Source organism: Patella vulgata, chromosome 3, assembly GCF_932274485.2.
Source record: "Patella vulgata chromosome 3, xgPatVulg1.2, whole genome shotgun sequence".
NCBI classification, from domain to species: Eukaryota; Metazoa; Mollusca; class Gastropoda; family Patellidae; genus Patella; species Patella vulgata.
Genome location: NC_065881.2, coordinates 52,871,474 through 52,929,989, shown reverse-complemented (window position 1 = coordinate 52,929,989; position 58,516 = coordinate 52,871,474). Strand labels below are relative to the sequence as shown.

The following is a 58,516-nucleotide window of genomic DNA, read 5'->3' as shown; positions in this document are numbered from 1 at the left end:
CTTTATCGATTTTTTTTAACAGCAATAATGTGTTGAAATGTTGAGATGATCATACATGTATAGATGGTATCCCGATATATATACTTCAATTTATTATCACCATCTATACCATTATACATTACACCGCGCTTATACAGCAATTATTACACATAAGGCTATCAAAATCGATTTTTATGTTCAAATGAGTTCCGGGTTTCCTTTCTTGTAACTATCGGATTATTTGTTTTTTTAAACTGTGACCTTCTATATTTGTTTTTCATTGGGAATTTATAAAGGTAAGTTACTGTTTCACAATTTTTCAGTGTATATAGGAACCCAGGGTTAGTGTGTTGACGATTTGTGGTAGACTGCAGGTTTCCCAGAATGTCTTTTTCTCGGAGTAAAAATAAAGTAGCAATGTATTTTTGTATATTTAAGAATTATTTTATGTACACTTACAGCTCGTTGTTTAAATCTCGATGAATATATACTGTTAGGACTTCTTCCATAACGAACGACTCACCTAACCTATCCATGATATAAGCAGGGGGATAAACGAATTTTAAAAGGTATGTGCCTATAAGAGCACCCCTCTGTGGGTCTCTGCCGCATATATAGCTATATATTAAAGTTTATTGGATACTGGGTTAGCAAGTGCTTAGTAATTTCTCACGCCATGTACAAAAATATGCATGATCATAATTATTATATCACAGATTATTTTAACTTTTGAGTATATAACATAATAACGATGTATATCATATCGATATTTTAAACACGTGTGTTTGTGTGCATTTTGACATGGGTCCATACAAATTCCTGAACATTCGTTTTGATAACTGATCTAGATGATCAAGCATATAGACCACACAGAATAAACACGTGTATTTAGGCAACCAGACAAACATTTGTCCAATCTCGTCCAATTACGAATTGATTTTTTGTTTTCTTTGTGACGATTTTTCAAAAAAAAGGTGCATATGGCGTCCTATATAAATCAAAGACATTTCATGTGTTTTTATTGAAGTCATTTTTTTTTATTTATTTAAAGAAATAGAAAGGTGCGTTGAAATTGTGTACATATAGGAGTCTGCGATAACAGTATACACAGGTGTCTCTCTAAACCCACTAGCCGAAACGGCGCGCTTTGTGAGTAATGGGGGTTGTTTACACCCAATCAGAAATATTATACTTAAAATTCAACAAATTCACTATATCTGTGGCATATTTTTAACGCCTTGTCGATTTTGCTATGTTTATTATATAGACTGTGTATATATAGCCTTTGGGTTAATGTTGTCTGCTTGTTGATGTAGGATGGATCGGAAAAAATTGCAACTTTAGAATGTGCTGATCCAGATCCATTCACTTGATTAGATAGTATTTTTAATATACTAAACAGCAAACAAAAAAAAACGTCAGTACGGTTTCAAAATCAGAGAGGCACTTTAATCAAATTATCCTAGAAAACGGCTTACTGAATGGATGAAAGCATTTTTTGTGAACAGATCAGGGATTAATTCATCACAATTCCAATACTTTACGAGAAGGTTTAGAGTCTGTATCAGAGGCCGCGGAGCGATTTCCGAAGTGGGAGGTCTGACAATAATAATTGAGGGACGAAGTCTGGAATTCGAAGCGTCGCGTATTGACGTGAGGGCGTATTGCTGGAAGCTTCCGGCGTGGGGTTTGGGGCCCTTTAGCGGGTCCCAAGAAAATTTTGAAACTTTGATGTGATTTTTTGCATTTTTAAGTAACCCAAAACCCTCCTGCTATCACGAAAGAAAAGCTGATCATGACTTACCACTCATGTTATCCCTGACGAAAACAATGGCAGTTATAATTATTATAAATGTAGAATGGGACGAAATAACGAAATCGGGTCTAAGTCCGATTCTACTGTAGAAAGTCCCCAGTAACTCTGGCGGTGTGGGCACGGGCGTTGTCATGCTGGCAAACGTTGTTTCGATGACGTACGAAATGTGATATGACGTGGGGTCTGAGAGCTTGATCGATGTAGCACACTGCTGTGATGCCGCCTCCTCTCCCTGGACCAAGATTTTGGAACACCACAGGACCCACTCTCTGGTTCAGGCCAATTCCGCCCCAAACCACTATGCTTGGACCTCCCCATGAGTCTCGTTCCATGACACATTGGTCAGAATAACGCTGGCCACGTCGACGCCATATTCTGGTTCTGCCATCTGCAGATGATACGCAATACCGACTCTCATCTGTGAACAGAACAGTTCTCCATTGCCTGTGTCGCCAGTTCTGGTGTTGTTGTGCAAACTGTAGAGGGGTGAGGATCTGTCTACGGTAAGGTCTACGGCAATGGATGTTCTCTCTGGTGAGACGTCGGCTCACTGTATCGGTATACTGATGGGTCTTCCGTGTGTTCCCACTGTCTGCCGTGCTGTCTCAGATGCCCGTGTGAAGGGATTATGCACGTACTGTCCATGACGGTCTTGTCGCCTTGTGGTAACCCTTTGTCTACCAGTTCGGGGCGATCATCCGTGGTGTTGGTGGCCTGGAAGCGTTGCTGAAGCCTATAGATGGTCCGAACATTGACATGGAAGTGATTGGCAACGGCGTCGAGTCTTCCAAGCGCCTGGTTCCTCTGTGCTGTCGTGAGTCGTGGTATGCTGCTGACGTTGTAGTGTGAATGATTCAACCAGGTATGGGGGTTCATTTTATAGGGTGGTCCCGGTGAACAGCACGTGCAGCATCTCAGAAGTCAGATTGCGTTTTTGAGAACATTTCCTGGGTTCAATTCTGTGTTTGGGAAGGAGCCTTATTGCTCAGGTAAAGTTGGAGATGTGGTCACAAATATACTATAAAAACATTTGGCAAGTTTTATGCAATGCGTCTATTCAGAGTAACATACCAACCTGACGTTTCTTTTGCTGCTTAGTATACTTACTTAAAACATAGATATGACGTCACCCTTTGATGTTTTTAACCATTATATAGGAGAATGTACGCTTTTCTTAAACAATCGTCTATTATTTATAAAACTGTCCATAAAATAATGGACAGTTTTATAAATAATAGACGATTGTTTAAGAAAATACCAATAATAGACACGTATCTGAAAAATGTATTTTGGGATAATTTATTCTCTGAACAAATTAAATTACAGAACATGAAATTACTTTAAAACCTCATAGTTACCGAAATGTCACATGACCGAATGTTGATTTCACGTGTTTGTCTACATAAAGAATTCCACTTAAATCCGTCCGTTATATGTCACTTATCCGTGTAATACGTTCGGCACTAGATCGATGATACGTTTTTATACGCCCACATTTTCACATCTTCTTTGTGGACACTCTACAGGTCATAACTTGAAATATAGGTATATATCCCAAAGATCTCGGTTCCTTTCGATATTGGCTTGTATGGGACCGTGGATTACGGCCCCTGACTGTACACACTAGAGGTCACAATTATTAGCCCATTTTGGTGAAACTGAACATGTGTGTTTATAATCCAAAGATATCGATTCCTTGCGATATTGGTGCATCGTACCGTAACTTCCTGGATTATGGGCCCGGGTTGAACAAAAAAAAAACGTGTTTTGAGCCTGTGGAACCTATGCAGGTCACAATTTTTATCCGATTATAAAAAACGTTCAAATATATCACCATTACACCATAATGACAGTTGAGTTTGAATTTCGTGAATTGGTTTGTGCCTTTGATCCTGTGTAATGTCACTTATATCAGAGTATATATTAAATTTTAAATCGAAATTGGGACGGCTAGTACCCTCCATATTAACCACAGTATTAAGAAAATTATCAATATCTAAATTATTCTCGTGAGCAGCCTTTCCATCACAACTTTGGCGGCTATTACCCCCCACATCAAGAACATCACAATTTTTACGGCTATTATCTTCCATATCGAGTACATTACCAATGTAATCAGTATCCAAATGCTTATCACATAAATGCTTATCACATAATATATTCTCATTATTAATACATGTATTTGTTTTCGACTGGTGTTGTAAACATGTTGTCTCCATGTAGAATATTTTGGACTGTCCGTGTATGCTTGCTTTGTATGACTGGAGTTTTTTGTCACATGCGTTCATGAGCATGTGCATGTTGTTTTGAGAATATATCCATTATTTTTAATATTTTTATGGCTTGTTGTTTTATAAAACTATCCATTATTTGTATCTCTATGGTGCTATGTTTTAAGTTTGATAATAGCCTCAGACTGTCCTTTATGTAAATACAAAGAAAAACTTCACCAGTTCTAAGTTGCTTAAAGATGCATTATGTAATATTTAGATAAAGAACTGTCAGTTCTCGCTATAATAGTGTTAAAAAATAGATTATGGAAAGGGAATATGTTGAAAATTTTAGTCAAATTACTTCATGCTGAGCGGAGTTATGGTCGTTTGAAGAACAGTTTAGTCTCGGTTGTCATTGCTACCGCTGTTACGATGATTAATAAACAAAGTCTCGATAATCCATTTTTTCATTAAATCATTAACTGACAATCGTGTTTAAATCCGTTGAAAAACTAAACCCTCCGATGAACTGGAGGGTTGATTTTGGGCTTGACATGTGAATAAATGTCTAATTAAGGATTTATATAACATCTAAGGCCAAACGAAAGATCTGCATTAGGCAGATTTACATAATAGATCTTTAACACGGTGAAGTCAACATAACATGGGTAACAGCATTTTAAACTGTGCCAAATAAAATCAGACATCATTCTAATCTTTTAAGATATCTGCAGGCTGTTTGGTTCCAAGCTCTTCTGTTAAGCCGCATATTATAAATGTTTACATGGTCAAATAACGATATAGCACAAGATTCCAGATAACTTTTACCAGAAATGCAATGATTAATCACAGTTACAAAAAGCTGTATAACCATGCGCAATTCTTGATACGAAAATACGTAAGCTGTGACTGGAGAAATGTTGTGAAGTCTTTAAACCTTTTATAAACCTCCTATGCAAGTTTCTGTAACATTGACATTCAACTGGTGCTAATCAGCTTAATTTTCCTAGCCGCTGTGAAAAAAGAAATATGACAGATAAAGATGGCAGATAAAAAGCCAACAAGCTGGTTATCGTTTCTTACGAGTCGAACGTCCTGAATGGATACCTGCGTGTAAGTAAATATATGAATCGATTAGACCCGCTTTGTTTAACAGACAACGTCCTCCCATTTCTTTCAGCCGCGATGGTCGTGCCAGGGTCAAACGCTGCGTTTGGTCTGCTGCCAAACGTTTTTTGACAAACTCTAAAGATTTATGAAAATGGCTCTACCGATGTTTGAATTCTTGCATTAATTTTTCAAACACTTGTATTTGAGATAGTAAGTTCAAGTGAAAGGTTATTATAGATATATGTTTAATATGAAGAGGATTTATGAAGATATTTGAGTCGATCGCCTTATATCTTTTTATTGGATTTTTCTTATCTCAGTTCATTTAATTCGATAGTGATTAAATATTGAATATCGGATAGAAATAGAAACCAAGTCTCTCGAGTTCTTTAGTTATGAACCACTTGTTGGTTTGTCTTTTTCTTAATACATACCTATAGTAAACATGCGTAGAGACTATTAGTGTACCCAATATAATCGACGTGCCTCGAATAAAAACCTGCAAGTAAAGTGGACGTATTTAGATGTCGAGTCATGTAGAAATATTCCATATTAAATATCATCTTTTCACGATGGTTATAATGAAAGATGTTGATCGACCCATGTGTTGTATTGTAAGTATAACGGCTAAATGTAACGAAAAACCCTAATTTCTATGACACTTCATATAGTGTGCTCCCTGCTAACTTCTTCGGTGTAGTTTCAGCTTTACAAGTTTTATAATTATGGTAATAACATGTACTTTACATGAATTCCTTATATAGTATAGTGACTCTCATCAGGGGTATACATTATCAAACATGTACACCAGTTTTGTTTGGAATACCTTATTGTTCAGTGAATGATTTCAAAGTTTCTAAGGATTAATGTTGAATTTGAATATATTTATTTACTGATCTGGTCAAATTGTATATATAGATGAGAAAATGTCAATAGTGTGTGTACTTTAATCATGGGAAATGTATGCAAAAATCACGGAAGGTTATATGAGAAACATTCCGTTAAAAAATAAATGGCCCGTGTGTGAAACTGAACGGATGTTTGGATTTTTATATGATGTGTTTGAGACTCAGTAATAGCATGCGGGTATTGTACAATTATTTAACAGCGATTGTAAAAGCACAGGTGCATAACCCGTATAGATGTGTATTCACCCATGAATTGATCCGTTGGGTTAGTATATTGCAATTTTTTCTTAATCTTGTGGTATAGCTGACAGCATTTTACTCTCGTCTGTTAATACCTATCAGAGCATATGTTTATAATATACTCAAGGTAATTAATATAAATAAGATCAGGACGAGTCCCCTGAGTTTCGTCTACTAAACAACACAATTTTTAAGACCATATATATTATAGTTCTCTCAGATGAATAAAGATGGCAGCGTGAAATCTCAAATTATAAATTTTGAATCGACATATAACTTGCGTTGGAATTGGTTCTGCAGTGTTTTGATATACTATATGATTGACGTTTAATTTGGTTTATTAGCTTTTAAAAACTTGTCCTTAAATGCCATGAATAATGAAGGTTCGAAATACATCCATAACCACATACATTAAATCTATAGGAATGGCGTAGATACAGGTAAATATTTCACGCGATTGCAGAAAAATTACCGAATGTATATATATAGATTTAGTAAATGTGGTTTGTACATAAAAAAAACTGTTGCTACTATACTGTGCTCTGTGTGTTTTTAATTAAATTAATAAGATTGTGCAACGATTTGAGTTGCATCCTCTTCCATTGTTATGTCACAAGAAACAGCTTATACATAGGCATAATCTGTAAACTTAAATCTCAGGATTTATAATACGAGTTCTGGTGTAAATAAGAAGTTTAAGACAAATTTCTTGATAACATTATAAAGTATGTACATGATATATATAATGGAAATGGGCTTACCGAATATTTTCTCTGTCTTTTTTTTTAACAAGATGTCGTATATCACGTAAAAATACTTCAATAATTTGGTGGAAACTTTTAAAGCGACTATCCATAGCCAAAATTGGATATATATGTAGCCTTGTCATTTATATAAGTAAGTTCTAAGAATGAAATATATTTATTATAGTCAGTAATCCATAATGCACATATGTCAATACGGCGACTGTTTAAATATTTAGTTAGAGTTATTAGATAAACTTGAACTTAGAAATCCTTTCATTTTAAGACCAATAATGATCTCACCTATGTATTCAGTGAAGTATTATTAGAGGAAAGATAATTATACCTATATTTTTACGTATTGACATCGAGCTTTCATACACAAGGTTGTCTATGATATGGTAAGTACATAACTTTATTGGTAACATGTAGTTTGACTTTATATGCCTGAATTAGTATATTGAATATAAAAATTAAAATAAACGTACATATATAGGAATATATAATTAAAATGATATACATGTATATATAGATTGACATATATATCATTACTGCTTTTAACAATTTAATGTGTTAAATGCCCATGCTATCTGGTTTGATCACCGACTCGTTCAAGTACCAGCCAAGTATGTGTGTGTTCAACTGACAATATACCGTGAGAAAAACTCCGCTCGGATAAACATAACATTTAAATATTTTAAAACAATTTAAATTTCTCTATCTAAATAGCTTTCAATCTATACTGATGCTGTATTTATGCTGACTTAAAAAAAACAGAACCTGATTTGTTAAATATATACAGCTGTAATATGCGATATTTCTGATTAAATAATTTATAACACGATATTATATTAGATTTACAAACATTTTCCATCTAAGCTTTTAAGACCTCTTATAACAGGTTTGCTCTATATCCATGTTTTGTTTCTCATTTTAGAATTCTAGTATGTAATGTAATACAATATGTACAGTTATTTACTATTTCTAATATAGACCATATTGATTTTGCTAATAACATATGTATACTATTAATAGGTACACGGGTATATAAAACCCCGTTTATCACTGGTAAGCATATATATATATAGATGTATGACAGCCAATTAATTCAGGCTTAATATAACTATCGAAACAGTTACCTGATACATAAAAGCGCAGAAAGCCTCTTATTGTCGCAGAGAATAGAGTATTAATACATAGGTATGTGAATATCTGTTATTTATGGATATATAGTGAATATATTTGTATTAGCTATTCTTGTAATAATATTTGTGGCATATAGATTTACTATATTGCATGTAGTATATAGGTAATACATAATATAATAATTAATAATTAACAATAATAATTAACAGTGTTGGCATGTATTACAACCATCACATTCTGAATTACATACCATGTATACTGAAGAACCCCAATTCGATGGAACTAGCGAATTTTTAATTTTGTTTTCTGTATCCATTATATTCCTGAAGCAATGGCTACGCTTATTATCTACTCGTTAACCATCGCTACGCTTGCTATGGAAAAGGTGGCGTTTTTGATTAATTAGGATCCCCTGATCCTGGTTCCTACAAACAAACGAAATCTTATATCCGGTGTGTATTTTGTTACGACTTGATCCAGTCTTCTAGAAATATTTTAGAGACTGTATCAAGTTATAGTCGCAATTTCTTTGCCAGTGCTAGTCACGTTGAAATTAATTTTATCTGATGAGTAATGGTTAACAAGCTGATGTTGCTCGTTACCATTGCTGTAGGATATAATATGTATCCATAAAATAGTCCCCTATAACGTGGGTGTGCCTCCCTGTCTTACCATAATAGACAATGTATAGGGTAATTGTAAAACAAAACATGGAAAGAAGTAAAGGGACAGGAAGACAGTAGATTTAAATTGGCAAAATAGAAAAAAATCAAGAACATATACACCTATTCCTTATTTATTTATAAATAAGTAGTTCTGTCATGTAAAACAAATATATAATTTAAGTTGAATAGTAAATTGGCCACGTTTATCTGGTTCGCTTCACATTATGTATACTTTTCTTAATAAAACCCGTTCTCTGAACCTAATAATGACCCCTCTCGTTTTGGTTAACCTCCATTTATAGTGTAACAATTTAAACTTGGCTATTTACGGACTCGTTTTAATCCGTTTTAAACATTTAGCACACAATATTGTCAATACTGGCCTATAGCGATGTTATTTTTTCTTTGGGAGCTCGACAAACGGGTCTTGGTCTGAAGCTTATTTTTTTTATAAACAGAATTAAAATTGTCGGTAAAATCCAATGTCAACGGTTAACAAGATGTACTCCGCCTTCTTTCTGTGATAATATTTGTGACAATCTTGTCTCATTTAACTTGAGGAATGCTGGTGGAATTCTCTTTTTGTCTAGTCTGTTTCTCGCTGTAGGTTAAAATGTGTTTAGATGTTCGTTTCGTGGATTTCATCAAATTCTTCAAATTTTGAGAATTAAGTGGCTGAATAAAAACGTAGTCTCTTGTATGTGTATTGAATTTTGGAGATGATATTTTTTTGTGAGTCAATTTATTCTGGAAATATATATATATATGTATTTCTTAGTTTAGTTTTATTATAGTGAGGTGGGTCTGTCAACAATATTTAATATTTTCGATAAAACTTTCATCTTATACAGTTTGTCTTATCTCTTTCAGGTAAAACATCACTCAAAATACTAGAAGATGGATCTCAAAAAGTTTAAATGACGCAAGCTCCTCGATGTTGCGATATAAATATGTGCCTAAACAGGCAGAGGAGAAGAAATCTGATCAGACCGTCCAGGACTTTCAGGAATTACAAGGACAGCAAGAGACGGTGGAACACGTCGGGGGAATATTTGAAAATAGCATGTACGCGCGGAGAGGCTCGAGCGATAGGGTGGTGATTGGAAACAGTAATGGTTTGTGTGCTAGTCAAAATGGGAACTCACGAATTCTTCGACAGAATTACAATATCGGGGTTCTTAACGGAGTACCGGGTGATAATAGAACTGCCCTGCTTGAATCAGGAATTACAGACAGATCTGGGACGGGTGTTTTCAAAGTGGATCCAAATGTGTCAAAATTCAGTCATAACACTCCCATAAGATCGGCCAGTGCAGTTGGTAAAACTTCGCCGACTGTTTTGAATGGAAATATAGCAACACCAAGCACGAAAGCAGGGGTTGGTAAAGTTATTCAGAAGTTTGGAAATGGCTTACGTAAGTTAGGATATGGTCGTAGTGCAAGCTCTCTAACATCGCTAACTCATGTCGTTGAAACCTCCACGTCTCCCATATCTTCTCCGCCAGAAAGACCAGTGTCTCTATCTCCCCCTCCAAGGATAGTTGTTTCGCCGCCGGTGGAGAATAATATACGCCAACGGACATGGAGTACAGATGAGGAGGATTCCACTGAACACACCGGTAAGTATGGAAGATAAGAACATTGAGTAAATACCACTTTCATTGGTCGTAAAGATCACCACATGCACAGACATGCATTTGGTTGTTAAACTTGCTTATAATTTCTGGTTTTTCTGGCATTTATTCACATGTCAGCAAGCACATACTCAATAACGAATTCCCTAAACCATCGGGTGGCTTAGATGTTGGGTGGGTTAGACTAATACCCTCCTTATCTGCAGTAAACGCTAATATGGCTATACTGTCGATAAAAGGGCTGGATGTGTTTATTATAATGGCATTGGTACTAGACAATCGAGAATTATGAACTGTGGGCGGAGTTGCCATCTGTCGTGACCATTTCTTGTCAAAACTACAAACATTCATAACTTCGCTCATAAAAAAGTAATTAAAAATTTTCAAAATAAATGAAGTTTTCATTATAATGTATCTTTAACTTTTTTCTTTCTTCTTTTTTTGGTCATGGTATAGTCTTTTTCGGCCCCTGATAGACTGGCTTGATCAATGATATGCTCTTTAATATCTGTGATTTCCTTATGTTTGTCTCGATGAGATTATTTCAGCTTGTCAGGTTTTGTGTATGTGTATCACTCTTGAGTTATAAATTTGTGCTATCTGGCTTTACATCTAGGATAGAATGACCAAGAGATTTTTACCATCAGTTGCAATAGTTCAATACCATTTGACTCGTGTAAAATACGATAGAAATTCTTGGGGATCTAATGATGTAATTGTTTGTGATGGTTGTCGTACACGGGGCAGGCTATAATTACTAGATAGCATGTCTCGTTTTGAGTTTTATTTTGAACCCGGGGTTATCTTAAACCCTCTTTGGAACCAAGAATATCGCATCCCGTCTGCACCTTGTCTGTCGCGTATAATCAATTGATAATGGGGGGAATTCGGTCCTTAAATTTCAGATCTCTACCTGAACTTTACACTTTTTGGCCTGTAATGCAGACAAACCTCTTTCAATGTGACCAAAATATTACATAATATACTGTTTCCATGTGTACAGTTTTTTGCCAGGTCTGCTAGAATATTTCGGGGTTTTCTTGCCGACGTGCCCTTATTCTCAGGGAGGTATATTAATAAGAAATATCTCTGAAATTATTTAACGCTTCGCATAAATCATCGTCTTGGTGTTGAACGGTGAAATTTAGAACAATAGTCTTTTTCGTCGCGTAAGGCGACATATCGGTCTATATTGGCTGATAAAATTCGTAAGAAAGTCGTTAAGTCCTTCAGGTAAGCTGTGTGTGATCGTAATCCTGAACCTGCTAATGAAATAATCTCATTGTTGATTTGGTCTTGATTTGGTTTCTTTTTCTCGGCTTTCAAACTTAATTATTGGGCGTTTAAAAATGTTGACAGGGGCAATTAACACACCTTCCGTATTGTCTGTACGTAAATGGGTATATCTTTTGTCCAAAATTAAATTTTAAAGTCGCTTTTGTCTTCCCTGCAAACCTGTTATTGACAACAAAGACACTGGCCGCCGTTGTTTACACAGACAATTGATTGATTGAATCAGAAAAGAGAAACTGATTATACCTTTATTTACTTAAATCATAAAAGGAATGAAGAATCCAACGTTATATTACGGGTTTCGTAAGATAGACACATGGGCTAAATAAAAATGAAGTTTTATTCCAAGTGTATTTTGAGTCGAAATATAGAAAGGATAGTAAAATAAAAAATATCTCATGTTTCAGCCACCGTATCATGAAGGACTCTAAGCTTCGATAAAGTAATATATTACATATCTTATTGTTTTATTGTCAATTTATACAAATTTGTCTGCTCAGGAAAATTTGTTTCCTTTCCTTCTTAAAAAAACGTCTAAAAATAGTTCTCTCTAAGCAAATATGGCATCTTGTGAAATTGCCCATGTACAGTTATCGCTTATACGTCATCACAATATTTACTTTTCAACAGTGTTGCATGTTTGACCCAATTTCCTTTGACGATCCACCAAAACCGAAATTCGTGCCACGTGACGTTATCACTGATTGACCAATCAAATTCGTGTGAAGGTGATTTCCGGCTGAACGGCCGTCCATGTTGAACCGCTCAAAACAAACTTTGTGATGAGAAAACTGTATGAGGCTGCGAAATACTAGTAAATATCTCATGCTACACGGGTTTTTTGGATGGAAATGAAGGTGCAACAGTAAATGGAAGGTAATTGTCTATCTATTTAGACATATACGACACGGATTAATCGACAGTACCCCGAGACAGACGTGATGACGATGTCAGACAGGTGCCCGTTTTCCTGTTCATTTTTTTGATTTTTATTGTTTGAACTTAAAGAAAAGGCGTTCTGTTTTTTCTTTACTACGCCATTTGTGAATTATTGTCTGTATGTGTAGGATTAAATTGAAACACATTTAGCTTACATCAATTGATTGTAATGGACCCTAGCTCTTGAATTCACAGAAAAAATTTTGTGTAAGAAATTTTCCGACCACGGCACAGTGAATAAAATCATTCATTGAATTTCATTAATACATCCTCTTTTCAGAAGGTAGATAAGGGCAGTCCATATTAAAATTGAAAACTGATGTAAATCATAATTTAGGCAGGATAATGTAGACATTATCAAATAGTTTATTAGTTCAGCTCTGAACGTAGGTCTTACTACACTCGCCCTGTAGGTTCAGGAACCGTCCTATTAGTATTATATGTAACCTGGGCAAGCATTTACTGCTAAACGGTTAGTCTCTCTGAACGCCTGAACAATGTAAAGGAACATTTTAGCGAGAAAATAAGACCTTGCTTACCTTGCTAGAGTCAGTATGTGCAACACAACATGCTGTTAACAATATGTTCCCTTCTGCTAAACAGCTTGGCAGAAGCCTTGCCATTGAAATTTAAATATAGGGTAACGCACAAATTAATGTAATGCAGCCATACATGTATATGACGGACCAAAAATTAGCTATGCTGGGGGAAACAAATTCAGTCATTTATTGCTTTGCCTAGCCCAATTACTATAAAAACTTTTTCAATTTTGTTTCACCTGCTTACCTAAATTTCGTTGCATCTTATATCTAAATATAGCCTAGGGTAACACACAAATTTACGTAACTAGGCCATATATGACGAAACGAAAGTTAGGTAAGTTGATGGGGGGGGATTGGAGTTTTTCTTGACACTTCTGGTTTTCTACCACTTCTAAAGACCCCTACGCCCACCAAGTTATTGATATGAAATCCACCAGACTCGAAATTTGTGCCATGTGAATGATGTGATGTTTTCACAGATAAACCAAATTCAAGTAACTTAGTTTGTGTCGAGTGGACGTGGAGCATCTGAAGCTTTATAGTTTGGGTTTTACAAAATGCATATTGGTAGATCATGGCCTATTAGTTACTGATACACCTCATTGACAATTCAAACTATTTGTCTGCTTACATATTTTAATTTAAAAACACAGAATGGGCCATTGCCCTGTATTGGTCCACCTCTCACATTAACTGTATTTCTTGTATAGTGAACAAGGTTGGGGCATATGTTTAGTTCTGTTATGTTAGAAAACAGATTCTGTAATTGCTTTGATTTTATTTTTGCTTTATCTGTTGTAATAGTGATTGACATAGATCACACAGACGATTTGACATTTGAATGATGTACAGCAAGTGAGGTTGATCACATTATTTTATGTGTCTAGCCTTAATCAAAACATTCTTAATCTTATGCTCTCTGTCTGGTCGGCTGCTATAATATATATCTGTGTGTAGGCTGTAACTTATATACTGTTATTAAAGACAACTTCATGAAGATGTACATGCATCTATATCTATCAGGTAATATACCAGAATATGTTCATCATTGGTGTTACCTTTTCTCTACTGTGCATTGAATATCGGTTAAGGTAGGGCAGTCCATGCTAAAATTTAAAACTTATCTTAATCATACAGTAACTTAGAAGCCATTAATCAATATAGTAATTATCAAATAGTTAATAAACCATACCTCCAGAGATAAATCTACGTAATACATGCATGTACATGTACTATATATATTTCATTCATTATGACTAGAGATATGAACATTTTTAGACTCCCAAATACCGGTATTAGCTGAATATTTTCATCACCTCCATTTATAGCCCTTATTGACTGGTGGTTCAAGACTATACAATCCTCTTTTTTCAACCAGTTTACTCCTGCTGTGGAACTCACTGGAAAATTATACAAAAGGCGAGTTTGAGGATTGAATATTTTTCACAATCACAAAAATGCATCTCAGACAGTCGTTTGATTTGGTCAGTTCTTTATTGTAATAGAAATATAAGGCTAAAATATTGTAGTTTGCAAGTGATAACTATAGTGCTAAAATGGTGCATCAGGACTTTTTCTAGAGTGCCTAATTGCTTGGTTTAAGCCTTGAGGAATTTTTATTTTCCTTAAAAATGCAAATCATGTATTGTCACTTTAAGAATTTTAACATTGAAGCACAGGTTTTAATTTCTTTTTCAAATTGTGTTCCTCATCAATCCTCAGTCACTGTGACTTGAGAAGAATTTCTTTTTATTACTAGAATATTATAAAGTAGACACTTGTTATGGATGACCTATTTCTTCAGTTAAGTTATATCAATATAAAGATATGTCACCTGATGATAATAATAAATATTCCGTTGATGATAATGTTAAGACCCAGACTTTATCAATCATTATTTTGAGCATAATTATCACCCTAATATACAGTAAAACAAGACGGTTATGTTATTACTAATAAGTATTATGAGTTACATGTAGCTTAATATTGATATAGTTTTATTATTAATATTTAATGACGTAACTAAGTTATAATTTTATGGACATCTAAGTAAGTAACCCATTTTCATTACACAGTACATTTGACTCTTATTGTATATTTTTATTGAGCAAGTGTGTGTTTATGTTATTATTCATCATAATCAATAATATTATTATTATTATTATGTCTAGTAGAGGTTCTTATCTTTGCAAGCACATTGCTAATTCTTGTATCATTGTTTTGGACAGTAAGACTAAGTTCTAATTTTCAACTTAAGATCAAGGTACATGTTTTTTGTATGTGAATTTTTCTATTTCAAAAGTGAGATTGTCATAAGTTTATTATCTAATCTTTAGAAGGACAGTGAAATTTTTTAGGTCAAATCACTTGATAAGAGTTGATATTCTATTACAGTATACAAATGCATCAGCAGATCCTAATAATTTTGCATAGATAACTGTAGATGTACATGTACATGTGTACAGTGTCTATTACACAAGGTACATGTAGATGACATGTATGACATTGTCTGCATAGTTTTTGGCACACTTGTGAACAGGATTAAGATCTCGCCTACAAAACTGTGTACAATGTTTGTTTACCGTTATTGACAAAATGAAACCTACAGTGAAAATTACAACATGATACATGTACAAGTGTGACGGTAGTATTTACATCCCGGGAGGGAGTAGCTGTGTACCAGTATAGATTTGCATGTAAAGAATAGTAATCAGGCCATGTTGGTATGTTTCTTTTAAAAAGCCAATCTACTGATGATACATGTATACATTGTGTTTCTCGTCGGTTGTATTTATTCTGACTTAACTCTGTCCTATAGCAATTTATATGTATATTTGAAACCACTACTCTTTATGCGAAGTCTGTTGTATATGTGATGAATATGTTTGAGATTATTGTTTTGATCAGGAAAACTAATCTGACTATTTAACTGTTTTTCAGACATCACCATGCATCCGCAACAACAGATGAGACGTAGAAAGAAGAGACCTATGCATGGTGTAAAGACAGTTCAAGTGTCAAGAGGAAAATCTGGTTATGGTTTTACAATATCTGGTCAACATCCGTGTGTCTTAAGTTGTATTGTTAATGGTAGTCCTGCAGAACAGATGGGACTCAAACCTGGTGACTATGTAATGTCTGTAAATGGTGAAAATGTGTCCCGATCAAGTCACGATTCGGTTGTAAGAATGGTAGGATTATCAACTGGAACATTAGAACTACAAGTAGCTGAAAATTTAAACGATTCTGATTCATCGGAGGAGGATTATCATCCTCGTCTGAAATCACGTTTTCCTAATAGAGTCCGCCCGCGACAGCCAAAAAACTTACCCCCTAAAGCCCCAGATAGTCACCGATCTCATAATAGTAAATTAGAAACCAAGGGGACCAATTGCAGGTTGAATGTGCAAGGAACCGAAGGCGGAGCTTATGGCAAGGAAAATTCTCACAATGGATCCAGTAACGGCGCCAGATTAAAAACTTCCTACTCCAGCCAATCATTAAAAAGTGTTAGCTCTGCTTCAACGATGCAGAACTCTCTGTCAAATTCTCATGCTCACCATGTGTCTCAGAACTCTTTATCTTATGTGTCTTATCATTCATTGAACTCACAGCATTCTTACGCTAGTAACAGCTCTCATTCTAACTTAGTGCATAATTCGCACTCAAACCTCACGCAAAGTTCTCGCTCAAATTCATCACATCACTCTCACTCTCAACCTAACCTTAATCTCCATGGTGATCGAAGTGGACATACACGTAATAGATATTATGAAGATATGAACTCTGTTGCCCTGGCTTACAATATACCAGCTGGTCACCTACCATCTGACAGTATAAATAGTGATAACAGCGAAAATTCTGGTGTATTTAACGAATACGGAGATGTCCGAGCAGTAGTAGGTTATATAGGTTCTATAGAAATGCCAAGTGATGCTAATAGACCCCATCAACGATTACAATCACTAAGGAATGCTGTCCGACGTCTTCGAATAGAGAAAAAGATTCATACGTTAGTGCTAATGGATGTTCATTCCGATGGTGTAGGACTAACCAATACAGGTGGTAAAATAATAGCACAATATCCCGCTGACAAACTTGCATTTAGCGGTGTTTGCCCAGACGATAAAAGATTTTTTGGAATTGTGACACTTCATGATCATTCAGATGATGTCAGCGAATTCAGTGGTAGGCATGAGAATGTAGGAACAGCCAGTTCTTGTCATATTTTTATGGTGGATCCTGAGCTTCGATCACACAGTATGCATGCTCAAAAAGCTAAGTCTTTCTCTATACAGTGTACTGTAGATCATGATACATTGAGTTGTTTAGAATTTCCTCGATCATCCACACATATTATTCTAGCCGTTGCTAATTTATACAAAGACCGGCAAGGTGATGGTTATGAAAACGAAATTATTCGATCACAAGCTTTCGCTAATCCTGCTCGTCCTGCTCAACGAAGTTCCAGTAATTCTTCAAATAGTGACAGCGGATTAGGATTTGGTAAAGATGACAATGCTAATGAACGCGGTTTTATTGTCGATATGGCTGTGGAGGAACCAGTTCAACCAAGACCTAGTGCTATTGGTGCCAGGGGAAGTAACCCTGCTATTCATCATTTATCTCCAGAAGTGCAGACCATTCCTTCTTCAAGATCTAATTTCAAAAGACCGGGTTCAGCTTTTGAATTAAGACGGCAGATGAACAATTCCACAAGTAGCGAAGAATGTTGGCAAGGCAACAGCAGTTCGAACAAACTTAATCCCAGAGCTATGCCTAACCCACATAGGTCTTGGAGAAATGATAACCCACAACATCATCATAATAGTGCTGAGAATTTACGTCAGAGTATGAGAAACTTGTTACAACAACGTAAGGGTCCGAATGAAGTTAGTAGTGATGATTCATGTAAAAATGAATTTGTTAAAGGGCAGTTCATTAGTCCAAGGCCTAGGTCCGCACCATTTACACAATTAAACTCTATAAACGATAGAGTTGAAACTGTTGATTTAAACATGGCAAGGTTGAGTCCCCGATCATATTGTCGTAACAAGGCTATGTTGCGATCTCCATCTGCCCCGCCCATACCATACTTTCATCCAGATGATTTTGATGATTCAGATTCAGACAGTGATGAAGATTCAATGGTGAGAAAAGTAATCCAGAGGTTTAACCATGACAAAACACTTCTTCATGAGCAAGATCAAAGACGATTTTCTGAAAGTTTTGCTGTTGCTACAAAAGTGAGTAAAAATCTTTAAAATTACCATGAATAAGTAGGTCAATATTCCTATGATATTTTGGATTCCGCATAAAAAAAAAGATATTTATTTTCATGTCAGTAGGATAGTTTTGTTGATCATGTAAGTCATTACATGTACACAAGGCTCTACAATGCGACTGAAACACTTGCATTTGCGGGTGAATTTTGACAATGGCGACCAGATATTTATAAATGCTAGGTTTCTGGCGAGTGAACATATATCTTGAAGTCCCCAATTAACACTAGCTATCTGAACTTTTCTCCATAAAGATAACGTAATCGGAAATGATCCCAGTCAAATGTCACTCTTGTTACTTTCCTGGTTTGAAATTGGGTCAATCTCATTGTCCTCTGCGAAGAAATTCTCATTGCGCATGCGCTGTATTTATCGAAAGTTTGCGAGACAGCTGACAGCATGGCTAGCAGACGAATCAAACCTATATCGTCTTACTTTACTAGTAAAGTAACTTCGTCTCGCAGTGAGTCTCAGTTGGGGAAAAATGATGATAGTCATGCTACTGACGCTACACCACCCAAACAAGCAAAATTACAAGCTTCGCCGACCGCCGTCTTAGTCTCGCAGTGAGTCCCAGTCGGAAAAAATGTTTAAAACATCTTTTTTTATTATTATTATAGGACGACGAGTTATGTATGTTCACAATATAATTTAGCTATATCATACGACAAATTATTCTAAACTTCAGACTTTGCAACTGAAAATTCCAAATGACTCAATGGTCTGAGCTGAAACTATCGGAGTACATGTAAATTGTAACCGGACTACATGTATTTCTTTTTGTCTATTGATTTCAATACTTAATTTATACCAGCTTAGATTGATATCAACATGTCATATGTACCAAGAAATATCTGGGACTGCTCAGGATTTTAGACATTTTGTTTGCCACTTCATGCAGGATCCACTTTGTTTTTCATGTTTTAAATTGGAGTTATCTCCCTTAAGTAAACAAATTGTTAAACCTTTGTCAATGTTGAAAGTAAAAGCAGATCTACATGGGGTCTTTGATTCAATAAACCGCAAACTTTGTACAGCACACTGTCAGTTCATGTTCATGAGACGAAAAAGTTGATTGATTATCAATGATTTCCGATAATTGTCCTTTGAAATATCTTGTGGACTCTCCAGTGTTTATACTGTATGTAAATGTATGTTCATCTAAGACACATAAAATCTGTTTGTTTTTCAACTAATATTCTATAATTTGGCCAGTTAAAAACCATCTAATTATTGGTACATGTTAGTTTATGTTGGCACTTTGAAATAGCCCAATTTTTAATTGTCTGATGATTACATGTACATGTACTTCATTGGTTGTTGCCTTCGCTCAGGTTTTTTACAGCCACATGTTGGTGTATATTGTCGTGCTGTATCATAAAGCCTGTCATTGAGTCAACTGGCGTGGTTCGAATCCCCGGTTGTACGTGACAAGGAGTAGGGTCGCCTATCCAACCTCATTTGCTTTCTCCAGGTCCTCAGGTTTCCTTCCACTGCTAAAGACCCCTACGCGCAAGCGAATTATTGAAGTTAAATTAAACACTACATGTGTATAGGATGGATTTATGATTTGATCTTTTAAAGATTTATTTAGTTTACTTTTGCGAGATGAAAAAGACTTGAATATCAACAATTTCTGATAATAATGTCCCAAGTTATTTCCTTGATGAATTTGTAGAATCTTGTGAACAACACAAGTTGATATTGATTTTACTTGACATTTTTATGTCTTGTTTAATAGTAAGGGCAGACAAAGAATCATATTTCAACAGTTAACATTAAATACTTCTAGACTTAGACTTCTTGTTCACTTTATAAAAATTGGCGACAAATGTTATGGTCAGATCACTATAAATTAACAAGAACGAAAAAAACTTATTGAATTTAACAAATTAACTTTTATTACGCCCAGAATAATGGCACTTGCCTGTTAATTTGTGAAATAAAGAATACTATCAATGTTCAAGAATTTCTGTAAATAATTTTTAGAGTTGTGGCCCTTGCTAACAGTGTGGAAACTTGCAAACAGCAAAAGTCAACATCTGATCTAAATGAAAGTTATGTTCTTTGTTTTGATTATTGGCATAAATAACAAATTCTGATATTTATAGAGTTATTGCCCTCGATTATATTACAGCATCTTGTCAATATTATATAGTATTAAAGATGCATTCCTACAAAAGTATTAATCGGGGGGTTACATGTATATCTAATAAACGTATGACAATTTTGGTATATATGGAAAGGAGAGACACCCAATCCTATTAGAAAATAGACTGGATTCCCTGAAAAATACCATGGAGCGTGCACATGACAAAAATGTAAGGGTGTCACTAATAGTCAGCGTCCGAGTGACATGTAGAATAGATTGTCTGACCACTTTTCATTAGGGAGCACGGTTTATTTAATACTGTATGTTAATAAACATGAGGGTGAACAAACGTGGAAAAGGTGAGAGACTCAAATGTACTACAAGTGGGCAAGGGATAATCTATAATTTACTTGCTAACAACATCATCTTTTTTTATGCATGAATTCTCCATTGGCTTGGCAGTCTCTGCGACAACAATCTGATTAAAACACAGATCCAATTTCGTTTCATTTTTTATAGTTCAAAATTTCGTTTTTACTTGTCTTTACTACATTTAGATCTGGAAGACTTGTTATTTAACTTGTGTTCTGCTTGAAATGAGGGGTCAACCAATCAAATGGTCTGTCGAATCGAGCGTTTGACCTTTTTTGCTCGGAACTGTGGGTAGACAATACCAGCGATAGAAATCCAAACAAAGCAAAAGTAGATTTTAAAAAGCATGGCGGTCGCTAATTGGTTAATCGAATGACTGACATTATCGGGTCAAATGTCGCTTGCTTGGTACCTGACGTCATAAAACGTGAACTCCCACTATAACTTGTTAGATCTACATGTAGTGTAGGCCATCGAAAGTATAAAAAACGAAATATAAATCTATATTTTAATTAGATTGCCACGACTGCGAACTCACGCGTCACAAACATGGCTTCTTTAACTCGATTTTTTATAGCTTAGGGTACACTGTATTTCCTCGAAAAAACATTGTTTTGAAAGGGATTTGAAGCAAATTTTTGATAGATTAATTAGTTTGAATATGTTTTAGTCCAAATATATCATCAAATCACTCTGTTTGTACATGGAAAGGCATTTTTAAGATTGTGTCTACTTAAAAGTTTCACATTGACACAACCTCTAAGCACACCTTGGACGTCTAAGGTGTAGTGAGTGTGCATTTTGTTTGTTGCCTGACAACCTATCTTGTAAAGAGGGTTGGGGGAATCGTGGTCAATTACTTACACCTACAAAAGAATGAAAATGCAACTTACATGCTTTGTGCATGTGTGTTTTTTTTTTTTGCCTGACAACCAATCTATGTGCTGGAAATAGACCAAATCATACAAGATCAGAGGATAAAATGTAATTTGTGTGAACATTGTAATGTCTAGATGACAGATACATGTATAATTTAAGGTGGTAAATAGCTTTGATCAGTAGTTCGGATGTTATCAATTTGCCACTAGCAATGAAGTCATTAATAAGATGTACAAGTTTTGGCATACTGGTTCAACTGACAAATAAGACCCCATAAGTTGGAGATTAGGGTACATGTTGTGTATGTTTCTGCATATGATTAACTGTTTCCCTGGAATTTTAAAATCATCAAACTGGGTTACAAGATTAAAAGTGAAAAATGATATAAGAAATTGATGTGAATAATCTTTTGACTGTAAAATGTTTGGATATTAGTAAATGTAGAATGTACAAATGTAGATGAAAAGATTATATCAAAAAAGGTTGTTTAGATTTGGTGACTAGTTAAACTTGTATTTCCTGTCTTTACAAACTATGAATAAAATCACATGATAAATAATAAAGAGACACAAGGCCTACAAAAAATATGTTATGATTCATTACATATATCTTGTACATACATGTATAACACCATATCCATATCATATACATGTATTAACAAATGATGATCGGCCATTATATTTCTAGAATCAAACTTATAACAAAGACTATATTTTTTTTTTAACAACTTGTCACAATTTTTTTTTTCTGGGTGTAATATCCCTTTGTTCAATTTTAAAATGCATTATGTATTTTCTGTAAATAGGATCAAGTTTATGTTAGAAAGTTGTGTTAAATTGTGTGCTTTTCAAATGACTGTATAATAATAAGACTTGGGAGTAAAGGTTAAATAAACCTTTAACTATGTTTAGAAGCTGTCTGTAGTAGTCACTATTTAAATGCTCAACATTCTATAAGGTTGATGATAAATTTGACACCTTAAACCGTTTTAGCTGTACCTTGTGTTCATTACCTTTGTACTGATATTGATGATGTCAACCTTTATACAGATAACGTCATGTATGGAAGAACACATTATGGCTCACAGGTATATTTATTTATATTGTTGATGAAAATGCATTCACAATGAAATCTAGATATTTTCCATCATGTTCTCCAAAACTGATATTGAGTGCGTAAAAAAGCGGGAAAGATATGTATCTCCATTATTGCAGAAATATCTATAATCCAGACAAGTCACATTTACATGTACGTACATGTATATTAGGCCTGGAAATGGACATGCATGTACAGGTTTTGCTGCCCAAAGTTAATAATAATCTCCTCAATTTTTAAAATATTAAACAATTATTACCGGTATATTACTTGAGTAATATTAATTAGCTGTAGCCTTGATTAGAATTAGAATCTGTATTATTTAATAAACATTCTACATTGTAGATTTATTATTACCTATCAACTCTCCAGACAGTCTGTCTCCTATATTTAACTTACTTTAAATTGAGCAGTGTTAGCTTTACAAATCATCAGAATTTTACAGGTTTTATGGATTAATTATTATCTATTAATACTTCCAGACAGATTGTCTGCTGGACTGATTTGAGTAAGGCTAGCTTTCCAAATAATGAAAATTTAACATGCATTATTAAATAATTAACATGCATTATTAAATGAGTAAGGCTAGCTTTCCAAATAATGAAAATTTAACATGCATTATTAAATAATTATTATCTCATCAACATTTCCAGACAGATTGTCTGCTGGACTGATTTGAGTAAGGTTGACTTTACAAATATAAGAATTTAACATGTTTTGTAAAATGATTATTACCCATTAATATTCCTTGAAATATTGTCTGCTAAACATACATGAGTAAGGTTGACTTTACAAATGATCAGAATATAATGTTTATCAGTTTTTCATATTGCTTGCTGTGTTACTTTGGGTAATGTTAGCCTTAATCAGAATTTTAAAAAGGTGTTGTAAAATTGATGTGTTGTGCAACACATAAATAAAATAATTTTTTATTTTATTAAAGACCCAGCCAATATCTGTCTAATACATGTAGATTGTATAAAAAATTATGTATATGTAAAATGTTTCTATGAATTATTCATTTGCTAGATTAACTAGCCTACATATACTATTCAAAAAAAGTAGGGGATATTTGATTTTGGGGGCATAATACTAAAATATGCAAATGACTACGAAAAAAGTCACTATAGAACCTAACAGAAGAAACATTTCCAGTTACATGTGACGCCCAAACGCACCAATAGCTACCGCATGGAATGCAGGTGATGCTTGGGATCATCATGGGGGTCCAACCCAAGATTTGCACGACTCTGACTTTGAATGTTACAGTCATTGTGGCATTGAATTCCAGGGTGGAAACATCAGTTTAATTGTTTTAGTGACCAGAAAACAAATTTTGATATGCGTCGGCTTACCCAAAATGAAAGGTTACGTGCCCTTGGCATGCTACAGATCGGCACAACACAGGCGGTTGTGGCGCGGACGATGAATGTTTCTCAGTCTGTCATAAGCAGGCTATGGTCCAGATACCGTGATACACAATCTGTACAGGACAGACCACGCTCAGGTCGACCAAGGGCGACAACTCAAGCCCAGGATCGATTTATCCGTACCTTGGCCTTGAGAAATCGTGTCATCACAGCAAATCAGATCAGCGCTCGTCTTCAAACAGACACTGGTGTGAGAGTGAGTGGCCAGACGATTCGGAATCGACTGCATAGGGGTCACCTTCGCGCCCGACGTCCTCGCGTGATCCCTTGTTTGAGAGATCATCACATTCAGGCAAGACGTCGTTGGTGTAGGGATCGTCAACACTGGGATAATCGACGCTGGAGCAATGTGATGTTTTCAGATGAGTCAAGGTTCACTGTTGATTTTTTGGACAGACGTAGGAGGGTGTGGCGTCGTCGAAACGAGCGCTTCCAAGACGTTAACGTCATCAGACATGATCGATTTGGGGGTGGTTCTGTTATGGTGTGGGGAGGCATCACTGTTGCTGGAAGAACGGCTTTACATGTTGTTGCAGGGCGTGTTACAGGCCAGTACTACCGGGACAACATCTTGGCAGTCCATGTTGTGCCGTTCGCACGACGTCATGGCCGCCGTTTCATCTTCCAGGATGACAACGCAAGATGTCACAGGGCCAGGATCGTTACAGGTTACCTCCAACAACAGAACATCACCACATTACCTTGGCCAGCACTGAGTCCCGACCTCTCCCCCATCGAGCATGTCTGGGACATGCTTGGACAGAGGTTACGTCAACGTCAACAACGTCCTGCTAATGTCCAAGAACTTGATGCTGCGTTGCAACAGGAATGGGACAATCTGGACCAAAATGACCTTAGACGTCTCATCAGGAGTATGCCACGTCGGATCAATGCTTGTTTGGCAAACAGAGGAAGATTTACCCGTTACTGACTTGGTTGTGATGCTGTGGTAACTTTGCTGTTTGACCCCGGATATCATTTTACCCTTATAATGGTCAGTCTGTGCCTTACTTAGTCTAACGATCATTTGGAATAAATCGATGAATGTGAACTTCATTTCATTTTGTCATTTGTTTCTTCGTCAGTTTCATTAGGTGACTTTAATAACACTTAAAAATCAAATATCCCCTACTTTTTTTGAATAGTATATATAGTAATGAAATAATGATACAAATATCCACAATATATTGACTTTATCTCAATATTATGATCCTCCAAGCTAGAATATTTGAAAAGGAATGGGAACGGCTCAGTCAATAAGGCACTTGATCACTAACCAGGAGGTCCCTTGTTCTATTCCTGTGTAGGCCAAGAAAGATACTTAGGTTTTATTCGGGTCAGTTTTTTCACTGTGGTTTACCTTGTGAATGGGGCAGGGCAGAGGGACAAAAAACTGAGTTCCTGTTAGTGTGCATTTAAAGAACTCTTGGCAGATTAAATTCAGCAAAGAGTACATGTAGGTAGAATTGCTGCTGATTGGGCAAATTTCCCTCGTAGTACACTGCATTAGTCCAATAATTGGTGAAGAAAAATAGAATGTTAAACCAGATTTCATTTTGAAAAGTGGTGGTAAACACCTGAAGTTACAGTCTAATAATAAAATACTGATTGATAAAATACAATAATTTCCCAGAGAACATAATTTGAGTAATAGCAATGATTTAGTATTAAATGATATATTGGATTATTGCATGGGTTTTGATGGTCAAAAATCAAAGTTACATACATGTATTGCAATTTGGTGTAATTTATGTCCAGCTTTTAGGAAAGTAAGATATAATTTTTGCTGTCTTTTCTGCTATGAGGGTTGAAAGCATACAGATGTCAACACCTTTAGGTGATAAAAATCTACTAGGACTATTGGTAACCCTATTCATCATGCTTCACTTTAATTTAATTTAATCCTTGTTGGCTTAATGAAATAAGAAACTACATGTATACCTAGATATTAATTGTGGTGTAACCTACTGACTATTATTTGTGTTGTTTTAACTAGATTGTACCTTTTTTAAAAAATACTGTCAAAGAAAACTTGTTCTCTACTTGTAATTTAAAGATTAGTTATATAGATATACACTATACCTGGTATGTAAAATGTTAACAAAATGTATAATTGATGTCAGAAGTTTATGTGTAAAATTCTAAGCTCTTAATTAATGATTATTTCTTAGGTCTTAGGGTCACTTTTTTATGCTTTATATTAATACAAGAAGTCATCATTTTTTGTTGGTCAAAATATTTATATGCTAGTTTTTTGCAAATTGTTCAGATTTGGAAGTTGACCAATTTGTTGACTAAATATTTATATTGTAAATGCTTTGTTAGAAATTTGTGACACAAGTTTATAATGTAAACAAATACACTTACTAGAACACCCAAACCCCACCAAACTTTGAATATTGACAATCTACAAACTTATGATATTTAGTTAAAAGCAAGTTGTGTTTAGAATAAAATTGTATCATGATCATTTATGTTTTCAACTGTTGGATTTGATACATGTACCTGTACTTTACATTTGAAATGAAATTATACAACTTGATGATAATCTACACATCTTACATCTTTGCTTTAATCTTGATTAGAATTAGAATCTGTATTATTTAATAAATATTCTACATTGTAGATTTATTATTACCTATCAACTCTCCAGACAGTCAGTCTCCTATATTTAACTTACTTTAACTTGAGCAGTGTTAGCTTTACAAATCATCAGAATTTAACAGGTTTTGTAAAAAAATTATTACCTATCAATATTTCAGGACAGATTGTCTGCTAGACTGATTTGAGTTAGGTGAGCTTTGAAAATCATCATAATTTAATAGGTTTTGTAAAATAATTATTATCTATTAATATTTCCAGAAGATTGTCTGCTGGACTGATTTGAGTAAGGCTAGCTTTTGTAAAATAATTATTATCTTACCAATATTTCTAGACAGATTGTCTGCTGGACTGATTTGAGTAAGAATAGCTTTTCAAATTATCAGAATCTAACAGGTTTTGTAAAATCATTGTTATCCATCAATATTCCTAATTGTCTGTTAGACTCATGTAAGACTAGCTTTTACAATTTATCAAACTTAAAACATCTTTTATGAAATTGTTATTAACTACATGTATCAGTATTTCTGAACATATTGTGTGCTGGTAAGATTTGAGTAAGATTAGCTTTACCAAACACTCTTTCTCATTCTGAACTGCTTGAGATTGATTCTTAGACAAAATTGTTAAAGTTGATAAATGTATATACTATAATATATAATATACCACTCCAGTAAATGTTGTAAATGTAACATGAAAAAATGATTTATATTTGACCTGTTACCATTTATTGAAATTTAATCATTTGTGTAAAAAATGTATAACTTCCAGTCACATGAAAATATACTGTAAATTCAAAAACAATTCATTATTAATGTCTGCTTATCAATTTATTTTAAAGTTTAAAATGTTATTGATGATGAAATTGGATAATTCTAAAGATTAGATAAAGGTTGTTAGATGTCCAGATAGACACTACAGTATGCTAGATTAACTCTTTAAGCATTAATTTTTATCAGACGGTAAACTTACAATCCTAATTTAGTGAAAAGTGGAAAGTTTGCTGCCCTGTCCACTGTCCAGTCTAGATATTCTACTATTTAAGCATATTTAATCCTCTGCTTGATAGTAAGTTTTCTGAAGTAATTATTTACCATTCATTATTTACATGTATCAGGCAGTATGAAACGTTCTACAACTTTGCTGACTTGAGTAATATTAATTAGCTGTAGTCTTGATTAGAATTAGAATCTGTATTATTTAATAAACATTCTACATTGTAGATTTATTATTGCCTATCAACTCTCCAGACAGTCTGTCTCCTATATTTAACTTACTTTAACTTGAGCAGTGTTAGCTTTACAAATCATCAGAATTTAACAGGTTTTGTAAAATAAAATTATTACCTATCAATATTTCTAGACAGATTGTCTGCTGGACTGATTTGAGTAAGGCTAGCTTTGAAAATCATCAGAATTTAACAGGTTTTATTCAATAATTATTATCTATTAATACTTCTAGACAGAGTGTCTGCTGGACTGATTTAAGTAAGGCTAGCTTTCCAAATAATCAAAATTGAACATGTATTATTAAAAAATATTATCTATCAATATTTCTAGACAGATTGTCTGCTGGACTGATTTGAGTATAGTTTATAAATTAATAAGTATCTATCAATATCCTCAGACATATTGGTTATCAATCAGACTGATTTTGAAAGGTTAAAATTGTTTTGAAGTTTATTTTTGGTTTCAAAGTAAATATATTGTTTACTGACTTATAATCTAGCATTCAATTACCTGTATGTTTTGATCTTTCTAATTAAAATTTAATAATATTGTGCATTTGTGCAATTTAAATGGTTGTAACTGTTGGATTTTTAATCAGTACGGAGACACAGAAAACTGGAATTATTGTATACCTTTATACCATGGTACAAAAATGTTTGACTAAATAAGCTGATGTAACAGAATTGCTCTTACACACATGTACATGTAAGGTATTTCAGCGGTTTCTTTTATATAATTGAGCTTACTTGAGGATATTACATGTATTAAAGAAATATTTTCTTTAAGAATTTTTTTGAGGTTAGACTGAAAATATTGATGTATGGCTTTAAAAAGGTGCATTAAGAGTCAATTTGTATTCTACAACATATTATGTACTGAACCGGTAAAGGCTTCATTAAGAGATTTTCAGAAACTTTGAAGTTTTAGCTTTATAATACAGATAATGGATTATGTTAATCCCTAAGATAATCTGTGTTAATCTTCACCCCTAACTGCTTGATCAACAAGTTTATTAAGGGGAAATCTGTTTGTTTTAGAGTTAGGCCTGTGATAATAACAATAGCTTTACAAAAGGATGCATTCTAATGAAACAACATCTTCAAGGTACATATTTGAAGTTTAATATGTTTCTAGTAGGTAGTTGGAGAGGTTTCTATGTGGCTTAAACAATAATCTGGCTTAAAACTATACCCTGCAGTGATAATCTTTCTGTGTTTGTTCATTATAGGTAATAGAGAGTCCCTCCTTCAACCCCCCTTGAAGGTCATTACCGCATCCCATGATGAGAATGGCTTTAATATTTTCACCTTTCTAGAAAATACTTCATCCCTCTAATAAATAAAACTTCCACCTTTTAAAAATTTTATGTATAAAATGATATGAGACACAATTACCACGGAAGTAAAAATTAATATAAATGTAGATTTATGAAAGGATGTGAATTTTTTCCTTTATTTTTGCTGTTATAATTTTAATAAATGAAATATGGTTATAACTCAGTTTACAAAAATTGTACTATATACAGTATTATACTCACTGAAAATAACAATATGGAAAATCTGACATTTGTCTTTGGTATTAAATTATATTCATATTAATTCTATTTTTATTTAGAATAAATTCTGTACTACATGGGTACACATAGAAAATAAGTCATGGCTCATAGTCAATGTAGGATATGATATAGTACAAATATTTCATAAAACTATATTTTATTATGTGTAATGAAATAATTGTGTACTATATATCATGACAATGGCATATAGATTTACATAATTTGAATTGATAATAGTTACATTTGAGATGACTATACTGAGTATTTTATCACTGAACAAACAATGACGGTTTTGTATTTTATGACCCATCGAGTTGGCAAATTAAAGAAATGTTGCCAATAACAAATCATGCTTTGTTAGTATTCATGTATTGAAATTATTCTTTTACATATCTATGTTTAGATAAATTTGATATCTAATCTGTGAATTGGATCGGAAGGAGTAGGTTTGGGTTATAACAAATTTCTTGATTGTATGGTTGTTATTATTTGGAAAAAGCCAGATGCTTTATTGATTTACCAGGAAATTGAAATACTAATTATGAGGAAATGTGTTTAATTTATATGTCCTTGTTTACTTGAACAATATAAGAGTGTTAGTTTTACATAAGTATGTTGACGATGTTATGAGGAGTTTTAACTTCTTTTTTGGAAATGGGAATTTCTATAGTGTCCAGAAGGTATGCAAGTCTGTTAATTTTATTTGGACATCAACTGTTGTATTGTTTGTTTGGTTATATCTAAAATATAGAAATCATATGTTATGTTCAAAAGAATACTTTTATGTAGAAAATATTAGATTAATGGTTTTGTTGGTAGAAGCATTTCCATTAATTAAGGAGACAGTTAACTGCTGTATTGAATTTTGGGTATATATATATATATATATAGATAAATCATATGTTATGTTCAAAGAATTGTTTTATATAGAAAATATAAATTGCGATGTTGGTAGAAGCATTTTCGAGGATGAAAGTAAAAAATTTGTTCTTCTAATTGATTATCAACCTTGGTAATTGATTGTTTGAATTATCATTTTGATTAATTGATTGATTAATTAGCTAACACTAAAAGTAATATTGTTGACACAAGCATCAAATGTCTATCTTTATATAGTTTTCTGAGATCTGGTTTCTCATTTTCAATCTCAGATACTTGCATATTCACATTATTTGACAAAATGACTGTTTGTTATAAAAGAAGAACCAGGGTAAGCTATAAAAAAAATATTGCAATATCAATAACTACATTCCTGAATTTATTCTATTAGTAATTGCAGGAGGTCTGCACTACATGTAAACAAACATGTAGACAAGATAGACATTGCAGGCAATAAACAACAAATATCAAATTATGTGAATGGATCTGATGGCTAGCCGTAAGTTTTGCCATAGACAAGATTGACATGTAAATTTCATAACATTTTGTAATGTTTTGTAAATTTCCTTTATATTTTTAGAGAGAGAAAGAGCGTTCAGATAACAATCATGTACAGAGATGGCGTAAAACAGCATCATTTAGAAGAAATAAGGCATTGAAATATCCAAGTCATTCACATGAGGTTTGTCTTATTTTATCATTGAAAACCATTTAATTAATGCAATAACACATGTAAACTGAACCCGAATACCGTAGTAGCCAGTATATGAAATATGAACTGTACTACAATGTGGATGACAAAGCTTAAAATATATTTTAATGTAGGCTATTTTAAGCTTAATGTTTGTCACATTATAGTTTTATATATATAGTTGAATGATTTTATAAAGATCAACTATCATAAAGACAATATGTCCAGAACTATTGATAAATAATAATTATTTTATAAAACCTGTTCAAATTTGACCATTTGTGAAGCTAACTTTACTCAAATCATTCCAGCAGACACTCTGTCTAGAAATATTGATAGATAATAATTATTTAATAATACATGTTAAATTTTGATGATTTGGAAAGCTAGCCGTACTCAAATTAGTCTAGCAGACACTCTGTCTAGAAATATTGATAGATAATAATTATTTAATAATGCGTGTTAGATTTTGATTATTTGGAAAGCTAGCCTTACTCAAATCAGTCCAGCAGACAATCTTCTGGAAATATTAATAGATAATAATTATTTTACAAAACCTATTAAATTATGATGATTTTCAAAGCTAACCTAACTCAAATCAGTCTAGCAGACAATCTGTCTGGAAATATTGATAGGTAATAATTTTTTTACAAAACCTGTTAAATTCTGATGATTTGTAAAGCTAACACTGCTCAAGTTAAAGTAAGTTAAATATAGGAGACAGACTGTCTGGAGAGTTGATAGGTAATAATAAATCTACAATGTAGAATATTTATTAAATAATACAGATTCTAATTCTAATCAAGACTACAGCTAATTAATATTACTCAAGTCAGCAAAGTTGTAGGAAGTTTCAGACTGTTTGATAAATCAGAACTTTTAATAATTATTTGATAATACCTTAGTTGATTAATATTAAGCTAAAGTTTAAAGATTCCATTAAATCACCTATACAAGTCTGGACCAACTTCACCCCCCCCCCCAAAAAAAAATGAACAAATTTTAGACAGTTGGATTGTTGATAATCATGAAAATGAATTATTATTATGAAGACAGTCTAAAAATAATCCATATTCTGTGTTTAACATTTAGAGAAAAAAAATCTATTAAAAAGATAATTTAATCTGCAAAAACTGTTTTAAAGCATAATGTAAGTTACCACAGTTTTGCTTTAAGTCCAAGTGAAGGTGTGATAAAAGCAAACATGGCTTATTTTAGCTTCTGATGAAGCACTTCAATGAATAACATTTGTTATGATACTTTGAAAGTAAATTAGGGCTTCAAAGTCATTATATAATAAATTTCAATTTCTTTGATAATTAAAACATAAAATGGGAAAAACAATTAAAGTCTCTATTTAATAGATAGAATAAACATTGGATCTTTCGTTCAGCTAGTGTATATTTTGGTCACTTATAGTTTTAATGTGAAATGAGTGATACTTGTGGATTAAAAGTAAATTTTTATCTTAAGATCATGAAAGTGTATCAACCTTGTACAAACTTAGGGGGGGGGGGGATTTATTCCTTAATGTGAAATGAATTATACTTGTAAGAATGAGATGAAAATGAGTGATGCTTCCAAATAAATGGAATTTAGATTCCAAAGGCTTTTAATTTGCCATTTGTAAATGACTGTGTTTTTTCTGCAATACACTGTGACATTTCATTTTGAATTGATATAAAATTCTTTTAATGCCAATATTATTATTACCTACTAGTTGTAAATTATGTCAAACATTTAATTAGCCGATGACCCAACACCTTAATTAGTTTCTCTACCTGTTTGACCAATGAGACTGGGTGTTACCAGGTAAACTAATTAGTAGCAATGTTATTGTAGGCTAGTCTTTAATCTGTCAAAACACCTTCCCTTTTAATGGCCTTCCTCCTATTGGTCTACCTCAACCCCTAGGTATCAAGCTCTTTGATTGAACTGTGAAAAACTCTCAAAGGTTCTTCATCATTTCTTAACTAGGCTTTATTCTATTCTATTCTTGTGTCAGCTTCAAGGAGAGTAGGTTTCTCCACAGCTAGTATAAAAGCCAAGTGAACAGTTTGAGGTGACAGAACATTTCTGACATCGGTCAAGCTAACATCTCAACTTTAATATATCAGTTTTAATATTTCATTCAACATCTTATCAAAATGGTTATTAGCAGTGAGCTCGAATTGAACATGACTGTGTCATGTGACTATTTTGAATGCTACGAACAAACTTATCGTAAACGAAAACATACCAGAAGCAAATCTGGACAAATGAGCAAAAAAATTCGAGGAAGACCCCCATGTGTTATTTTGGATTATAGCATCTGTCTTGATGTAAGTATTATAATATGTAATAATAATATTATAGGAGATAGTGGAAAAAATCAGTGATTGCATTAATATAATAATTATGATACAAAGTTTAATTTTAAATAAACTACTAATTGATTAAATATTGATCTTATAATAAGATTATGAAAAATTGTTGACTTAAAAAAAATTACTGTCTCTAAAGATAATCTTATTAAAGAAATGTGGTATCTGTTATAAGCTTGTGTATTAATTCCATAATCTAAGATAAGATTTATTAGTTGACTAAATTAATACTGTAATTAAACACATTATGGTAAAGAAGTATTAGCCTAGAAACTAGGATTAATATTCCAAACATACAGTGTACATGTTAATAGTAATACAATGACAAGCATATATAGACAGGACGTACATCAGTAATGGATATATTTCTAAGTGCTGCAACTACATTGTGAATAATTTTCTAATAATGGAGTATTTCTACTCGGTGTTTGTTTAATTCTTTTAAACTGGAATAACATTAGATTAGATACATTAGTTAAATATTGAATGATTTTGTGTTCAAATATTTAAATCATGATATGCATAAGAGCATTTAATCATGATGTTTTCACTCTAACAAAAAGTCAAGTAGCAGATTTTCCATCAAATATATCACTAATACAAACGGTAAGGAAACTTTAGTTGGTATTTAATTCATATTTAATTAACCATCTGAATCATCAAACAGTAAGTAAACATTAGTTGGTAGTTATATATAATTCATATTTAATTAGCCGTCTGAATCTATATCGCTAATTTACAAAAAGTTTTAATACTTTTCGGTTTGTTGTTAATTTAATTAGCCACCTGCAAGGATAGTTTATTATAATTACTGGCTCAAATAACTATTGTAACATTATTTTACAAGATTTTCTATTCTAACCCCATAAAACTAAACCTTAATGAATAAGCAGCAAATAAATTAAACCCTCCCCCACATAGGGCCTCAATAATTAAACAATTACTTCAAAGATTTCCAAATTATTTTATGGCCTATAATGTCTCGGTTAGAGGCCTTGGCTTAAAGATTGGTTACACTAAGTAGTTTACTCGGGTTGGCTTCTATTGTATGTATATATTTGTAGGAGTAAAACTATAGACTAGCCTCACACCAGGGGTAATCAAGGTTTAGTAGCATGCTACACCTCATCACCCTATTGTATAGTTGATTACAAACAATAGATTTAATCCCTTTTATCTCAATCCATCCTATTGTCTATAAAATTGAAAAGTAACAATCAGAAAGATTCTGATGTTTGATATCTTTATCTTGAGTCAAAGATTATCATGAAAGTGTTGATCCATGGAAATTAAATTTTACACATCTACTGCTAAATGTTGATCTTCACAGCTAATATTTTTACACATTCGATTCAGAATGAGTTTTTATGATTTGGTCGTCAGGGTTTATCTCAGAGGTTGATTCTTTATCTTCTTTTCGCTCTGTTTTTGGATAATTATCACATGGGGATTAAGAAACTAATTATTTTTGATTACATTTTAAATTATTTTAATTGTTTATTTCACTTTTCAGTCTTTGATTGTTGGTGACGGTGATACAACACATAAATTACTCCCAGCTAACAGTGTTAATAGTATTGTACAACATGTTAATAAAATAGACGAAGATGACGATTCAGGTAGAATTGCTGGTTGGGCCGTTAACTTTGAAAAGCTTCTTCAAGATGAAGCAGGACTTGCTGTTTTCACTGTAAGTATAGCAAAAAATCATATTCAATACAAAGATACTTTTTTATAAAATTAATTTGTGTGCAACCTGTCCATTCATGTATTTAAGCTTAATAGTTCGAAAATACTTCAGGTCAAATTTAGATGTTTTTAATATTTAATTTCAGGAGTTTTTAAAGAAAGAATTCAGCGAAGAAAACATCATTTTCTGGACTGCTTGTAAAGATTATAAGAACATAACTGATGAGCAGGAGAGAAATATTAAAGCTAAAGAAATCTATAATCGTCATTTGAGTACTCGAGCTACTGATCCAGTTAATGTTGATAGTGCTGCTAGATTACATGCTGATAAATTTATAGATACACCTAATGCTATCATGTTTGATCTGGCTCAACAACAGGTAAAAAACCAAATATTTTCTGACTTTTTAAATTAGATGTTATAAGTAAGAAAGAAATTATTGAAGAAAAGTGTTTCAAAATTGGATTTGATCAAAAATTAATAAAATTTGAAGACAGATAATCCCAGTTTATAAAATTTAAATGATTTAATTTTTTGTTCTTTTTTTCTCCAGATTTTCAGACTGATGAAAACTGATAGTTATGCCCGATTCTTGAAATCTGAACTGTACAAGACTTATCTGTTACGTGAAATTGAAGGTCAGCCTTTAGATTTACCAGTCATAGAATCAGAAGTAGAAAAGAAACCTGCAGGTGATAAGAAAAAAAAGGGTAAAGAAAATGAAGAAAAGACAAGACGCAGATCTTTGTTACCATGGAAACAAAGTAAATCAAAAAACCCTAAGTCAGCCTCCGATTCTGAATTAAAGAGATTAGGTAAAGTTAAAGGTTCTAAAGAAGATATATCTAAACCTATTAAAGAAAGAAAAGAAGAACATACAAAGAAACTACCAGGACCTGGCATTGACCTTAGTACCATGAGAAAAGAAGTTTTCAGTTCTAAAGAGGTGAGAAACGGAAATAGTTTTCAAAAGATTTTACTATGAAGATATCTGACTTAATAGTTTCTGTATTCATGATTTCTGAAGTAGAACTTTTAGCCCTGTGTTGGATCAAAAAATATGAGATCTAATTGATTTGCTTGTTCTATATTTAAGCCTGTTGCGGAAAAGAAAGCTGAACAAAATGAAGGACAGTTTAAATTTTGTCGAGTCATCATGCCAGATGGTTCTACAACTGTGGTATGCGCTAAACCTGGTCAAACTACTAGATCTGTATTGGGTAAACTATGTGAAAAACGTAGTTTGTCTATTGCCTCTGTTGATGTCTTCTTACTCGGCTGTGATAAGGTATTTATTTTAAAAATGATATGATTTAGCAATTCAACTCAACAAAGCAAGATGTTCCCCAAATAAATTAAGAAGTCAGAAAATTGAATTACAAATTCAGAAATCATAAAAGTGATTAATAAATTTAAATTTTGACAATATGTTAATTTTATTTTTCAGCCCCTTGATCTGAGTGAAGATATTTCATTGTTGGGATCTAAAGAAGTCATTATTGAACGACGTGTTTTGTTTCGTATGGATTTACCCAATAAGAAATCTATTGGTGTTAAAGCAAAACCAAATCGCACTATCCGAGATGTCTTCAAACCCATTCTAAATAAATATGGTTATCGTGTTGACCAGGTCGGAGTTCAGTTGGTGAGTGTAATATTTTTAGGTACTTATATTTTTAAAGACAATATTAAACCATTAATTATTTAAATTTATTAAACCGTTAATTACTGAGTTTATTAAACCATTAATTATTTTAGTTTATTACGCCATTTATTATTTGAGTTCATTTTATACCATTAAGTATTTTGAGTTTAGACAATTGTTTTATTTTTGTATTCTTATTATATTTCAGTCTGGTGGTAGTGATTTCTTAGATTTAGAAGTGCTGGTATCAGAAGTTGACAATCAGAGAATTATTATTATATCTAAAGAGGATTTAAATGGTAAGTTGATGTTTTATGATTGACCCTCAAATGGGAAGACCTAACTTTTGAAATCCTTCTATTCTAATGCTTCTGATCCCAAAAATAAAAGAAATAATTTCATTAATTGATCTATCTATCTTTGCTTGTCTTGTTTGTTGTAAGAATGAGTTGATTGTGGTAGTAAAGGGAGATAGTTTAATAAGTTAAGAATATAGTGTTTGAGTGTTATGTGTAAGTTTGTGGTATAGTTGGCTAAGCTTGGTTGTAATGTCTGCTTTTCTTTACAATGCTTACTATAAGGATATTATGGTAATATTATTTGTTATTGCCAAAAAGGTAAGAAGTGCTGAATAATTTTTCATTAAGTGCATCATCATTGCTCATCATCATTGCCTTGCCCAATTTATTAAACCATTACTAACACATAACATTTTATAATAAGTTATTAATAACCATAAATTGCTCTACTAATTATGCTAATATATTACTAATTAGCATCCTGATTTTATTTGTAGTATTTAATTTGTACTAACTACTAATTAATTGCTCTAGCTCACACAATTCTCTACTAACTTATTCCAGTAATTTGGATCACAATTAAATTAAAAGAATTATTGTTTATATCAAAACTTCAATCTGTTTTATTACTAAAATTTTTTGTTGCACTGTTTTTATCTAACAAAGAATTTGATTTAAAAACCATTAATTACAAGTTTGCTTTATTCAAAAAGAAACACGGAAATGCAGTTATTATTTTTAAAAAATATATGTAAATTTTTAAAAAAAAAAGCAAACTTGTACTGCATGTTGTTCTTCCCTTTAATATATTATATCCCTGCATGTTTCTGTTTGTCTAACAGAATGGGGTGGCAATGACCAGCGAGTTATGTTGACTGCTAAGCCTCCTCTGGCCTCTGCTAAATTCAAAACCAAAGCTAGTGTACACACATCAGCCTCTCTTGAAGAAATTACAAATGGCATCTTTGAGGATTTGATGAAAGGGAAATCAGAGAATATTCATAAATTTGATGATTTGGGTGTTTTAGAGTTTGATAATGGCAAGGTAAGCTGTAGTGTAGTTGTTTAGAGATGGTGATATATATTTTATTGTCTTACGGTTGGTTTGCTGGATGAAGATATTTGGTTAATGGCAGTGTTAAATTGTAGTTGATTTGTATCTTACTGCTAGTTCATGTTTTGTTGGTTTAAGATTATTAGACAATACAAATTCCTTGATGTCATTGTATTCCATGACAAAACCTTAAATATTCCTTTCTATTTTTTCAGCTGTTCAGAAATCCAGAAGGAAATCGCTCATCAAACTTATTAGGCCTACTGAGAAAAGAATCCTGGGGAAAAGAACGGAACAAGCCGAAGGTCAGGAACAAGGTGACTTTTGCACATCCAAAGATTGAAAACTCGAAGAAAACTTCTGACCAAGAAGGTAAGAATCTATAAATTAATTAAACATATTTAAACTTCTAGAAAATTGAACAAATGTAACATCCTGTGATAAGTAACATAAATAATTAAATATTTTCTGACAAACTCGTTTCTTTTTATTTCCAGACGAGAAACTATTCGAGCTACTACGCAAAGCCCAGAGCCATAGGCTAGATGATCAAAGAGGTTTGACGACCAGCTCTGTTGAGATGCCAGAATTCCTACGAAGAGATGAGTGGCAGAACTCCCAAACTGCAGCTCATCAAAGAATTCCGTCACTCAGCGATGTCTTCGATGAGATTCACTTCAATCCAAACTCATCTAACCCAGAACGAGATAAGCCGAATAAAGAAGACACTCCTGAATTTGGGTTTGGGGCAGAGGCACGAAAAATCAAAAAATTTCAAACTTTCGGCACCAGTGATAAAATTGAGTTCTCTAATCATAGTTTTAGTGATGATGATATACAACCGGATCTTGAGTCAACTGAGGATTATTTCAATACGAAACCTGTGATAGTGGACTGTAAAGCAATGATCCTGAGTGATATTCAAAAGGAAATTGATAGTACTAATCAATCCCCACTCTCGGGAAATTATAACTTCTATCCGAAAACAGAATCAAGAACCACAGCTCCCTTTGCTTCCCCTGAACAATACTCTCCAAATCAAAATGATTTAGACAGAACTTTAGTTCAGTCACCCAATCCAGCATTTGTTACACCAACTAATAATGATATTACTTCAAATGGTGATCTTTCAAGTGAGGCTATAGCAGATTTTACTCCGCCAACTCCAGTTAATACCGTTTCCAAACTTCAACATTCAGAATCATCAGGTTTTAAAATAGTGACCAAAGACTCTCCACATTTGGGAAATAAAGGTGCTTTAAAAGACAAATCAAATATATTTATTCAAACACCTCCCTCTTATCAATCACTAGTTAAATCGGGCAAAATAAACCTAACACCAAAGAACATTAAATTAACACAGCCTAAACTTTTCTGTTCTCCATCTGATGTAGATAGTGAAAACCCAGTTGTAACTTTTGTGTAACGTGCCATTATGTGATGAATTTTATCTTGTGAAATAACCACTGTTGTGCAACAGGTAAAACCATTTGTTTTTTGTTAAATATTTTATTAAGTTTTAATTTTTCCAGGTAAGGTTGTTAAAATGAATTTCATTGGTTGTAATTCAACGACTTTGTTAAACTATATTTTATCTAGTTAGTACATGCATGTAAAGATTTTGTTGTTATGGTTATAAAATTCTGCTAATACAGTTGTGTTCTATGTACAATTTTGTAGTTTTTAAATTTATTTCTGTGCAATTAGTGTAGTTTTAGGTTGTGTACATCCTTTCAGTTTTATTCTGTATATTATATAAAATATATCATGTGAAATTAACATGGTTGTGTACAATATTAGCAGTAACAAGTAGAGATTTTTTGAATAATTTTTATTTGCTTTTAATTTAACAGAACATTTCTAGTAATCGATTTCTTTATTGTATTAAAAGAATGTATTTGTATATGTGCAATTGTTTTAAAGGTGCTTTAAGAGGCTATGACTGTAAGTGTGTGAATTTGTAATTAAATGCTTTGAATTGTAGTATCCAAAGAATTGTAGTAAATTGTATAAAATCCTTCATATTGTAATAAATACGATCTGAGAAAAAAAAACCCAGAGATTATCTTTAGTATTATTTTCTGTGATCCATTGACATTTATGTCAGATCAAGCGGGGGGGTAACATAATTAAACCAACATTATATGATTATTTTGAGGTGCTAAACTTGACTATACCATCCCCACCACTAAAAAATTATATTGACTGCTATACTTCATGGTAAACCTATTACAACAATTAGGCCTCCGGAATATTACTTGGATTCCTCCAAGTCTGTCCCTGCAGCCTTTCATACATAGTCGACTCAGCATTATCTATGCAGAACACATCATACAATAATCAGGAGGCGGGGTCCACAACCCCCTTGGCTTGTCCAGAGCCTATTTTGTTTTTCTCCTACATTCATTGAAATTACGTGGAACAAAGTGCAAAACATTGCTGCCGTTTTGGCTTCATTCCATTTTAATCGGATACATGTACATGCACTTAAATGGGTAGTATCACCCAGATTTCACACCAAACTTGACATTGTCTCCACACCAGACTTCCCTCATAATGTGAAGGAGAATGCATGAACTAAAGTGTATAGTTCCCCCCCCCCCCCCAATATCTAGAAAACAACCCCTCAAACACCTGATCACCACACACATTTGGAATATACGCAAAAAACTGGTCTAGAAAAACTTGGGTCTCATAAATTCACAGCTTGGGTGGCGATTTCCCCACTTCAGCCACCAGACGAGTACGCCTAATAGTAATAGTGTTATTCTTAGCCAAAATGAGAGAAAAGAAAACTGGGTAAAGATCATCAACTTGACACAAACTAGATCATATCGGGACTAATATTGTTCAATTTTGTTTCAATAAATCATTTTTTGGGGGTCATTAGAAGTTGGAGGACCTGGAGAAAACCCACAAGGATGGACGGGCGACCCTACTCCTTGTCATGTACAAGCAGGGAATGAAAACCATGACAAACCTTATGATTTCACATGCATGCATTAAACCACTAGACATATCCCCCAGTCAAAATGACAGAAATTTTGTTACAATATTATGTTAGTCTTTACAAGTTGAGGGATATACTTTCTAAAAAGCATCTCAGATTTTAGACCAGTGGTTCTCAACCTTTTTTTGCCGACGGTACACCTTGAAACACATGAAAAAATAGCGGCACACCTTGCAAAATATATCTGAAAAATATTTGAATTTTGCAAAATATAAACATGGCAAGTCATAAATGATATCAAAGGGTCTCTGTGGTGTAAAAATAGAGTTATGTCCCTTGGGTCACCAAACGTTTTTTTTTTTTTTTTTTGCGGGGGTTGGTACAGTTAGGCATTCCCATTCCCTATAGTCCAAGGTTTGGTAAAGAATCGATGATTTGTGTTCAGTGGAAGAAGCAAATATTACAATACAAGAAACAATTTTTCGAACTTTTTATATTGATCTAAAAAGTTTGTTCTCCCTAATTCGCTGCTACTGAACCATATACATGCACAGTCAAACATGCATCAAGCATTGTGTCGGCATAAATTTATATTATTCTAGCAACTTTGACAATAGACTTAGGTCATGGTAAAGGACATTTTATTGACACTGTATTTAAAGGAGCTAAATCGCTAATACTTGGGACCTAGAAATTGACCCAAATGGGTCGCAACACATATAATAATGTAATCTGATTGTATATAAACTGATTTACATTCAATTGTTTCCGTTTTGACTCTTAGTTTCAAATCAGTTATGTCCAGCGAAATAAGGCATGTGTCTCAACCCTATAGCAATTTCTAGCGTCTGGTTATGCCCGTCTATTCAGCAGGCTCTCCAGTTGAATATGTCTAGCCTCGTTCTTTCTGGTCACTTGTTGTAAATGACGCTAAAACGCACTATGGTACACGATTCGTGTACCAATGGTAAAATATTTATTTTGTCTTAAATATTGGATATCAGAAGCCTGCCTTTTCCTGGTAAGATCACAACATCAATGTTGATTTGAATTGACAAATATTTCGCATTTTCAACGTGTAAGACTTTGGATGATATTGAGTTAGAGACTTAGCTACTTTAATCAGTATGGATCAATATGTTTGAGCTTGGGGGGGGGGGGGGCAGTACCTGAACCGGCGTTTTCCAGTTTGTACACTAAACACCTTGAGTAATTAACATGACATCCATTCCAATCAACCATTTAAGTCAACCAGCCTTGGATGTATTGCGGAACTAGGAATCTCCCCACTAACGCTAGACACCTATACCCGCATGCTTGCTTATGTATTGTAAAAGGCTAAACGATGTCACGAGGAAACAAATATTTCATCTACTTTCAGCAGCCTATAGTGAAGATAAAACTATATCCTCTAAAAATGAAAAATTGTCTTGGTCAGCAGCAATCAGCAACGAACGGACTTGCGAATCACGACGAAGCCCACTCACGAGCGTCAAAGTAGTGAGTCCTCCCTCAGAAAATTTTGAAAAATAGACTGCCGGAAATGCTGTCTTACAGTATTCCCAGGCACCGATCGTCGAGATAAATAAATCTGACCAGATACCGTCCGTCGCCTGATCACTAGTTTATCCGACTAGAGAACAAAATGTCAAACGAACGGACTTGCGAACCTCAACGAATTCCCCTTGTGAGCGCCAAAGTAGCGAGTCCATTGGGGACCTCGCCAAGAAAAATTTGAAAAATAGACTGTCGGAAATGCTCTACAACATGCAAGTTTATGACTGAGTGGGGATGTGGGATTTATTCACCGTAAAAGGTATTGATTACCGAAACGTATTACAAATACTTTTTTTTTATTTTCTAAAATTATTGGAGGGGGGGGGGGGGGAGCAAACAGAGGGCAGACCAGATTAATGGGGGAGGGGGGGGGGAATATGTCTATACACGTAAATTAAAATCTACAGCCAATGATATAATATAACCGATTTGTGTTCAACAATGACCAGTTTAGACCAAAAACGAAACTAAAATTAGTAATTAGTAATTCTTCAAAACAAAAATTTAATTTTCAGAGTTTGTCTTATATCTGATTGAAATAGTGGATCATATCAACCTGATTCAACACGTTATGGTGACCGTAATCAAAGAGGTTAGCTAATTTGAGTATATTAGAAATAAGTACACAATTATACAAGATTAAAACAACATCATTTTCATATACATTCCGAAAATAATATAATTCGACATAATTTAAAATATTTCATTGATTCCTTAATTCTATAAATTTAGAGGTGGCAACTTTCTATTTTTGCCTGTGTATGGGCGTTTTGTTTGTTTATTTATTGTAGGAGTCTTCGCTTTATATTAACTACGTGTTAAAGTTTGGGCAGGTTTTAATAAATTGGGCAGCGGGGTAGCGTTGACATTCTTAATAACTTTGAGATTTACATAAATCTTTTTTTTATCTATTGATGTTACTGATTTTATCTTTGGAAGCGAGAACCGCTTATCTCCAGTAAATACTGTATTATCTGTTGGTGGAAGATGCTTCGGTGGCAGTGTTTGATTTTTCGATATTTTAATGGAAGTATCTTTAGCTTTCATAGCACTGGCTCTAGTAGGTCTAGGCATCGTCACCTTTTTGGGGAAACTTGGCATTGGTTGTGATTGGTGCGTGGTACCTTCCGAGCTGGAAATTATTGGTTTCAGCTTTTTGTTTTTAAATTGTTGGTATTGGATTGGCAAGTTTGGAACAGCTCCTAAAGGAGGCAACTTGGGATATTTTCCTAAACTATCTTCGTAGCAGAAAGCTTCTTTCACAGTGGAAGCATCTTTAATGGTGTATTTCACGGTGAAAGATGGGTCTTGTGGGACCGGGCTGCTATCATCCATCGTCTCGATGTCCTCGACATGATTATCAGTATTACCTCTTTGAAGTTTTTGAATATCGGTCGTATTGCGGATACCTTCACTTGGAATTGAATTTACAGTTTCTGAAACTATGCTGGACACACCCCGAGTTGTGTTGGAGATGGTGTTGTTTGATAGCAGTGGACTTTCCCTTGAGTCTGAGATCTTTAAAGGCTTACATGTTTTATATGCATCTATACCGTTGTATGTGTCCAATAGATCTTTCTGATCTATTCCTTTGTTGCTACTGACCACAAACTTGTGCTTTGTATCCATAACAACTAAGCTCTTCATCGGTTTACATGTAGTATATTCATCCATATTGACACATGGCGAATATGTGTCCATGTTCTCATCTATTTTGTTCCTGGTGTTTCTAGTGCTGACCTGTTTGTTGAATCCGGACAATGATTTCTGATTTTTATTTATCAAATCGTTTTCTCCATTCTGGCGATTTTCACTCTCAAGCATTTGATCTTCAAGACTGGCGCATGAGATGGGTAGAAGTCTTTCATCTACCATAGCTTGAACAACGGGATCAACAACAGTTGGACTTAAATCTTTCACTCTTTTACCAAACCGATATCTAACCTTCTTCCCGCCATCAATAGGCGGTGCTCTCTCAATGTATTCCTTCTTGCCTTTACTTCTTGTACATTCGTAAAGTTTCTTGTAGAAATCAACCTCTTCATCGGCCCTCTCAACACTACATTGTAGAATCAAAATACGATTCATACAATCATCGTTTTCATAATGTAGCTTGTCAATATGTCTGAAATAAAAGATAGGCTACATCAAATAATTATAGCTAAATTTTACGAAATTGGAGTAAATTATTTACTTTTATCATTAAAAATAGCAATGAAATAGTATCTCCATCAAAAATAGTACATTCGCTGAAAAAAGTAAAAATAAATCATTTACTATAATTCAAATTAAAGTAACTGTTAAGTTGATCAATTTTAAAGCGGAGATCATCATTTGTTGATTCCATCTGATTGTTGTATATCTTAACACTTTCATCGGTATCCTGTATGGATGAACCTGTAAATATAAAGAAGATAGACATTTTGGATATTATCTTGATCCTTTTGATCGGGATATTAATAAAAAAAGAATATCGTGAAAGAAATTCATTCATAAGTGACCTTCTTAGATCCAAACCAAAAGTATATAAAAACAGTCGATTACCTATACGCGTACTAAAAGATCAAAAAACAAAGGTATATAAACACAATCTAATATATCTACGTGCATTTAAATATTAAAACTGATCTACGTTATGAGAAATATCGCGTTTAACATATGATAGCTGATAATCGTCGGTGCCAAAAGGGATAGGATAGAATGTCCGGCTTATATAGATATACTGAGTTACCGTATGCCAAACGAAGTGTAAAAAGACGGCTTTTTTCATTCTTCTATCAGCTTAATATTAAAGTTCCCTGGTAGTCTTACCAACACCAGCAACAACATGAAAAGGGTATATCGAAAGTCAGCACCGATACCTAACCAAATATTATGTGCAATTGAATTGGAAATAGATCTATCTAGAAATTATTTAATGACATCGGACAAATTATCATATTTTTTATATAAGAATATTTCATATTTGTTTTATTATATGGCCACTCAAAAGCTAAAACGGACGCGTCTTTTCTTTTCCTTCTATAGTGGCTAATGGCATAGACCGTACACTATTCGTTTGTGCTCGTGGTTGATGTTTCTCACGCATGTAGTTGAAATGGATCATTAAATGCAAATGACCATGTATGTATATTGTATGTTTAAATGTAAATGCAGAACAAACCTTTAGAGTCAGTTCGAGGTTTAGATAGTATGTTCCCTCCACCGGTTTCAGGTTCAACACTACACCAAGATCCGCTCAAAGATGATGCATAAGATCCTGTTACAGATTCACGTGAATCACTTCTAGCTGATACGGGTTCATGTTTAATCCAATAAGCTTCACCAGGAATTGGTTCTGGTAAACCTACAAATGTAAGAAATACAGAGACACAGCCTAAGAAACATCTTAAGAGGCCCTTTATGTTACCAGTATTCAGCTTGTCTATAGACTTTAAATAACCGAACTCTGATTTAATTTAAACGTAGAATAATAGAGCGAGTATATAATGTTTCAAACTTACTTTATCAGCCAGCTTTTTACAAGTACGATGAGCTAGACTCGCGTCTAATACTCACCAGTAATGTCTCTAGAAGATGGGTAGAGAACATCTTCATCATCTTCACCTAGAGGTTCCATAACTTGATAACCATTTAATACACGCTTTTTAAAGTCATGTAAAAAATCAATTCTACAAAACAAAACCATAATTTCCATCTTGATTTCTTTTAGTTGTGTTACCTTGGCATTCTTTAGGAAGGAAACGTGTCTTACGTTTTGTGTTAGAATTATGTTATTGGAGACTATTAACTCCCTGTCATTTTAAACAGTTATTTATATACAAAAAATGAAAAATATTCTTACCTCGAATCCATTGAACAGATATTTAAAATTAAGACTGAAAATTCGTTAAAATGTAAAACTTTGCTACATAAAAAGTAGAAAGACGTCCTGTTAATAAATAAAATAAGAGCAGGAATGGTGGAACAATAGACATAACGTCATGGATTGCATTATTACGTCGTTTAATTATGACTTCATAATAGTTAAATTTCCCTGAAAGAGTTCTGAAAACCCCCGCTAATATTCCCAAATATCCATAGGTACACAGATTAGGGTCCAAGGGGCTTTATCGCTTTCTCCCATAGATAGATATGCAGCTTTGTAAAACACAGGGACTTATTATTGTGGCGATGACTTTTTGAGATGCTGTAGGCTACTTAAATTGGTAGAGATCCAGATGCCCCTTTAAAAAAAAATTCGGTACTTGGGGCTCTGCATTAAATCTTTTAGATAGCTATCTTGTGGGTAGAAAACAGTGTATTTTAGTTAATTGTAAATCGTCGCCTGAATCTGTTTTGTCAGCTTGGGTTGCTCAAGGTTCTATTCTTGGTCCAATTTTATTTACCCTTTATACGTCACCATTAGGTGATATTGTCAGAAAATATGGTCTCAGCTTCAATTTGCATGCCGATGATACTCAATTATATATTACATTTACACCCAATTGTCCATCTACTTTCAATTTATCAAAATTGCAACTTGAAAACTGTATTAGTGAAATTATAAAATGGATGTCAAAGAACTTTCTAAAATTGAATGATGATAAAACCGAATATTTGTTATTAGGCTCAAGGCATCAATTAAGTAAATTTGCACATGATAACCCCCCTGTTGTAATTGGTAATTGTGATATATTTCTATCTTATTCTGCTCGTAATATTGGCGCAATCTTTGATTCACTTTTAGTTGGTTTACCTTTAAAGCTTATAGATAAATTACAAAAAGTACAGAATACTGCAGCTAGACTTGTTACTTTAACTATGGGCTACCATACCGTACCTAATTTTAACTGGAAACGTTTTTTGAAACTTTCAGGAAACCTGTATTATGATAAGACAATGGTCCCTATTTCTTTTCGTCAAGATCTGATTAAACATACATTATGCAAGAGCTAAATCTGTCTATTGCAGGTCTTTCTTTAGGCCTGAAATGTTATCTAAATTATTAATTAGATATTAATTAACTTATCCAGACCATAATCAACTCTAGATGGCATCGCTAGCCTGCGATCTTAAGTGGATTGTGAGCCGATTTACTGCATAACTTTCCTTCTCGATTAAACGATTAAATAGATAATGTTTATCGTACTGACTTTAGTAATGATGACCGAGGCTAGACAGAAATTTCATTCGCTTAATTTTCGGTTCATAGTGGATCAATTTGAATGAAATTTTCAGCAAATTGCCTTTACGTTATCTAGTTTTTAACTATTATAGTGAGAACTGCCAACTCGTTATCGAATCTCCCATAATGTATCTTTAATATTTTAGAATTAAATGCTCCTTTTTTTCTGAAACCTGTCTTGGAGGCCGGAGTTAATTTCATCGAATATATGTAATTTTAGTAAATTTGTACATGAACTATTAAGGTCCCTGTTTCGTATTAGGAAAACTCGACGATCTTTTCGTCAAAATCAGATTAATTGTGTTAGAGTTATGGCCCTTGATCACTTTGAAAAATCTTGTGGATGCTCTAGAGAAAAAAGTTGTCTTGAAATTGATGCAGTGTTGAAGAGCATGTGACTAAGAATCCTATCGATTGTCAACGATTTCCGATACTTACTGCCAGAGTTATGGCCCTTCATCACTTTGAAACGTCTTGCGGGCGTTCTGGAGGCTAGAGTTAATATCCATTATACTTTAAATGTACACACAGACGTAGAACCCAGGGGCGGATCTAGGAATTTTGAAAAGGGGGGGGGGCAGGGCGCTGCAAAATGAAGGCATTGACCGCAGAGACGGGGGGGGGGGGGGGCCAAAAAAATTATCCGTCATTTCCTTGCATCTGTAGCCATTCGTAGAGCTATTTCCTAGACTGGTGTGTTTGAGTCGATGGTTTGAGTCATTTGGGATCCCTACAACGGGTTGGGAACAGACATATTTGAGTCTGAGAAAAGGCACTTTCAGCAGTAAAAAAGGGCACTGTCGAAAATTAGGGGGGGGGGCCCCCCTCGCGCCCCCCATTGAATCCGCCTCTGGAACCATATTGATTTTCAACAATTTCCGATAATTACAGTCAGAGTAATGGCTTTTGATCACTTTGAAAAATCTTGTGGACGTTCTAGAGATTAAAATTAATAGTGGCCAGAATTTTGATTAGATTTTAAAAAAAAAAAAAAAACAACCTTCAGAAAACTTATGGCAAGACGAGTAGCTGTACCTATCCCTATTTCTTTGTCCAACTGGACAAGAGGAAACCATGCTGGAAAATCCTGGGAACTTTAGATGGAACCTCAGATATTCACTTTAAGATATCTACATTTGTTTCGTTTTTAAGCAAAACATGAATTAGTAAGAGTAAAGGAGTAAGATGTCTATTCCAGCACATTCTTTAGTCAAATAATGACATGTATTATGCCAGAAAAAGACTTTTTGTTATCTAACTATTAACCATTTTCAATGGAACATAACTTCTCACTCTCCAGGCTTATAATTCTATATGCAAATGGTGGTCAAGACTACATTTCAAACACTCCTAAAATAATAATTAGTTACCTGGGAATGCTGGATTAAAATGAAGAAAACAAGCAATACAATATAAAGAATACTTTTTATTAACATTTGGTATATTTACTTACCAACATATAATAATCAATAATAATAATAACAGTCAATAACTTGTCAATACCAACTTTAATGCAACCATTATATTCTCAACACAAAAATATCTGATTCGTACAAATGTAAAATATGATAGTAATAATATTACAATTTGCTGTCAGAAGGCACAATATGTAATAAATTAGGAAACATGTCAATGTAAAATAACCTATTTTTACAATTGAAATAAAAGAAACACTTATTATATTAGAAACAAAAAGTTGAACCCTAAATCACATCCTTGGTATTCCCAGTGTTTTCATTCCATTCTACTCCACTATACCCTGGGTTAATCCATAGGGTTTTCACGATTTCAAATTATCTGCCCTGGGCTTGATTGTAGATAAGGTCTACGAACCAATCAAGAAACAGTTTACAAACCAGTCGTTTTGCCTTCAATTTTATAAGGGTAATTAGGCCAACCCCTAAACTTGTCCGATGAGAGTTACTTCCCTTTGCCAACTTCCTTTTTCAATTAACGATGCATGGGATTGGCCGATAAAAATAGTACAATCATCAAGGGCGCATAACTTGATAACATGTCTCCCTCATAGATTTACCCCAGGGGTTAGTGGAGTAGAACGGAATGAAACCACTGGGGATACCTAGGATGCCTAAATCAGTGATGAGTTAAATGCCCATTAATTCTAATAAATGCTTTTGATTTATATAAAAGTTATAAATTGTATAACATGAAATCAATGTGTCATAAATTAACGCAAAACATCTATGATATAGTGCTTTGAGCACGCTTTATAGATTCTATCTTATTACAAAAGTACATTTATTATTATTATAAAAATTAGTCCACTACTGGTTTTTTTTCATGAAATGTCAAGAACATTTAGTTCTACCTAATTCTTCTGTGCCAAGGTTAAGTGTAACATACCTTGAATAATGAACAATTGATGTCTACTATAATCAGTCCAAGTTTTTACATTGATTTAGTGCCTGCAATTATTTCATACCTATAATACCAATTATCTAAATGAGAATTTGTCAGGATTTAATGTTTTTTGCTATATTTTAGCTAAACAGTAGCAAATCACATAAATATAAGTCAGAAAGTGGAAAATGTTTTCAAGGGCATTGCCCAACAACAAATATATAATATATGTAACAACATTTTGAAGCTTGGCAAGAGTCATATCAAAATATTCTCAACACATGTAACTGTCACCTCACTCATCTGTATACAGTGTTGACAAGGTTCCTGTAACAGGGGAAATAATTCCACAAAAACTAATGTGCTACTCCAAAAAAAAAAAAACCTGGCCTGTAGAAAATTTTAACAATTTTGATGACGTTCAATAGCTTTGCCAAAAACAATGAGTTCCTCCTTACGACCAGCCGAACAACTCCAGCAAGGTTCTTTTTAAAAAAATCTCAATAACTCTGACCATTAGAGCCTTGACTAGTGGACATTATGCATATTAACAGTTTTGTAAAATTATGTTCTCTCAGAACTAATAACACATAATTTACATGTAAAAGTGTAGTAATAGTCGACAACTGTTGGGTTGGGGTTTTTTTTTAAAACAAAACCATGATTAATCAGAGGTGATGACATTGCTCCTTTTTATTATTTCATCCTAAAAGTCTCTGACCATCTTTTGAGAGATCTTTAATCCCTTGAAAATCAAATTAATGTGAAAGTTGAATCTCTAAAAGGAATACCGGTATCAGTCCAAAAAAGGTTTGATTCAGTATTTACAAAGATATGATGAATTTAAAACTCTTAAAGCTCTGCAGATGATAAAATTGGGACATGGTCCAAACATGCCAGCACTGTCTATAATCTAAGCTAAAATGTTTTGAGGTGCTTCTTTTTAATCTGATTGAATCCAAGATGGAAGATTATGTTCCGCTTTTTTATTTTGTTTTCTTAATGAAATTATAAATAAACAATTTGAGTATATTTTAAGATGGATTAAACCAAGAAAAATTAGATAGTTTCTTAAATATGCCAGTGATGATCAAGACTTAAAATAATTTTTTTTTTCTTATTCAGTAATAGTAATATATTCACCAGATACTACATACGATACCAAACGCTTCCTGTGTCGTTATTCAAAATAAAAATCCTGAGGGCCGAGTCTGCAGGTTTTATTTCGCATAACAATTGTGGAAATACGTTGCTATCTGACCTATATATTGACACAAGTTGGATTATTAACTAGTATCACTCGTTGCTTACCTTGTGCACGTGAAATTCAAAGGATGTGGATATTGGAGGTTACAATTGCATGTACCTCAATATCAACCCATAATGACATTACAGACGTTTGATACGGGAGAACAGCCACCTTAAAACATCAATAATTTCTGTGAGAGATACATGTATTGTGGAGGTGTGTACATACACATACATTGTAGCAACTGTCAATATTTAATTCTGTTATACATTTACCATAACTTCATATCTTAATTACTTGATCATATATTTTCAAAGTAACAAAAATCCATTTGTTGAGACACTAGTAGTTCTTCTTTAAGACAAGTAAAATAGCACACTGATTGAAAATTGCTAATAATAATCATAATTCACCATCAGTCAGCACTAAAACCACACCTATGTATTTAATACTCTTCTCCTTTTACATTGACTAAATTCACACTCAAATCTATTCTCTCATCATTAAAATTACAACTTCCCTACACACTATACACTTTCATTTCAAGCTGATTTAAGTAATTAATCATTTATATTTCCTGTACGTGAATGGTTTGTATAGTTTGTAAAGGTATGTCTTGAAATGGTACATGTATTCGTTGTTCAACATGTCCATTTCGCTGATGTCCATATTCAAACTTAATTCTTAACTCTCCAATTCTTGACTTAGGTAAAATATCTGGTATCCATTCTATAATAAATGGAGTGGGTTCCTTATGTTCACCAGAGGATGTGCCTAGGAAAAAAAAAGAAAGAAATGTCACAGATATTTACAGTATGTATTTAAAAATAAGGAAGGAAAGATATGGTTGAATGACTCATCAACAAAATACTACATAATATTGAGGCTAACTTATGGTAATTTAAGTTTTATTAAATGCACAATGGATAGGGGGAGAATTTAGCCCAGACAGTTACAGTTTCACCTATTCTTCTTGAAATCCCAACTGTCAAAGGATCTTTTACATGCAGTATGAATCCTAACAAATTTCGCTAAACAAGATAGATCATATAAAAAAGAAATATCAACATTTGTCTAGACTATGTCAACTTACCAACTTTGAGGAATGTTTTTCTTTCAAATGGACGAATTGGAGTTTGATTCTTTGTTTGATTTTTAATAGTGTCATCAAGAGATTCTACCTCTACTTTAGGAGCTTCATATAACTCATATGAACCATCTCGATTTTCTATAAAACTTCTTGTAATATCTAGGGATATCTGTCATTAAAAAATTGCACATTTTCCATAAACCATGAAAACATCTTTACTAATTGCAATAACTTCATTAATATAATTTCACATGTTTTTTTTTAAAAAAAAAAAAATTCTTTTAACCTTCTTCTTGTTACTTTTTAACCAAACCATTCTTAATCATTATTTTGCTTTTTATGCTAAAAAAAACTGCTTTCAATTACAATAGACTATTTGTTTTTTGAAAGTACCAATGCAACTATATTTAATTTTCCTTAAAGATGCATTATGTAAGATTTAGATAAAGAGCTGGCAGTTCTTGCTATGATAGTTCAAACTAGATAATGAAAAATGAATCTATTAAAAATTTCAGTCAAATTACTTTATTCTGAGCAAAGAAATAGCTTAAATAGTCTTGTAGCATTGATACAATAATAAACAAAGTCTTGATTTTCCATTAAATCATATTACACAGGTATTCTGTTCTATTCAATATCTCAGCCATTCAATGGTCTAGAGAGTTGATTATGGGCATAAATGTCTAATTAATAATTTATATAAATGAGCCAGAAAAAAAGACCTGCAATAGGCAGTTTTAACTCTTGCATAATGCATCTTTAAACGATAAAAAGTAAATAAATCTGCTTACTTCAGGTGTATCAAATATTTGTTTCACATGTAATATATTAGTAATATGCCATGTATATTTGGTGAAAGTTCCAAGTGGTAGGGCATCTTTTCGTACAAAGCCTGTAGTAAAATTAGGAAGACGTCTTTTTTTGTTACCGGCTGAGATTCTCTGTTGTAGACAATCAAAGAAAGTCTGCGGAGCATGAAATACTAATGGTTCGGGATTACCTGGAGTAAATTTTGAGATGAAAGAATTATATTTTATGAACAGGCATGATTACATAATATAACCTTAGATTCACCTAATTATACTACTTGTGGCAAATATATTTTATACTATAGTCTAGTTAAATTATTATTTTACTGATCATCAAAGTAATAGTTCTTCATAAAGACAAATCCCAGATTACTGGTGTACAATTTCTATTGAAATGAAATGAAATTAAATGGGGTTTAACGTTCTACTGTTCTGCTCCAAACTGGGCTAATGAAGACGGCCATACGCCATACAGTGTGCCATGAGGGAAATTTTGCCCGGCAGCGGCACTACGGCCTACTACTTATATATCGTCATGGGATCTTTTACATGCACGCCAATGAATTTCTATTGAGTACAGTAATACAAATAATTTTATCCAAAAATCCAAAGGTGGATAAAGGCAATTTACTATTCTACAACTTACCATCAAATTGATAATGCATGGTTTGATTTATTCTCTCTGTGACACTAGATAACCACTGTAAATACCCCACAGTTGCTTGCCCCTCATCTAATGGAATTTGTGCTAAACAAAATATAAAATGAAAATGAAATGAAATGGGGTTTAACGTCCTACTGTCCTGCTCCGACTGGGACAAAATATAAAATATGTGTTGTTGAGCAGTATTCTTTAATTAAACATACATTATACAAGAGCTAAATCTGCCAATTGCAGGTCTTTCTTTAGACCTGAAATGTTATCTAAATTATTAATTAGACATTAATTAACTTATCCAGACTATAATGAACTCTAGATGTCATCGCTAGCCTGCCATATTTACTGGATTAAATCAATAAATGTATAATCGAGACTATGTTTTTTATCATACCGACTTTAATAATGATGATCGAGGTTAGGCCCAAAATTCAATCGCTTAATTCTCGGTTCAGAGTGGATCAATTTGACTGAAATTTTCAGCAAATTCCCTTTAGATTATCTTGTTTTTAACTATTATAGTGAGAACTGCCAGCACTTTATCTATTCTCCCATAATGTATCTTTAAAGGTGAAAATGTATTCAAAATCTTCATTCTTGTCCATCAAAGATTCATATTAAATTTAAATATGAGTTTACATGTATAGTTCTTTAGAAAAGTTTTATGATTACCAATTAAACAGAATTAATAAATTATATATACCTGGTTTCTTTGGAGTTTGAGATGTTTTTTGGCTTTGAGATTTGGTAGGACTAGATTTTTTACTGGAGTTATGTATTTCTTGTAAGTTTAACAATGCACTGCTAGCTTGAGCTGTGAAAAACATATAAATAATCTTTATAAAACTTCTGTAACATCTAGTTATTAGGTGGGGTTGAAAGACATACTTCTTGACTAAAAATCACCTTGTGCCTGGATAAACCTGTCTACAACTCAAATGCCTGCTCAGTGACAACTTTCTACTATCAATTTATATTTTTTTTCTCTCCCAGTTAATAATATAATTTGATAGGTTACGCTTCAATTATCTTGTGCCTAAGTTTACAATAAATATCGCATTTATCTAGTCGCACAATGAAAAATTTGGAGGCAAGCTATCTCAAAGAGCCACCAACCCATATAAAGTGTTATTGTGATCAGTTCCAAAGAGCTCAATAGAGGCCATATATTCTACATTTGATTTGCATACTTAAATGAATTGGGGAAGGAGTCAAAGAAAACTTATATTCTCCTGTTAGATTGTCAACTACCATACCTGTAAATCTAGTAGAATATCTTACCTATTGAATCATCTTTTCTCTTTCTCTTGACAATAGGTTCACCTAATAAACCTTCTTCCATAACCATAACTTCTAATGTATTAGGTTCTGTAGTAGACACAGACACTTCAGATGAAGGATAAATAGTTAGCACTTGTGGATCAGTCACCATTTCTAAAGGTCCTGAAAAGCACATCATATGACATAATGATAACACTCTTACTGCTAAACATATTCATTATTCTACTCTGTATTTACTGCATCTATGGAACAAATGTGTGTATATACCTATTAAATAATTTGGTTGACTTATCGAATATCTGCATGACATTGGGAATTACTGACTCCTATTTACGAAGGGGACAATTTTTTGAGTTCCTTAAAAAAAAATACCTGGCTTGTTTCAAACTCATTCACCACTCGTACCTTGGTACAGAAATGTAGGATGTTAAACCCCATTTATTTCATCTTGGCATTAGATTACTACAAGTCAATAAATTTCTGACAATAAAAATCCCAATGCAATAAGTGTTTTGAAAAGTTTTAGACGGTTACCTGTATTATCTAAATTGATATAATAATTAAATTCTTCGGCCAGTTTATCATCACTGGCAAATGCACAAATACAAGCATAAAAGTGAACACAACGCTTTAAATTATCATCTTTCACAACCCCATGTTTGTAACTCTGAAATAATCAGAAAGTACATTTATTATTTGTAATAAAAGCAAAAGGTTCCCACTCTATTTTTCAAAGTTAAAAATATACATAGATCTTATTATTAATTATGAATTACATGCACTCTCTATTATTACTTGGAAATGGTGGCACTTTTGCTACAATTATCAAACGATTGTGTATTTTTAATATTATAAAACCTATAAAGAATTTATATTTTGTATATTATGTAAGTATACTTAATGTTAAATATTTTGTATAAATGTAGTTATTTTATTCCATGACCAAGACAACATTATCCGCAACTTACCCTAAATGCTTTACAGCTACATTGAAACTTATATTCATGGTGATCAGATTTATTTTTATTCACTTCAAAGAATGAGAAATGTAAGAATCCCATGGGTTGTTTCGAGTTAGGTTTACATTTAACAACCATAATGTTTTTTGTCACACGCTGCACTAACGGGCCTGTAGTTTCTGTGGCTAACAACCAGATAGCTTGCTTCGTTTCATTTGTTACTTGTAATGAGTTTAAAACTGAGTTTTTAAGAGTTAGAGGTTGAGCCTCCTGAGAACAGTCAATGGCTGATTTAATATGGGTACAAGCTTGATCCTGCATAGCAATAGTATTACCAGGTTTATTACAGGTATCTACGTAACATCTTGCTGCTCCTGCCAACACAGCTGCATCCACAACTGTAGCAGGATTACCATCTAGATCTTGAACTAACGGTAGCTGGACAAAGCCTCTATAATCAGGACCTCGATCTCGTAATCGTACTGAAAATACTTGAACAGTAGAACCTGTGATGATTTTTACAGCATCGGCGCTATGACCTTTTTTCCTCTCCTTTTCCTTAAACACAGCATCACATAACTTATTCTTACAGCTTACTCCTCGTGTTCCGTTAAATGTACCACATTTAGGACATTTTCGTACACCTCTCATAGTAGGTTTACCCAGGTCCCCAAACAGAGACTTCATTTTCTCTGGAGCTGCTACAGCTGCCACAGCTGTCATTTTCCTAAAATATAAAAAGATAATTTCAGACATGCATCATTCAAGTAGTGTTGTTTCTGTTCATGTCATCTACATAATCTATCATATTTTATCATCATGTCCAGAGAAAGATAATACAACTGCATCTAATTGAAACTAAGATAGGACTGGCGAAGACCAACTGATAATGACTAACTATTTTAATAGTTCAGTGAATTAGCTTGCAAGGCTCTTTAGGAGTGTGTGAATTAGCCAAATGAACACTATACTACTGGGAGTGAATCACAGAAATTTAGACCATCGAACCTGTCTCCCAGACTTGGAAAGAACTTGTAATGACTTGAGTCATTCATCCGCATGTCGAAGCATTAGCAGAGTTTGCTTCATTGAAAACAACATTGTATACTCTAACCAAGGATTCGGAGCATGTGTGATGAAATTGTATGTCTATTCAAAATTGGGAAATTTTAAGACTCACATACAGTACTATTAGTATTATTTATCAGTATGATTAGAGGCTACCCTATTTTAAGAAACAATCTTCTGGTAATTAAGGACACCTAGATACAAGCATGTACTGTAGCTAAAACATATTTTGATGTGCACCTTTTAGCTTCATTTGTAGGCTATACAGTACTATAGACCTATTCTAATATATTATTATATATAATAGGCCTAGTAGTGCAAAATTTTACTTATTAAAAATTAAACTGGCGAAGTTCAATTTGAAGAATGCCTATTCCTATTTATTGGAATGCCAGTTTCGTACTAGCCTAAATATCAACCATTTCTTGCAATATGATCTTAAAATACTGTACACTTTCTAACTTTTGAACACCGGAACTGAAGCCCATGTGTTGTGTAGATAAAGTGCGATCTGGTTATCATTCATTATTTATTGACTAAATTTATTGACATTGTCATTGAGTGATGACTGAAAATTGTGACAATGCAACTATGTAATGCTCAATTCACGATTCAAATTGAAAGGTAAAACCCACATAGACATTTTTATTATGAATGGGTTGTCTAGAATATCATTACATACGAGAAAATGTAAACTTCCACCCAGCACAACCAAAGTCGTTTCGTTTATTGAAAATGTTCAGCCATTTTGTCTTCTTCTTCAAGGCGCAATAAATTACGATCTGTGTGATTGGACAATACAAGACACATGATAAGCAAGTCTTTGTGATTGGCTCAATTATGTACAGGGAGAAGTTATTGATATTAAAGAAAAATTAATTGCATTAGCCTATTATTAATATTGGTAATTTAGAAGACACGGCGCGGGATAATATCGTTTTACGATTTGCATTACCGTTAGATATAAGTCAATTTAGTTGTTC

General features: G+C 33.4%; 2 protein-coding genes and 1 long non-coding RNA gene across 8 annotated transcripts; 1 reads left to right on the top strand and 2 right to left on the bottom strand.

Annotated features, from left to right (window-relative positions):
• Positions 1-3,145: 3,145 nt before the first annotated feature.
• LOC126815652 (uncharacterized) lies at positions 3,146-7,144 on the bottom strand. Its single transcript, XR_007678016.1, has 3 exons — positions 7,028-7,144; positions 5,553-5,617; positions 3,146-5,021 (listed from the first exon to the last, which is right to left on the bottom strand). It is a non-coding gene; the product is annotated as an uncharacterized LOC126815652 (long non-coding RNA).
• LOC126815634 (regulator of G-protein signaling 12) lies at positions 6,205-40,438 on the top strand. Of its 6 annotated transcripts, none has more exons than XM_050541366.2 (13): positions 6,273-6,291; positions 9,691-10,439; positions 16,169-18,474; positions 31,223-31,324; positions 35,210-35,386; positions 35,532-35,765; positions 35,940-36,332; positions 36,483-36,674; positions 36,834-37,031; positions 37,240-37,330; positions 38,173-38,375; positions 38,600-38,756; positions 38,882-40,438. In XM_050541366.2, exons 2-13 carry the CDS (start codon positions 9,755-9,757, stop codon positions 39,808-39,810), a joined length of 5,667 nt encoding a protein of 1,888 aa, XP_050397323.1. In that variant the 5' UTR covers positions 6,273-6,291; positions 9,691-9,754; the 3' UTR covers positions 39,811-40,438. The 6 variants fall into 6 exon arrangements, with proteins under 6 accessions (XP_050397326.1, XP_050397323.1, XP_050397324.1 ...); XM_050541367.2 differs by lacking the exons at positions 6,273-6,291; positions 9,691-10,439 and adding exons at positions 12,490-12,623; positions 37,613-37,648; XM_050541368.2 differs by lacking the exons at positions 6,273-6,291; positions 9,691-10,439 and adding exons at positions 15,936-15,951; positions 37,613-37,648.
• A 9,033-nt stretch (positions 40,439-49,471) lies between these two features.
• On the bottom strand, positions 49,472-58,309 carry LOC126815640 (uncharacterized protein C2orf42). Its single transcript, XM_050541387.1, has 9 exons — positions 58,216-58,309; positions 56,475-57,192; positions 56,041-56,173; positions 55,507-55,668; positions 54,929-55,039; positions 54,214-54,315; positions 53,550-53,758; positions 52,762-52,927; positions 49,472-52,442 (listed from the first exon to the last, which is right to left on the bottom strand). The coding sequence occupies exons 2-9, from the start codon at positions 57,186-57,188 to the stop codon at positions 52,237-52,239; spliced, it is 1,803 nt and encodes a 600-aa protein (XP_050397344.1). The 5' UTR covers positions 57,189-57,192; positions 58,216-58,309; the 3' UTR covers positions 49,472-52,236.
• Positions 58,310-58,516: the final 207 nt, after the last annotated feature.

What these genes read in the sequence shown, in the direction of transcription:
- LOC126815640 (XM_050541387.1), bottom strand. Translation starts at nt 57,188, where the DNA reads ATGACAGCTGTGGCAGCTGTAGCAGCTCCAGAGAAAATGAAGTCTCTG. An exon ending in GTAGCTGTAAAGCATTTAGG is followed by an intron (nt 56,174 to 56,474) that starts GTAAGTTGCGGA and finishes TGATTATTTCAG; the next exon opens with AGTTACAAACATGGGGTTGT. An exon ending in TATCAATTTAGATAATACAG is followed by an intron (nt 55,669 to 56,040) that starts GTAACCGTCTAA and finishes TGTGCTTTTCAG; the next exon opens with GACCTTTAGAAATGGTGACT.
- LOC126815634 (XM_050541366.2), top strand. Translation starts at nt 9,755, where the DNA reads ATGTTGCGATATAAATATGTGCCTAAACAGGCAGAGGAGAAGAAATCT. An exon ending in TTGATCTGGCTCAACAACAG is followed by an intron (nt 35,766 to 35,939) that starts GTAAAAAACCAA and finishes TTTTTTCTCCAG; the next exon opens with ATTTTCAGACTGATGAAAAC. An exon ending in TCTTACTCGGCTGTGATAAG is followed by an intron (nt 36,675 to 36,833) that starts GTATTTATTTTA and finishes TTTATTTTTCAG; the next exon opens with CCCCTTGATCTGAGTGAAGA.